The sequence below is a fragment of the Haliotis rubra genome, unplaced genomic scaffold, assembly GCF_003918875.1.
Source record: "Haliotis rubra isolate DU_JTF1 unplaced genomic scaffold, ASM391887v1 Scf803, whole genome shotgun sequence".
NCBI classification, from domain to species: domain Eukaryota; kingdom Metazoa; phylum Mollusca; class Gastropoda; order Lepetellida; family Haliotidae; genus Haliotis; species Haliotis rubra.
In genome coordinates, this window is record NW_025767528.1 from 37,591 (window position 1) to 98,538 (window position 60,948).

Below are 60,948 nucleotides of genomic sequence, written 5' to 3' on the forward strand. Positions count from 1 at the left end.
GTCAGGGCTATAGCTTGGCCAATCTAAAAAAGTCATATTTTGGGTCCGAAACCAGGCCTGTGAATGCTTTGAACGATGTTTTGGGTCGTAGTCCTGCTGGAAAATCCACAAAATTTCCATAGAACACGTGAGCAGATGGAAGTAAATGTCCATCGAGAATATCTGTGTACCGCTTACTGTTCATCTTCCCTTCAAATACACAGAGGGGCGTTGCCCCTAACACAGATATGCCACCCCACACTTTAAATTTCGGACTGTACTTTTGGCGCTGATACAAAGGTTTTTCAATTTGTTTGGTCCAGAATTTCACTGTATTAGGAAACAGCCACACAGAACTTTCATGTGAGAAAATCACACTGTCCCAGTTAAAATTTCTATGCTGTAAGCACCAGTTCAACCTTCGCTCCTTTTGTTCAGGTTTCGTGATCGGTGATGGAATTCCTCGACTTTTCTGCCAACCCATTGCATGCAGCTCAGTTCTAATTGTCTCCTTACATACAGCCACAGTTCCTCTATCAATCATATCCAGCCTTAAGTTTTCTTAACTCCTTCGTTTGTTTTTAGAAACAAGAATACCAAGCCGCCTTCTGTCACCGACAGTCAATTTTCTGGGCCTACCTGCGCCCCCCTAGTGCTCAATGCCATATCTATTTGCGATCTTTTCAAAACACGATAAACTGTGGACAAAGGGATGCCTGTTCTACTTGAAATCAATTTAGCTGGTCCGATGTCCTTGTTATAATACTCTAAAATCAACTTCCTCTTCTCTTAATCATCTATACTGAGGATCACTGAAAATGTCGTCTGCTAGCAAGTAAACAAAGGGGGATAACTCTTCACAAACTAATGAAAAATGATTAACGGAGTTGTGTCTCTTGAATGAAACCAAGCACTTGATAGCTGGTCAAGGTTGTTTATACTAGAAATCCAATTAAACATATTCCTAAAATTCTCAATAATTTCTGGTCTTAATATATTTGCGTTGATTAATTGAATCTGGCGACACATGTATGCATAAAACATTGGTGCAATAAAATGCCCAGTCTTGACGTGTCAGATTCTATTTGATGCAAAGGTCGCAGTCTTTACTTTTTTTAAGAAACAAGTTCCATTTAGTGCAAATGTCAAAATAAGAGTGAAAAAGTATGCGAATGGACGACTGAAAATCAGAGATGACACCAGGTGCTCGCAAAAAGAGTAAGCATATGCGGCCCTAGCGCCTGCCAGTCACGCAATTAGGCACCTACATAATTCTTAAATACTACCCTTTTCCTAGACCTTGCCGAAGAACAATGCAAGGCTGAAGTATGCGAGAACAAGATCACCAAGTCCTGCAAGTCCTGCACCAAAGGACACCAAGCCGATGCCCTCAAGTGTGCTCTGTAGGCTGAGATTGCTGAAATCACAAGACTCGCCAAGGCAGCCCAAGCCAAACAGCAGGGTTAACTCCCCCTTGGTCTGACACGTGTTTCCTGTCAACCTGGTTGTATTTCTATAATAAAAGGCTTTCCCTTCCTGTGTGGTTGTGAGGTCAAAATAGGTCATTGAATTAATGTTTTATGTTCGAAAAGGGCTATGCCAGTGCACTGAATCACTGTATTCTAACTATGCACATGGCATAAAATACCGCTACACTCCATATTTTTCATTGAATCAATATGTAACCATTAGCCATAATAAGGGAACCACAATTTAACTTTTATCTGGATAAACTGACCCTCATGGAATAATGAAATGGCAAATCTAAGCGCAAAAAACAATTTGGTTTAAGCATGGCAAAATATTGTGTTATGCGCATGCCCGTACGCATGTATCCGTTGCGATGCAAGTTAGTTTCCCGTTCACTGTCAGATTGCCACAATTCATTAACATATGCATCTTAAAACGTGCGCGCGAGCACGCACGCACACACACACACCCATGCGCGTGTGTGTGTAGATCAGACTTATTCATCGTTCGATGTGACATAATATACGCGCGAGTGTGTGTGTGCGTGCTTACGTGTCGGGATAATATCACGTTTTTAATGTCACTTGATGACAGATACGTCAAATGTCACGAGACACATGGAATAGTCTATTGATCATTTACCACAAGGTTTTCGATTAATGAAGCACCGCCTCCGTGGTGTAGTGGTTAGAGCGTCCGCCCGGAGAGTGGAAGGTCGCGGGTTCGATCCCCGGCAGCGTCATACCAAAAGACTTGTTGGCCCCAGCCTGGCGCTCGGCATTAATGGGTACAACAAGGACTGGTCGGCTCGGAGTCAGTATAATGTGTGTGAGTGGGGTATTCATGCTTAACTGCGGCATGGTATCTCAGTGAGCTAGCACTTAAGTCTGCGCTAGTACAAGCAGCCACACATACACACGCATGCACGTCGTCATTTGAGCGAAATATTCTTAAGTACGACGTTAAACCCCATTTCACCTCACCTCGCAATACTCATGCAAGAAACTTCCATTAACGAAATCAAATTTCTCCCAACTGTAAACTAAAGACACAGACAAGGCGTATTTCGATACTGGAAAATATGATACAAAACCGAGACCACGCACCTGTATCAGTTGCTATCTATTTTTGTATTGTCATTCTACGAATATCCATCATTATAAAAATATTAATCCATACTTTTGGCAAAACTCCAACCCCAATACCCTGCAACCACAAACAAACATGGCGCGCCGAGAGAAAGAGAAGAGAACGATTGAACATTTGTGAAAACTGTTTATAGTGTCAATGAACACACACATACAGGTAATGACCGTTGCTAATCGAGCGAAATAAAGTCACTTGCACATAAAATGCCAACTCGGTGTACTGAATGCCCCGGCGATTAGCTGATCGGTGCAAGTTTTCTTCGCTGGAGTGAGTGAGTGAGTTTTAGTTTTACGCAGGTTTTAGCAATATTCCAGCAATATCACGGTGGGGGACATCAGGAATGGGCTTCAAACATTGTACCCAAGTGGAGAAATGAACCCGGGTTGAACCCGGGTCTTCGGCGTGACAAGTGAACGTTTTAACCACTAGGCTACCCCAACGTCCCTTTTTCGCTGGATGGTCATCCGATGACCAAGGGCATTTCGTGAAATGCATATGGTTGCATTGCCTTTATTGTGTTGCGTAACAAGATGGACAAAAAAAACTGAATCCATGACGTACTTCCGACAAAGTGATATTTTCACATTTTGTACACTTCTTTGTTCAAAACACAGATAAGACATATTTCGGTACTGAAAAATATAATAATGATATAAAACATACACACACACATACGCACACAAAGTTCACTACTCCCACTACCATCAACCCAGACTGTCAAGGCCAAACACTACCTACTTTAGCTCAGGTGACATCAGGTGATACGCAAACAGATAATATGAGATAATGCTATCGCCTTACCGAGGCACCAGCTGGACACACCTCCCGTTACCGATACAAGATGGCTACCTTCCTATCCTTTTTCGGATCACCAATCAGCTCATCATACCTCAACAACTGGAAAAGACTCAACGAGCTGATTCAGAAGGGCGATGTTGAAAAGGTTCTCTAATAAAAATGAAAATCACACCTCAGCTGTTTGAAAAGGTTCAGCTGGAACAAGGTAAACTGACAGACGCTCAGCGATCGCATATCGGGTCTCTGACGTCACCAGTTTGTATGGCAGCCAAGTCGGGCCATGTCCAGATCATGACCGCCCTCCTTGACATGGGACACCAGGCCTTTGACCTGAACTTGGGCACTTCCAGCCCATGGCCTATACGTGAAGTCTGCGCCAGAGGACATCTGGACGTGGTCAGAACGCTGGTCGAAGTCCATCACATCGATGTAGGATCACGTGACAACAACAACGAGACTATACTGTACGCTGCAGTGCGCGGAGGTCGTGTTGACGTCGTGGACTATCTTGTCAAGGCGGGAGCGTCCGTGAACAAGCCTCATTCGTCGCTGGACTATTTTTCACTTCTCCATGTTGCGGTCAAGACGCCAGGACCTCGTCAAATGGACATGTGTGACGTTCTTCTGTCACGTGGTGCTGACGTCAATGCACGTGACAAATATGGAAGAAGCCCAGTTTTTCTCCTCGTCCTTGATTCCCCTGGGCGTGATGCTTTTTCTTCTGAAGAGGACATACGCTATCCCGATTATAGACATCCCGAAGATTTCCTCATTCTCATTCGTCTCGTCTGCTCACGTGGTGCTGATCTGAACATGCGCAATAAGTCTGGTGCAACCTCTCTTTTCACTGCATCCTTATATGGTAAAGTTGATATCGTGTATTATCTGGCGATTGAGAGAAATGCCTCTTTGGATTTGCTGTACACAAATCATATGGAGAAACCTTTTGTTGATAATTTGATTTCTCGCGGACAGTTTCTTGCTCTTCAAACCCTCCTAGAAGCCGGATATGACGTCATAGCAAAAGACTCGTTTGTTGAGAGGGATCTGTTTTGGTTAGATGAAGACCTGGAAGAGATGGTGGGATTAATTAGGGAGAGATTTTCGGAACCAAGGTCTTTGTTGGAGCTTTGCTGTTTCAAGATCAGAACTTTACTTGGACCAAGATTGCCTTTTGTGATAGAGACCCGTGGATGTTACACTGAAGGATTTGATTAAGCTGAGTCATGTTCAGAACTTCAGTCTTGACGTTGACAATGACGACCGTGATGGCGAAGAGGCACACAAATGAATGAAGGATTTATTTACAATGCGGTGGGGTGGCCTAGTGGTTAACGCTCGTCTCGACGAAGACCTTGGTTCGATTCCCCAAATGGGTACAAAGTGTGAAACACATTTCTGGTGTTCCCCGGAGTGCTATTGCTGGAATATTGCTAAAAGCGGTGTAAAACCATACTCACTCACTCACATTGGTGTTTACAAATTCCAGGTCATGTTGTTTGTTTCATTGTTGTTAAAACCAGCTCGCAGCGATGTATCATCTGTTGTTCATAATCCAGGACCCGTGAAAGTCCGGGTTAGAATGAACCTTCAGTAACCCATGCTTGTCGTAAGAGGCGACTAACGAGATCGGGTGGTCAGGCTTGCTGACTTGGTTGACACATGTCATCGGTTCCCAATTGTGCAGATTGATGCTCATGCTGTTGATCACTGGATTGTCTGGTCCAGAGTCGATTATTTACAGACCGCCGCCATATAGCTGAAATATTGCTGAGTGTGGCGTAAAACGAAACTCACTCACTCATAATCAAGACTGGGTTAGACAGTTCAAAGGCGGATATCGGCCACGGCAAGCAGCCTCACCCCAACTACCGCTAAACAAAACTGAGGGACAAAAGAAACTACGCCTTTCAGCTGTTTCATCATATTTTTATTTCTAGAAACATAATCTTCTTACATTTGCGAACATACATCCAAACAGTGAGCTGTAGTGGTGCTTAGTGTGAGTACCTGTGAAGACCCAGGTTAGAATTGGTCTTCAGTAACCCATGCTTGTCGTAAGAGGCGACTAGCGGGATCGGTGGTCGGGCTCGCTGACTTGGTTGACACACGTCATCGTATCCTAATTGCGTAGATCGATGCTCATGCTGCTCACTAGATTGTCTGGTCCAGACTCGATTATATATCGCCGCCATATAGCTGGAATATTGCTGAGTGCGGCGTAAAACTAAACTCACTCACTATTTCATAGACCCCTGATACCCTGGCCTGGGCCTCTTCTCTGTAATAATATATTTATATATTCGAATAAAAATATTTAAAAACAACAATTTCTTTGAGTATCATTTTAGAAGTTTGGAAGTACAATATAGAACAAACTTTATGGATAACAACTTCTTTTATTCGTGAGTGCGACGTTTCGATACAGATTCCTGCTTGACAACGGTACAAGAATCAGCTTGACGACGGTACAAGAATCTGTATCGAAACGTGGCACTCACACTCACGAATAAAATAAGTTGTTATCCATAAAGTTTGTTCTGTACTCCCCCTTTGAGGTTTGAACTCACTGAAAACACCCACTATATGTTATGTATAAATGCATGTTTACATCGAAGATGAATTTCTCCACTAACTTGGAGGAACCAACTGCAAACCTTACGCAGATATATTGCACGAGGATCATGCATCAAATTGCTGAAAGCATGTGCAAATATCATGTATGTGAACAGCTGCGTTTTTAGTGTAAAGTTTTGTTAAGAATTCGCCAATTTTCACCGAGTTTTATCATTTCTTGAACTCATGACATTAATCTTTTGAACTGTACGAATTTGTTTTACAATACATCAGTTCAAGTGTAAACAGTGCCTTTAAACAGTATGCGATATTTTGCAACATATAGTTTAGAACAGCTGCCTGAGGTAAGTGGCTATATTTACTCTAGTGAGTCTAAACCTTTGATGGGAAGTACATATTATAAAACAATGTTAACCAGTCAGTACATTCCTGAACCGCATTATTTTCATAGCCCTATCTGCCATGCTAAAGCCCTAAGTGAAGCGACCGCCTCCGTGGTGTAGTGGTTAGAGCGTCCGCCCGGAGAGCGGAAGGTCGCGGGTTCGATCCCCGACCGCGTCATACCAAAAGACGTTAAAATATGGTACTTGTTGGTCCCTGCCTGGCGCTCGGCATTAATGGGTACAACAAGGACTGGTCGGCTTAGAGTCAGTATAATGTGTGTGAGTGGGGTATTCATGCTTCACTGCGGCATGGTATCTGATCAGTGGGCTAGCACTATAAGACCAGCTTCAGTCTGGGCTAGTACAAGCAGCCGCACATACACATACACACGCATGCACGTCGTCATATGAGCGAAATATTCTCAAGCACGACGTTAAACCCAATTTCACCTCACCTCACCTAAATGAATCGAGTCTAGATTTTCCTCAGGTTCAGACTTGGCTGAATTCCTCTTTTCACTGGGGCTCATTTTCAATTTAAAAGGAATTATTTTTTTATATCCAACTATGTTCAGAGATCAGTCTTTGAACCAGCATGTGGATTCAAGTGTCCAAGGCCTTCACAGACTATGTAATTTGGCACGGGCACATCCAGGTGATTAAACTTAATACACGTTACTAGACTGTAAATCCATAACTCGAAACTAAAGGCACTTCTGCCATGACAGCATCAACAGCTGCGTGAACATCGTGACAGCATTATCGACAGCTGCATGTATGTCAGAGCTGGGTCTTTGTCATTTGCCGGAGCACGGGTACATAGCAGGCTCATAAGTTTCAGTGAGTCACTGTACCATGGCAAAGGATGGAAATGGACTGTAGATACTGTGAGTATCATTATACACGATCCTGTCGCTAAGGACCAACCACTTGCTATTATTGAGGGGGTGGGGTGAGGGTGCTTGTATTTTGTTTTTTAGTTTGTGTGTGAGTGAGAGAGAGAGACAAAGAGTGAGAGAGAGAGAGACAGCGAGAGAGGGAGGGGAGGGTTTGTGTTACTTTAGTGAGAGTGAGAGAGCGAGCGAGAGTTATATAGGTAGATTTATCTATCCATATTTAGATAGACAGAAAGATAGATAGATAGAGTGAGTGAGTGGAAGGGTAACTTTGACAATACACGTATGAATTAACTGCCGAAAAGCATCCAAAAGTTATTATACATTCAGAAGAGAATGTTTTTAGTGAGTCAAAAAATCTTAGTTACAAAAGAAAATACATAGTAGATATTTAGAGGATTATTTTAAAAATACAAAACGGCTTATGTAATTTTTTGCGACTTACATGCATGATTGTGCACGTGTTTCCGAAGCTGTACGTGTATCTCAAGGATCATGATGATAACAAAGACTGACACACTTACCTTTTTGATGCAAATTTTGTGGGCAGTCATTGTTTTCGATATAACAGAACATGCTCACCTTTTTGGTGGACACCCGCTGTCATTACCAATCCTTTCATGCAGAGGCACACCCGAGCGCCCTATTGGATGTGTATCGGATGATAACCTAGACTGGTTATTGTCTGGCATTGACGTTATATTTTTCACATGCGTCTTTTTTAATGTAGCCTAAGCACGAATACACAATGTCATTTAGAAATTGGTCAAATGTAACGCATGTTATATTTGAGATTACACTTTCTCAATAAAGTACAGATTCTGGTACTTATGTTTGGCATTATGTATTCATAATTTCCTCTTGTAAGAGGGGTACACAAAATCTGTGATCTAGACTTCCAGTTGTCCGACTTCCATTTTTTGTAGTAGTCGTGCTGGCTGAGTGGGCTAGACGGCTGACTTTGTATGTTATAGTATTAGTCCGCTTTTATGACGCTCATATTCAGGCACATTGCCTGCTCACGGCGCAACGTACACTACTATAGGACACTATCGTACTTTCCGATACTTTTTCAACTCCCTGGGGATCATACAGTCATGCTGCCTGTTAGGCAAAATGAACTAAACACTCACATTGCCAGCACATCCTCACGGGTACCCATTTTACAGCTGGGTGAACTGAGACAATGTGGATCTAAGTATCTTGTCCAAGGATACTTCGCAGATGTGCCCACCTCGGGACCCGAACCTATAGGTGCCTCAACCGGGGATCGAACCCGGGCCTTCAGCGTGATAGGCAGACGCCTTACCACTGCACTACTAAGCTCCGTTTATGCTGGCAATTATGTGCCTGAATCTAAAGGTGTGATTTGGAATCCGAGATGAAATTCAACCCAAATATGTGTCTTATGACCGGGGATAGTAATGTACGTAGCGCCGTGAGCAGACAATGTGCCTGGATATGAGCGCCATATTAATAATAATAATAATAATAAGTCATCTTTTGTAGCGCACAGTCTCCAAACACCAAGTGATTGCTCACGCGCTTAATCAGAATCTGATTCTTATTACCCCGGCTAACCAAAGCTGCCTGTTAGGCGCTAGAAGGTTATAGTCACATGACTTTATCCCACCGGGTACCCATTTTCTGCTGGATGAACAGAGGCAATATGAACAAACTCACTTGCCTAAGATGAGACCACATGCATCACATGTGCTTCGTTGTAGGGCAGGACTGTAAAAGTCCTAGAAACACTCAGGAGTCAGGCTGCCAAACACGGTCACCCATCCGAGGATTGTCCGAGCTCGACGTTTGTCATTTGTGACCTAAGCTCTGTGCACAGAACCACGGAGGCTATTACCATTACATACAACAATGCCCAACAAAAATACTAGAATCTGTACTTTATTGAGAAAATGCAAACCCAAATATAACATGTGTTACCATAAACTTAACGAAATTTCCGTTTGTCATTGTAACAACAGAAAAATAAATCGCCATGAAAAACTGCGTTTATGTCGAAATTATGGGGAAATTATTAACATGACTTTGAGATAAAGTTTTTTTCCTGGAACACAGCTTATGGCTGTAAAAAAATCGATTGTCGATCACATAATCCAGTGACTGAGATCACGTAGACGCAACTGGATTGCCTTCAGTCAAGAGACCGAAAGTGGGTGGTGAGGGGTGGGGGTGGGGTGGGGGTTGGGTGATTGGGTTTTGAGTGAGTAAGTGAGTATGGTTTTACGCCGCACATTGTATGTGGGGATTCGAACCCGGGCTTTCCACTAGGCTAACACCCTCACCCCCACCCCCCAGCCAGTGAGGAAGACGTAGCTAATGGAAGTGGTCTATTTTAGATGGAGAATTGAAACGAACGCAAACAAATCCTTCTTAGGACACAGAATCACTTCCAATGTGTTTATTTTTAATTTCGGGCCGGTGGGGTACGCTAGTGGTTAATACATTCACTCGCCCAGAAGACCCGGGGTTCGATTCTCCACATGGTACAATGTGTGAAGCCCATTTCTGATGTCCCCCGCGACGATATTACTGGAATATTGCTAAAGGCGGCGCAAAGCTAAACTCACTCAACACTTAATGATTATTTTATCTGTTTCAGTCTGCTCTTCTGCGGAATTCCGTTGAAGAAAATTCATCAGCACTGACCGCTTTATTGTAAAGCCAGAAGATGTGTATATTGTTACATGAAACAGCTTCATGAAAATACACATAGAAACAATAAAATCCAACGCTATGAACTATATGCGAATTGTAGCAACTCTTCTCTTAACTACCATATTTTTAATCTTTGCATACCATGCTATTTCGAAGGAGCCTAATGTTCAACCTATGGGTTTTCGGTCAAATATGAATACACAATTGGTAATACCTCCAAAGTTGGTTTCATCCGAGACTGGGATTAACGTACCAGAAAACAACAGATCTGTAAATGACAGTTTTGTGGAAAGTACTTTTTCAAGATGGCGGACGAGAGATCCGAATGGCGACATGCTGACGGTTGAATCCTTTGGGCGCTTGGGTAATCTGATGTTTGAGTATGCTTCTCTGCTCGGTATAGCTTTCCGTAACGGGAAGAGGCCGTTTATCAACCCGGATAATACCTTAAACACAGTGTTCAATCTTTCTTTCGTTGAAAATTGGGATACGAAATATTGGCTTCACATTTCTGAAAGAAAATATGCCGGTTATTCGCCTGAATTCGAAAATCTGCCAGCTGGAAATTATGTCATTGGGCACTTTCTCCAATCCTGGAAGTATTTTGAACCGTTTAGAGGACAAATTATTAAAGAGTTCCGTTTTTCAGATCTATATGAAATGCTACGCAGAAAGATATTTCATCTTTACACATCCCCGTTCAAAATCGCACAGTGATAGGACTGCATGTACGTCGGACTGATATGACGGTACAAAACGAACACGGTTATACCGAAGCCCCAGTTTCGTACATATACAAAGCTGTTCAACATATGAGGGAGAGGTTTCGTAATCCAGTGTTCTTGATAGCCACGGATGATAAGGACTGGTGCCGGCGGAATCTGGACTCTGAAGATATGATCTTGATGACCACCACGAACCCGTTCGTGGACTTCGGGGCTCTGGTTTTGTCTGATCATATGATAATGACGGTTGGGACGTTTGGATGGTGGGCGGCATGGCTGATCAATGGGCACACGGTGTACTATAAAGATTATCCCAAACCCGGAGGGAGGCTGGAAAGTCAGTTCGTGAAAGAAGACTATTTTATGCCGCATTGGATTCCTATGGGCGGATAAGTAAACAATAATGGTAACTTGAACTGGGTTGTTTGTTTTGTTTGTTGTTTAACGGTGCTCTCAGCAATACTCCAGCTATATGGTGCCGTCTGTAAATAACTAGGTCATGACCAGACAATCTAGTGATCAACGTCATAAGCATCGATTTACGCAGTTGGGATACGATGACATGTGTCAACCAAGTCAGCGAGCCTGACCACCCGATCCTTTTAGTCGCCTCTAACGACAAGCATAGATTGCAGATGTAGGAAAAAAAGGAAAAGGAAAAAAGAAAGCGGAAAAAAGTAAGGGAAAAAAAGAAAAAGGACAAAAAGAAAAAAAATGGGGGAAATTGGTGTAGGTAACATATTTTTATGAAGTTGTGAGTATAATTGGCAAAAAAAACTCACCAACATTTTGTCTAACGAGTATAAGAAGTGGTATTACCATGAGTATCCAGCTTGGATTGGGGTCTTTGATGTTAGGTATTGTACAAGGGAACCTGTTTCTTGTATCAACATGTACCAGTTAATCAAGACATTATAAGACTTTTAAGTAATTGGTGAGTACCTGAATAGCTAATGAGTTACCTTGGCTTCTCATTGGCTTCTCACAGGCTTCTCACTGGCTTCTCATTGGCTTCTCATTGTGGGTACCACTAACAAGGGATTAGTTAACATTTAAAACCATCATCTGTTACTAAAAGTTTGCTTATTATCATGTAGTATGAGATACACACGTAATAAAGTATGGAAAAAGTATTTCTTTTTTTCATTTTTCATTTTTTCCTAGCAAAAATCATTTCTTTTTTTCTTTTCTTTTTCCGAATACCGTTTACAGAAGGCCAATTCTAACCCGGATCGTCACGGGTGAACTACGAGAGTAATTTTGAAGCTGGAGTCCGTCTAAGATATATAGATGGATGTCTTTACTATATACTCATGAGCATTAGTATCTAAGCACCAACGTGAATCCAAATTCAACTTTGTCAAGTTTAGTTCAAACTGGCGATCATACTTGGCATCCTTTAATACGCATATAAAGTACCTGCTTCACACAATTTCTGAAAAGCTATGAGACGTATGTTCACATGGTGAGAAAGCGCCAAGCACGTTGGGGTATACATTTCATAATTGCTGTATATACACTGCAGTTTACCGATCTGGCTTAAAGATTGCCTGACAAAAGCCCCACAGGACCGAAGTCCCACAGACAAAAGCCCCATATGACATTATACTAGCCACATACAGAAACTGTGCATTGTCAAAATATTATCCCAGTTGATAAGTACGATAACAAAGTCAAAGGTACATATAAACTTTAATGGAGGATCATGAGACCATAACAAGTCGGGAGAATTTCAATTGAAAAGGCAATCACAATGACGTCACGAGTCCACAAGCGGGGCAGGGGGTCAAACGACCATGTCACAAGCTCAATAACGGGTATGGCCACCATCGGCATTGAGAACAGCAGTGCATCGACGACGCAGAGAGCCTATCAAACAAGGAAGGCTTGCGGAATGTCACGCCAGATTCTCTCAAGTTCTGTTGAAGGTCAAGGACGTTGTCTGGCGGATGAGGAAGATGGCGTAGACATCGATCCATCTCGTCCCAAACATGCTCTATCGAGGAGAGATCCAGTGAATTCGCAGGCCAAGGCAGTAAGTCAACATTGTGGTGTTGCAAGAAATCCATAGCAACCCTTGTTAGTGGCTGTACCCTCAAGAGGGGTTGAAGTATTGTAATATTATGGTCCTCCTGAGAGGGTACGTAAGTCCCCAAATTTTCAAAGTCACTTTAAGCTTATCAGGATTTTTAAACGTAGTATTCATATTTTAATTGTGGCTAACATTTCTGCCAATCGCCAGCAGCTGAAGGGATGGTGTAAATCCAACTAGGATCCATGCAGGTAGCAAAGGGACTGTAAGTCCCCATGGTCCCTGGTATGGTGATTTACCTTCAGATCTATAGCCTGTTTTTATATTGTATTGTCCAAATAGTGGTATTAATTTTAACTTTTCACGCTAGTTTTAATTTTAATTGTGATATTCTAGTTCTTTTACTGTCCTTCGTCGACAGGTTTTTATAATTTACATATATTCCATTTCAATGTCAAATATGTTCTAGTCACGATATGGCTGCAATATTGCCGATGTGACGTTAAATATTAACTCACTCATTCAATTGTACACATGTATGTATCGCTATACGTTTTGTCAATGATATTCAACACGGCAGCTGATCAGCATATTAACCGACTTCTCAGCTCGGAGATAAAACACAACGCAACAACTAATCGCCTCTTACGACAAGTATGGGTGGCTGAAGACCAATTCCAACCCGGGTCAAAAGGGATATGTACTTATTAGAGCTACTGACGTTTTTCTCCTTGTCCAACACTTTCTGAAAGCAATGTAGTGTTCTCTATAGTCCAAAGCGTCCCTCCTCCGTCATTTTCGCGCTCTCTGATGTCAACAAGCTGAACAAAAGTCTTTAGAGTGGGTGAGTTTAGTTTCACGACGCTTTTCGCAATATTCCAGCAATCTGACAGTGGGGGAAACCAGAAATAGGATTCACACACTATATCTATGTAGGGGGCTTCAGCGTGACGGGCGAACGCTTTAATCCCTGGACTAGCCCACCACCCGCTGGAGATCTGAGTGAGTGAGTTTAGTTTTACGCCGCACTCAGCAATATTCCAGCTATATGGCAACGGTCTGTAAATAATCGAGTCTGGCCAGACAATCCAGGGATCAACAGCATGAACATCGATCTACGCAATTGGGATACGATGATAAGAGTCAACCCAGTCAGCGAGCCTGACCACCCGATCCCGTTGGTCGCCTCTTACGACAAGCATAGGTTACTGAAGATCATTTCTTACCTGTACCTTCACAGGTCCTGGAGATCAGAGAATCATTAAATATGAACAAAAATAATGCAAGACAACAATGCTTTTTCCTTTTATTATTAGCAGCTAAGTGTAACTAAAGACAAGACAATAGATCAGGTTCACCATCCACAAAACCTTGGTAGCATTACGACATTCGGAAGACTATGATAAACTTTAGAGTTGGGCGACAGGTCGTAATGTTACGAAAAAAATCAATCAGGACCCAGATGCATGGGCAAACAGTTACTTTCGGTTGTGGCCACTCGATCGCTTTGGAAGCAACTAGCTCTGTGGAAGGGGTTACCTCGGCTTGGTTAGTTGGGATTAAAGTGGGCACTAAGGGTCCACCACAATTGGTGTTTAATTAAGTAAACACGCCTAAACACGCCAAAAGCAGAAACTCCAAGAAGTTAACATAAACATACCATTATCTCAAACCTTGAAATCAAAAGCATTTCAAAAAAGAAAACACCTCCCAAAGTGGCAAAGTAACTCTACAAAATCAATTTCACCATTGAAAAGTCTTCTGTAATAAACACTCAAAACCTAATAACGTACCATACATCTTAAAGAATATAGACAGGGCGATAACGGAACTACAAACAAGTTATAGAACATTAAAGTATCACCTTTATCACAAAGAAACAAAAAGACCCAACAAAACAGACAAACACTACAGAGTCCACTGGACACGAACACAATCCTATTATATTCAACACCCCAATCATCTCACATTTACATTTAAAACCGGAATGATATCATCATCATCAATCATCTCACATTTACATTTAAAACCGGAATGATATCATCATCATCATCATCATCTCATATTTACATTTAAAACCGGAATATCATCATCATCATCTCATATTTACATTTAAAACCGGAATGATATCATCATGATCATCCTCATCATCATCAATCATCTCACATTTACATTTACAACCAGAATGATATCATCACCATCATCATCTTCAATCATCTCATATTTACATTTAAAACCGGAATGATATCATCATCATCATCATCAATCATCTTACATTTACATTTAAAACTGGAATATCATCATCATCGCATATTTACATTTAAAACCGGCATGATATCATCATCATCATCATTATCAATCATCGCACATTTACATTTAAAACCGAAATGATATCATCATCATCACACATTTACATTTAAAACCGGAATGATATCATCATCATCTCATATTTACATTTAAAACCGGAATGATATCATCATCATCATCACTCATCTCACATTTACATTTAAAACTGAAATGATATCTTCATCATCATCTCATATTTACATTTAAAACCGGAATGATATCATCATCATCATCATCATCATCATCAATCATCTAACATTTACATTTAAAACCGGAATGATATCATCATCATCATCACTCATCTCACATTTACATTTAAAACCGGAATTATATCATCATCATCATCATCATCATCAATCATCATCATCATCATCATCATCATCAATCATCTCACATTTACATTTAAAACCGGAATTATATCATCATCATCATCATCATCAATCATCTCACATTTACATTTAAAACCGGAATTATATCATCATCATCATCATCATCAATCATCTCACATTTACATTTAAAACCGGAATGATATCATCATCATCATCAATCATCATCATCATCATCATCATCATCATCATCATCATCATCATCATCATCATCATCATCATCATCATCATCAATCATCTCACATTTACATTTAAAACCGGAATTATATCATCATCATCATCATCATCAATCATCTCACATTTATATTTAAAACCGGAATTATATCACCATCATCATCATCATCAATCATTTCACATTTACATTTAAAACCGGAATGATATCATCATCATCCTCAATCATCTCACATTTACATTTAAAACCGGAATGATATCATCATCATCAATCATCTCACATTTACATTTAAAACCGGAATGATATCATCATCATCTCATATTTACATTTAAAACCGGAATGATATCATCATCATCATCATCACTCATCTCACATTTACATTTAAAACCGGAATGATATCATCACCATCCCATATTTACATTTAAAACCGGAATGATCTCATCATCATCATCATCAATCATCTCACATTTACATTTAAAACCGGAATGATATCATCATCATCATCACTCATCTCACATTTACATTTAAAACCGGAATGATATCATCATCATCTCATATTTACATTTAAAAACCGGAATGATATCATCATCATCATCATCAATCATCTCACATTTACATTTAAAACCGGAATAATATCATCATCATCATCACTCATCATCACATTTACATAAAACCGAAATGATATCAATATCATGTCATGTCTATTTACAACCGGAATAATCAATCTTCATCATCATCACTCATATCATCTCATTTACGTTTAAGAAATCTGGAATGATATCATCATCATCTCACATTTACATTTAAAACCGGAATGATATCATCATCATCTTCATCACTCATTTCACATTTACATTTAAAACCGAAAAGATATCATCATGATCTCATATTTACATTTAAAACCGGCATGATATCATCATCATCATCATCATCATCATCATCATCATCAATCATCTCACATTTACATTGAAAACCGGAATGATATCATCATCATCTCATATTTACATTTAAAACCGGAATGATATCATCATCATCATCATCATCATCATCATCATCATCATCGTCATCATCAAATCGTCGTCAGTCGTTACATTTAAAACCGGATAATATCATCATCGTCACTATCGTCACACGTTGCATTTGAAGACTGGAATGATCATCATCATCATCTCACATTTATCATTTAAACTTCGGATGATCATCATCATCATCTTCATCACTCATTTCACATTTACATTTAAAACCGAATGATAATCATCATGATCTCATATTTACATTTAAACCGGAATGATATCATCATCATCATCATCATCATCATCATCATCATCATCACATCATTTACATCATTAAAATCGGGATATCGTCATCATCATCTCATATTTGCGTTTAAAACCGGATGATCATCGTCATCATCGTAAATCAATCATCATCAATCATCGTCACATTTACATTTATTCAAACCAGAATGATATCATCACCATCGTCAATCTTCAATCATCTCATATCGTTATTCATTGAAAACTCGGTAAATAATACAATAAATAAATCATCAATCATCTTACATTTACATTTAAAACTGGAATATCATCATCATCGCATATTTACATTTAAAACCGGAATGATATCATCATCATCATCATTATCAATCATCGCTCATTTATATTTAAAACCAAAATGATATCATCATCATCACACATTTACATTTAAAACTGGAATAATATCATCATCATCATCTCATATTTACATTTAAAACCGGAATGATATCATCATCATCATCAATCATCTCACATTTACTTTTAAAACCGGAATGACATCATCATCATCAATCATCTCACATTTACATTTAAAACCGGAATGTTATCATCATCATCATTATCAATCATCTCACATTTACATTTAAAACCGGAATGATATCATCATCATCTCATATTTACATTTACAACCGGAATGATATCATCATCATCACTCATCTCACATTTACATTTAAAACTGAAATGATATCATCATCATCTCATATTTACATTTAAAACCGAAATGATATCATCATGATCTCATATTTACATTTAAAACCGGAATGATATCATCATCACCATCATTATCATCATCAATCATCTCACATTTACATTTAAAACCGGAATGATATCATCTTCATCTCATATTTACATTTACAACCGGAATGATATCATCATCATCATCACTCATCTCACATTTACATTTAAAACTGAAATGATATCATCATCATCTCATGTTTACATTTAAAACCGGAATGATATCATCATCATCATTATCATCATCAATCATCTCACATTTACATTTAAAACCGGAATGATATCATCATCATCATCAATCATCTCATATTTACATTTAAAACCGGAATGATATCATCATCATCATCATCATCATCATCATCAATCATCTCACATTTACATTTAAAACCGGAATGATATCATCATCATCATCATCATCATCATCAATCATCTCATATTTACATTTAAAACCGGAATGATTTCATGATCATCATCATCATCATCAATCATCTCATATTTACATTTAAAACCGGAATGATATCATCATCATCATCATCATCATCATCATCAATCATCTCACATTTACATTTAAAACCGGAATGATATCATCATCATCATCATCATCATCATCAATCATCTCATATTTACATTTAAAACCGGAATGATTTCATGATCATTATCATCATCATCAATCATCTCACATTTACATTTAAAACCGGAATGATATCATCATCATCATCATCATCATCATCAATCATCTAACATTTACATTTAAAACCGGAATGATATCATCATCATCATCATCATCATCAATCATCTCACATTTACATTTAAAACCGGAATGATATCATCATCATCATCATCAATCATCTCACATTTACATTTAAAACCGGAATGATATCATCATCATCATCAATCATCTCACATTTACATTTAAAACCGGAATGATATCATCATCATCATCATCAATCATCTCACATTTACGTTTAAAACCGAAATGATATCATCATCATCACACATTTCATTTAAAACCGGAATGATATCATCTTCATCATCTCATATTTACATTTAAAACCGGAATGATATCATCATCATCATCATCATCATCATCATCATCATCATCATCAATCATCTCACATTTACATTTAAAGTGGAATGCTACCAGAGTAGTGTTATACAGCTTGCCTAGATGAATAAACTCTACAGTAGCAGAGCGATAATGTGGGGTATGTGGTTTTACCCCGCCTTTTGCCCTATACCAACAATATCACGGCAGAGGATATGATCGAACTCCAATGGGCCTGCCACATGACATCAAGCTACCCCACTGCTGGGAATCGAACAGCCTGAGTAATTTCCTTGACTCTGGCGTGCAGAGCGAATGCGATAACAACAAAGTCCTACCCAAATATACCAGCCCGCAAATAAGGATTCAAACAGCCAGCCAGCGAGGTTAACTACTGGTATACAGTTCTGAGTAATAATTTCTGACAACAAAAATACTTTAGAAATAATAGTGATCGTGAAGCTCATTTGAGACAACAAATAAGGATACACAAACCAATATAAATAATATGTCCCTATATAGCTCAAACCACAATTATACAGGCAGACAGCTCTGTATTCAGGGAAAAGGCCATAGGCCCATGCAACGTTTGGTTGCATGAAACCACAATTGTACTGATCTGTATCGCGATTATAAAAATATACAATACAGTGTACAAATATACAAAATGCAACCTATCACCAAATGTTCACAGGTGCCATGACCTTTCCATGAAGTTCTTACACTTGCATTTAAGATGAATACTTTAGTCTCAAGGTGCTGTCTGTGTACATGTTCCCCATTAAAATATTTCAGAACACATATTTTCTTGCTTATGAGCTAATAAATCAATACTTAATTAAAAATGATATAATCAGTGAGGCTAATTGTTTGTTGCTAATTTTGTTCCAAATGACACACATTTTGTAACGGTACGTTCAAACCACAGTGAATGGACTTTGAACGTTGATAGGACCATGCGTTGTTGGCATCCAAAGTTTGAACGAGAATGTTTATGGACGACAAAGTCGTATAGAAACCCACTAGGGTGTTTCCTGTCTTCACAAGACCCCAAGTCCCGTTAACAGTTCAGTTTCGTCCACACAAAAGTTTCTCAAAGACTTCTCCATGAACATTATGCTATAGACCATGCTGTTCTCATTTATGACATTTCCCCATCATGCATCTTCATCATTTGGTCTCTATTCTGCAGGCTGAATCTTCTGCATCCATTCTTGACATGTCATCCTACGAAGACCACCCTTTTCATCTAGTTTGTAGGCAGAGGGTCCACCTTTTTCTGTGAACACACATCCATTTACTGGCCTGACTGAGAATTCAATCACGCTTTTGTCTTCACTGACTTGATGAAAAGTAACATCCACAAGGTCTGCCAGGTCATTTGATTCGTGAGTGTGAATGTTTGGTATGATCATCAGGTTTTGTCGAACAAAGTGTCTCAGAGCTTCTGTAAAGGCTGTGTGATCCTCAGACGTAATGTGAACACCGTCCATGATTGGACCGATTTCACCGTCACGAACTCCAATGTAAAATGACCCACCAGATCGGTTTTTGGAAAATGCTGAAATAAAATGATGTAACCTATATTTGTACAAATATTCAGAAATATTGGCTTTGGTCGTGAGGGGGTCATGGAGTATTGATATTCTCAGCTTAATATCTACTCCTGTCTGAAGATTCCCCAATCCTCTGACAACCGGGGGTCTGTGACCTACATCGCGTTTAACGAACAGTAATGTTTTTATCTCGGGAAGAGAAGCAGCAGCGAGAGATCTGTGGGTGGAAGTGTAACTGTTTACACTCGCTGTAGATACCCTCGTAGAGATACACTGAGATACTGTAATGATAAGAAAGTCAGTATCCTCAAACCACTCTCGTTGTATTTCATGAGAATAGATTTCCCCTTCACCAAGGCAAAAGATCTGAGAATTTGAGAACATGTCATCGAATTGTCTGAGGCATTTGTTGATTTTGTTTTTCCCACTGAGGTGGCAGAATATAGCTCCTCCTCCAGAGTTTCGCAAAGCAGAGGCCTTTTTTGACATTTCAATTCTTTTTCAAGTCTGTACTCTCTTTCGAACCTTTTGATGACGAGGCATCGGTTTTTTCTTTTCAAACATCATTTCCAGATCCATGTGGATTACAACCTGATTTGTGGTGACATCTGGATCCTTGTATTCACTCATGTCCTGGCAAGCATCGCAACCTGTGGAGTAAAACAGGGCGTTTTTTCCTGTTGGACCATGTTAACAAAATAACGAAGGAGTAAAGTCTCAACTTTATCATATTTACGAAGGACTTACAGGTTATTTAAATATGCACGACGACCCAAAACTTTGATGGGTCATTTTTCTATTCTTTGAAGATATGGCTGAAATATTGCGGATTTGACGCTAGATATTAACTCACTCATACTTTGAGGATCTCCGATTTTGTTTGGTACGTGTTCTATGATGATGTACTAACACAATAATTGTAAAGTCATGATGACAGTCATTCTCCCTGACATCTTATCAAAATTATTTCATAATTTGTTAAGATGGTTAAAAAGAGTCAAACAACCACGTCGCATTGTTTGAATACATGTGTGTATGTTGAATGCCACTTCAATCAGCGATATTCCAAAGGATATATATCGTAATAGAAATAATTTGGATCCGGAAATTAACGACTGCATCCATCCCATCCCATTAGCCGGGTCTTACAACAAACATAGCGTCATTATCCTCGACTGGGTGCTTGTCTGAGATGATGTTGTCTCGTAAAGAATGTGTAATATCCTTCCCAAACTCACCACGAACCTTTTCATCTGATAACCTGAAATACACACAAATTAGATCAGTTACAATTTTTGTGCTTACAATCATGAAACTGTTCAATCACACGTGCATGATATGTTTGTTGAGACTTTTAGTGTTAGCCTGTTAAACGCCAAATTGCTGTTAAGAGGCAAAAGGGCATCCCAAAACCTCAAAACCAACTTGACCTTTAAATTAGAATGCCAAGGTTATCATTAACAGAGGGAAGACGAGTCATCGGAATGTCTCAGATGGGGGCTTCAAAGATCCATAATGGTGGTACGTTCGGTTGTACCATGCAGACCATCACCATACTTATGAAACACGTCAGCCAAACTGTCCCAGAAATGGCGACCCCGCAAAGATGACTATCAATGCGCAACCTGGGCCCTTATTCTCGAAACGTTCGTAGCCATAAGAATTCTTAATTTTGATCGTAGCCAATGTGTTAAGAATGGGCTTAAGAAGTTCGTAGGGCTACGAACGTTTCGAGAATAGCTAGCCTGAAGCCCGCAGTGACGTCATCAGCACCAACAGTGTTGAGTCAGTGCATCAGCAGAAAGACAGTCATGAGACGACTGAGTGCTGTTGGCATCTCGTTTACCCGGCAACGGAGACTGAATCGAACTCGTTTGGCAACCGATTCAAGGCACTGGCACCGTTTCTATTGGGTGGGATGTCTGTTTGGACAACACATGCACATACACAATATTTGTGACTTAAACGCGTTTCTTTCCATAAATAACCCCAAAGCAATTTCTGGAATGGTAGTGAACTTTTTGTGGATCAGTTTAGTTTATGTTGCAATCCCCATAACCATATATAATTGTAGCAATATCGACCTTTAAAATGATTATTACCTTTGCGACAGCTTATACGTGGTGGTTGGTTTAGGTGCAAAACAAGGGCAACAGAAACAGAACCAATAGAGAGATGACAAAGAAATCAAAATAGAGATGCTGGCATGGTCACATGGGTTGCCGTTTCCGATCATGACAAACATGTGTTCTGAGTCTGATTGAACTGTGCAAGAATCAAATTGATATATTAAGGCATGTGATAAAGATGAATCAGTATCCGACAATTTGAACGATGCTTTTAATACTAGCAGAGTGGTGAGGGCAAATCCTCCTCACACCGTTTTCCCACTCTGTGACATGCCTGTTCTGTCTTGTGTAGTAGACATCGAGTGATGTAAGTAAACGTATGTTAATACAAAACCTGTTGTTGCGTTAAGTGTTGGAGGAATGGGCAGGGTCGTCCCACTCAACAGTCTTGGGATTAACGGCCCTTAGGCGAATATTGTGTAATTGGATATATTGGCAATGACAACATGAAGCCGCAATACACATTAGTAACTGTTGTTGGGTCACCTTACAATCTTATGACAAGTTATGACTTTACTCAATATGTCTTGCCCTTTGTACTTCACTAGAAGCTTTTTAGTACAAAGACTTTCTGATAAGGTTGACGCTTCAAACCCTAATTCATAATTAATGATTATATACTTACAGTTTCCCCAACACTGAATCAATATGCACTTGATGATCTGCCTGAGCATGTGCTCTTCCAGATGACACTGAGTATATCCTCGAGGCACTTTGTGAAGTGGCATAATGATGTCCCCTGAGCCTGTAAGACAAAACCCTCAAACATCCAGACAACAAAGAAAAGTTCACTATAAATCATATTCTTCCAAATCACATAGTATTGCCTTTTATCATTATTACTCTAGAGACTGTGATCTGTATTTATATCAATGAACGGTGGAGATTCGCATTAGAATATGTCTAGGGTACTTTATTGTTTTCGGTAAGAGGACGCAACACTGGATCGGGTTACTCAGTCTCACTGCCTAATGTGTGTCATCTTGCCATGAGGGCTTTGTACAATGCTCATGCTTTCAGTCATTGGTTTGCCACACTTCCTCAGTTCCAGACTGTTGCCACATGCCGGAATAATGTGGAGGAAAACAGATAAACAAACAGACAAAACTAAGACCTTGCCTTTTCCATCCTTGGTCTGTGGAAGTACTTGGCAATTCAGTGACATCATCACATTCTTCCATGCCCTCAACATTATCCACAATGAATGCATCATGAATATTGTAATTTCCAAGCAAATGCTTAAGCAGATGGGTCACTTCAACCTTATTGGAGACCATTTCCTCAGCATCTTTTTTTGGTACCATGTCCGAACTCCAAAACTAAGCTTCCTTCTTCTGCATGCATCCAAAGCACGCGTTATTTGTTTGTGAAGGCGCGCGTTATGTCTCTCAGTCCTTTAGAACAAGATGCCATCAACTTAGACAAAGCACCTATCTCAATGTCAGAGAGCCTCCACTTTGATCGACAGGCGGCATTTTTAGTTTCTTGTTTCCCACAGATCGCTTCAAGACGCACAATCTTTCCATGTTCGCATGTAACTTTTTTATGAAAAACAAATGTAGAAACATATGATTAACTTTGGCGAGAACTATACACAAAAAAGAACGAAATTAACATGGTAAATAAACATCTTCACATTCAATATTAAAACCATTGCAGATGATAATCAAAATGACATATTAATAAATGTGAAAAAAATGATATTAAACAATTTACCTTTCGTCTTGACAGTCTGGTCATCGTAGTTTCCACGTATCGACACCTTGCCATTGTGTACTGATATATAAAGACATTTGTCATAGGTACTACACACATCAGTAACATTATAAGTCATTACCATATATCATAACCATTGTAACCATGATTTGATAAGACCATTGGGTTTACGGACATACAAGACCATTTATCTGTTCTGTCGACTCTTGACATCTGGAATGTTTAAGACGAATATGATACAATACATTACACAATACTTATGACCAAGAATCTCTATTATTATTATAGGTGGAAGTATGCTTATATAAATCAGCAAGTTCCTTCTATACAAATTGGAGTGTTGGAGAATTGTTGTTATTATTATGACATTGGCGAAACTTATTTGTTGGATAATAATGATAAGGTTTAAGGGAGATTATGTAATGTCCAAGAATCCGTATGTCGCCAGATGTAGATGAGTTTGTTGCATTCCCTGATCAAATACACAACATGTTTAGTTTAATTAGAAGATAAAGCTAAATTCAACATTTAGCGGTCAATCAACGATAAAGGTACCGCAGAATTGAAAACAGAGTAGCTTATCTTCATTCTAGCACGACTGATAAGCGTTTTAAAACCGAACTGTTTGGCGCCCAAGAACACAAGGCGTGAAGGTGCCTTTTTCCTGGCTATCGCTTGGAATCATCCCGTTGAGGGACAGGGACAAATAAGACATTTTCAACAACATAAATGCTTTATTACAGGAACAAGTATGATTGGTATTTGTAACAAGTACCATACATAAATAATACTGTGAGCAAGTACAATTATTTGATTTTTCTCAAGCGATTTATTCATCTCCCCTACTGTATGACTATCGACTCGCCCAAATGCAAGCCGTGAACTCGCTAAGTTTAGTCGCCGCTAACTTTATTCACAGAAATAATTGTTGATAACCACCCTACTATTCCCAATTTGGAAAAGGCATGCCACGTTTTATGTGGGATACATGGACAGTGGAAGTGGAAGGACTCACCATTACGGCCGGGACGGAAGCGGTCAGTTTAGGACGTGTGGGCCGACGTGTGTTGTCGACGTCAACACACGTAGATCTGGACCCGCTTTGAATATACTGCCGCTTTTGCGCTGCTGACGGATTTTCCAGCTTCGTAGTTTCTTCACTGGGATTAGGGTCAAGAAATTCTTCTTCAAACCATTTGGTTTTTACTTCGAAAACACCAAAGATGCTGCCGAGATAGATCTTGCCGATGTCCGACATGTTTGTTTACAAACAATAGGGTCAACGAGTTCGTTGCATTCATACGTGGTGAATCGGTCACTTTAATTAGCGGTCAATAAAATGTCATTTAAGTACGGTTTTTATGAGCTCTCAGCCAATCAGAATCGAGTACCACACAAGTTTGCGGCCAACAACAGATGTAACATCTGGTACTTGAACCCGTACAGCTATCCAGACAGCGAATGGGGCTTCTCCTAGAAAGCGCTGCCTAGTCGAACCCACCAAGAACTTTCCAGAGAATATGTTGGCTCCCCAAAACTGCAGCCTTCAGGATTACCCAGACTTTCAGATGGGCTGTGCTCCCGGTGGAGCACAGCATTGGCTTTATCAAAAAGGACAAGATCAGGTATATTAGCTGATTTTTTTTCTTCGTCTGTACATGGGCCTATTCCAAAGAAGTTTGAAACCACCATTTTCCATGACACCCTGGACATGTTCAGGGTCGTACCATGGAAGGACCTCGGTGTCAAAGCCACAGGCATGGCGAAGACCGTGGTAGAAGCAGAACATTTTGGCGATTGCGAGTAGGAAGTGACTGGTCTTGAGTACCAAAAGGAGAGCCCTCAGTTTCACATTGAGACCAGCCGACTTCTTCCAGATGAAAGAGAAGATTACTGTTCTGTTCCGCACACTGCATGTACACACAATGCAGTGATTCCTCGTAAATCTTCTCAACAATTGACCGGCTCCCATCACTGTACCGTCTAGTGATGGTAGACATCGCCATCAATAAAATCAACCTCAAATTTCAGATTCTATCCAACAACCATGACACGCTTAAAATAGTTGTGGAAGTTCTTGCTTTCATCATGAGTCTTGACATGCATCACCAGAGTAACCATCCGATAAATACATCTGTGAAGTACACAATAACATTCTGTCATGAAGAGGCTCCACGTGATTCAAACCCCAATCTCCAGAATTGGTTGGCATATCACGAATAAGAGAGGACCGAGGGTGGTGGGCTCAGACATTATCCTTCTGGTCAGATGGTGAAGACTTTGGATATCTTGTTAAGTCCAATCAACTACTCCAATGGAATAGGAAAGGACTGGCACAGCAAAAGTATTGGTGCTTTTGTTTCGAGCATTTAGGTCTGAGCTCCAGTTTTTATTTGAGCAACGTTTATACTCGGCCTGAAGTTTGAGCATTTCTGGATCTTGGCCTAGATTTTCAAAGCTCTCTTAGCACTAAGATAGTCGTAAAGTAATGTTGATGTATGGCATATACGACTATCTTAGCGCTACGAGAGCTTCGAAAATCTAGGCCCTTGTCTTAAACTTGCATTCCATGATGGGTGTTGGCCTGATCTTCCACAAGATGCTGAAAAACTCCACCTCTTATAACTTGACGGATGCATCATTAATTACCTTGCCACGTTTCAAATATTTATTATTAATTTATTATATTTATTTACATGATATGCATGAAATGGTAAAACTGGAGGCTGAAGGATAAGTCAAATTTTCATGACTGTTGACTAACAGTTTTAATGACTGCTGTTTAATTGCGTGAAGAACACCTGTGTAGGTTAAAAGTTGGTTTTAACTGTTTTGAAAATTTCGAATGACAGGAATGGTTGCGTTATGTGCAAAATAGTTTTATGAGTCATAAAACATGAACTTAGTAACTAGACTACCATATATTTTGTACAAAGGTACCCTTTTTATTTATATATTCCAGATGGATTTTTATGTGTGAATTTCCACCGCCCCTTTGTAAATCCTTATAATGGACAAAACTCTTCTCGGTAATCATTTGCAATCTTAACATCTTGCAAATAATTTTGAAAGCATTATAGGGTCCAGAAATGGAAGCGTTAAAAAGGGATTATTACCTATACAGGCTAGGATACACAGGTGATTATTTTTGTGATAATCGCAAATGTGGTTTTCAGTGATTCTCAACGTTGATTGGTCAGCTAAGCAGAGAAGAATTATGATTGGTTGACGGAACTACTTTTCTTGATAACTTTTACCGTTTCAGTGATAATTAGAACGTGTTGAACTCACACATTCCAAGATTTAAACAAGAAAACATAAATATTAAAGAATATGAATACTCTTTTTAGACATATTTCTTTTGCAATAAAAATAAATTAAAATAAATGTAAATAACTATTAAGAAACTTCTTTGAGTGGCATTTTAGAAGTTGGGAAGTAGAATATAGAACAAACTTTATGGATAACAACTTCTTTATGACTGACGTTAAGACCGGCATCATCTCCACACTAACCAGAAGGGCCAAGAACATCTGCTCAACTAAACTACAAGATGAAATCGAACACCTCAAGAAAGTCTTCGTAGAACGTAACCACTTTCCATCCCAAATAGTCAACAGAATCATCGCTGCAACCCTGTCACGTCCTACCAAAAGACCCAAACCAGATTCAGCCCCCATCAAGATATCCATCCCCTATATTGGCAAACCGTCACATCAAATCAGCCGCCTCCTAAAACAACAAGCTGGCATAGATACCACCTTCTCCGCGTCCTCCAACCTTAACAACATTCCCCACGCCAATGGAAGAAAACCCGCCACCGTAAAGAACAACAACCCAAAATGTGTCATCTACAAAATAAACTGTGATTGTGGGCAGAGCTACATAGGCGAAACTTCCCGACCCATCCACCCGAGTCAAAGAACATCAGACCTCTGTTACCAATTCCGACAGCAAATCAGCCATTTCCAACCACATCAAAGCAAGCCCCAATCATCAAATAGAGTGGTCTGACATCACCATTCTCTCTAACAAACAAACAGACTTCACTAAACGCAAGCTCACCGAAGCCATCCACATCAAACGCCCAAAGCCCACCATCAACTGAGACCAAGGATACTTCATTCCATCCGCTTATGATGCAGTCATCCACCAAGCCCAATCTACTGTATAAACTCTGCTGTATAAACATCTCATGATCATTTGTACATCATTGGCTTCGACGCCTGTCCTTTGTCTACTCTCTGGCTTCATCAGCTTTCTGCCTAGCCAGTTATGTTAATTATGTCGTTTTCTTTGTTACATTGTTACATCCAGTATATATACACTTCCCCCTTTTTCATATTCCATTATGCTTGACAACGGTACAAGAATCTGTATCGAAATGTCGCACTCACGAATATAAAGAAGTTATCCATAAAGTTTGTTCTATATTGAACTATTAAGAAACGACAAAAACTATCGTTTGCATTGTTTGTAAGCAAACATGGCCGCCATTAGGCTAACCCCGATCAAGGTCAATGACCTAGTTAAAGCTGACGGTGATCCTTCAACCTGTTTGTTGTTAAAACTGAATTCGGGGAAATAGAAGCAGCAAGATACCGACTAAAGGTGCTACCTGAAAGTGTGTCAAGTGAGTCTGCTACGGCGTCTAATGCCATCGAACCAGAAAACAGCTTTCTTACCGGAATCAGTGCTAGATGATCTTCTTCAAGATTACCTTTTTGATCCATGCATTCCTAATCAATCCGAAATCTTAACCTGCTCCAAAGAGGCTTATCCTTCCCATTTACTCGGATAACTAGAGTTATCCTTCTTGCAAGTGCTGTACTCTACTGGGACCGATGACGTAACTGTAACACGCCTTCCACATAACAAAATGTTGTTTAATCTTCAAACCTGTTGAGTTTCTTGACAGAAGATTTTTCTGCGATGGTTGTCTTTCAAATTTCCCAACTTTTAACCGTTGACTTTCCCATGACAGGTTTTTGCCAAAGTGTGTTTCAATACTACACCGTCACCCGTCACTAGACACACGTCAGTCGTGAATGAACGATGTTCCGGCGTATTAACTTGATGAAATAACGTTTTAGCTGTTATTAAGTTGAATAAGACTGCAATTAAAAGATCATTTTAATCATATTAACATATGTTAATAACTTATTCCATGAAAATATTTTTGTGGTACTTAAAGCGATTGTACGAGGTACTATACTCTCCCAAAAAAGAAACGCATCATGAATATAGCAATTGCAATGAATTAAAATGTGATTCATTTTACAAAAGGTTTTGCTTTGTTTATGAGTCCTTTGGTGTTTATGTTTTTAAACATCACAACAAAACGCACCATCCGTAAAATACCCGTATTTAACAGCATGATTTTCAATTTCGGTGTGTAGTGTCACAGAATACACAATTCACATGCAATGCACGTGAAAGTTGGGGATCAGATAGTCTTAATGATGGGTATCAAAGGTTGATCGCTGTCTGTCGATTATTCACTGTATTCAACGCAAAATGCCACGTCTAAGTGAAGGCAACCGTCATATCGCCATTGGTTTGTTTGAAGCTGGCCAGTCTCAACGTGCAGTCGCCCGACGCATGAATGTTCACCAAAGCACCATTTCACGGCTCTGGGAGAGATATCGCCGGCAGAATGCGGAAGCAGATGCCCCTCGTAGTGGGCGACCTGGAGCGACCACTGCGGCGCAGCATCGCTACATCCGGGTACATCACCTGCGTCATCGAACAGCTACGGCGACCAGTACCACTCGACAAATACCCGGATTGAGGAGGCTTTCTGCACAGACCGTCAGGAACAGGTTGAGAGAGCCTGGTTTACGTGCCAGAAGAACTTATTTTGGCCCTGTGTCTCGACAACAACATCGTCGACATCGAGTTCAATGGTGCACCAACGTTCAGGCCTGGAACCTACCGAATTGGCGTAGAATCTGGTTCAGTGATGAATCACGATTTCTATTGGAACGACGCGATGGAAGAATGCGGGTGTACAGACGTCGACGTGAACGCTTCGCCGGTGTTTGCGTTCCCCAGGTGGACAGATTCGGCAGGGGAAGTGTTATGATGTTGGGAGAGATCACCTGCCGTAGAAGAAGTGATTTGGTGATGATCCAGGGAAACCTGACAGCTCAACGGTAATGTGACGAAATCCTACGCCCACACCTCCTTCCAATCATTGATCGCCAGAGGGAGGTGTTTCAACAGAACAATGCCAGGCCCCACACAGCACGTCACACAAGAGACTTCCTCCAGAACCACAACATCAATGTGCTCCCCTGGCCCTCAAGATCACCAGACTTAAACGCGATCGAACATCTGTGGGATGCCCTGGACAGACGGGTTCGACGCAGTAACCCTCAGCCCCAGACACTTCAGCAACTCGCACAGGCACTACAGGCAGAGTGGGCTGCGATTGGGCAACACGAGATTCTGAGACTTATTCGTTCGATGCCGAGGCGATGCCGTGCAGTTCTAGATGCCCACGGTGGTCACACGAGGTATTGACTTCAGCGCCACCACACGTCTCCATGTGACACTCAAACTGACTTTCCTCGAGTTGGTGCCAAAGACGGATAAGTCTGCATTCCCGGTGTGCAATTTCGCTATATTTCATTGACTTATAAAGCCTACAAGATGTTTCAAAATAAACATAAAAATACAGTTGAAATTCCTATAAGCGTTTCTTTTTTGGGAGAGAATATTTTCTACAGCGTAGTTATGTTATTACCGCTGGAGAAGTTAGGTTTAATACGCGTATGAATACGAATCAGCTGTTTGAGGTCACAAGTCCTGGTGGTCCTTATTTAGTGGGTTTTTTTTTTTAATTTCATCATGGGTAACAAATAGAATAACCAACTCGGTACGAGTGATTCCGGGAATATGCCATCGTTAAAATGATGTTCAGAGCCTCGCCAAGGCTCTGCACTGTGATCATTATTTCAACGCGGGCATAGTTCCCGTAATCACTCGTACCGAGTTGGTTATTCTCTAAATCACATACCACACTCTGACATTGTATTTTGAAGTTTTGTGTATCATCAATGTGTCTTGTGCAGGTTACTATTATAATAGGACATTTATACATCCAGTTGACGTATCAAATATATTTTGACCTCTCTTCACAATTTGGGCTTTATCTCGACCCCTTTTAAACGTTTAAGCTAAATATCAGGTCTTTCAGTATATCATGGTGTGATTCAGTTGTTTTGCCATCTACCTGTTCATGGGCTTACGGTTTCTTGATTCCAGACTTATGAAATATCGTTCTGCGTTACCCTTTACACTATCTATTGGGCTTTCTCGTGTAAAATTAGCGTTTGTATTTGAGATGTATTTCTTCTTCTATTTATTTAGTGACTATTTGTATCTCCGTTAAGATCCCTGAAGTCCTTGAATGCTCTGGAGATTAATCTTATTTCCCAAAACGTTGAATGTTATCTTCATTTTCATACTGCTGTTTTGTTTCACCTATTTCCGTTTTCATAATAGAGGGCAACCTATTGACGGAAATTAAAAAGTAGTCCAGACGGGCATGTTTCCACGACCTGGGTTGTCGCCATGTATAGCTTTTGCTAAATGGGTTATATTCACCCCTTACATACATGGGTTTCATTGAAGTAGGCACATGATAGTTTCGAAATTGAACAATGGACTCTGCTTTTAGAAGAGATTTTAGAAAAGGATTTTGTCAGTTGTATTTACCTGGGATCGTCTCCGGAATTGTGATTGTGCTCAGGCAGTCCCCTTTTATAATGACTTGGACTGCCTTCGTATATTCATCTGTATCAAAAAATGTTCGATAATTGTAATAAACCAGAGTTGCGTCCCTTAGACTTGATGTTTCTGCATCACGGCCTTGCCTGCTGGTTTCACCTCTCCGGTAGCACACAGACACGACGTCATGTAATACGAACAATGAGGCAAAATCAGCTCATTCATTTTCTACAGTCATAAGTCAATTTTCAAGCAATGTTTATGAAATGATATCAGTATCCTTACGGTATAAACGCATGACAAATAACAGATACATGTCAGAAGCCAAATACTTATGTCCTGTCCATATTTGTAAGACTCTGATCTGATCTAATAGAGAGCAGAGATGTGTGTTATAAATTACATACTACCCATCAAAAGTTTAGACTCACTTGAAGAACTCACTATATGTAAAGATGTATACATACACATCGAAGATGAATTTCTCCACAACTACAATCCTTATGCAGATGAATTGCACGAGGATCATGCATGAAATTGCTGAAAACGATGTGCAAATATCGTGCATGTGAACAGCTGCGTTTTGGTGTAAATTTGTTAAGAATTCTCCAATTTTCACTGAGTTTCATCATCTATTGAACTCATGACAATAATATGTTCAACATTACGAATTTGTTTTATAATACATCAGTTCATGTGTAAACAGTACCTTTAAATAGTATGGCATAGTTTGCAAATGCTAGTTTAGAACAGTTGACTGACTACATTTACACTAGTGAGTCTAAACTTTCGATGGGTAGTATATTTCAATATTTGATTTCTCCAAGTGTGAAGTTTCTTATTTTGTTCAGTAGATTTAGACTCAAATGGCTTTCTTTAGACTTTTGATCAACCGAAATAATCCAGCGTAAACCAGCATGTTCTAGTATGTTCCATCAGAGATATATACGGAGCCATAGCTTTCAAATATGAGGTGAGGTGTTGTGGTGGTATATGTGTATGGCATGCTGAGGTGAGATGTGGTGTGGAGGTTAGGTGAGGTAAGGTGAGGCGAGGTGTTGCATGTTGCGGTGATATATTTGTATGGTATGCTGAGGTGTGGTATGCTGAGGCGTGGTATGCTGAGGTGCGGTATGCTGAGGTGTGGTGTGGTGTGGTGTGATGAGATTAGATGATATGCGAGTTATATGTGAGTGGTATGCTGAGGTGAGGTGTGATGTAATGTTCTGTGGAGGTGAGATGATGTGAGCTGATGTGATGAGATGTGAGGTGTTGAGAGAGGTGATGTGTGGTGTGGAGAGAGATATGGCAAGATGTGGTTTGATATGGAGAGAGGTGTGTTGAGGGGTGCTGTGCTATGGTGTGGAGAGAGATGTGGTGAATTGTGATATGGCGTAGATAGTGGTGATGCGGTATAAGATTTACCTCTTTCTGGATTCTCTGGCACTTGTCTGGAGTGTCCAGATACGACTGATCCTTGTAGAGCAGTTTGAACTAAAAACAAAATGCAACTATTTTAATTTGCATTCCACGTTAATATTGATATAACATATGAAGTCTTCACTTCTATTATTGGTTCTAATATGATTTGTGGGCGGTGGGGTAGTCTAGTGGTTAAAGTATTCGCTCGTTACGCCGAAGGCACGGGTTCGATTCCCCACTTGAGCACAATGTGTGAAGCCCATTTCTGGTGTCCCCTACCGTGATATTGCTGGAATATTGCTAAAAGCAGCGTAAAACTAAATTCACTCACTCTAATATTATTTGCTTGAAGGTACGAGTACGTCAAGCTTTGAGAACGGGTAAAAGTACGTCTCCTTTGACGCATCAGTTCCACGTCTGATACAATTCCCGACATTGGCTCTATCTTCCCTTGCACTTTTCAGGCTTGCGTGTACATGCGTTTATGACAGGTGCCACCGGTAGACAGGATACGCTCACCTTTTCACGAGCACCTATTTTCAAGATAACTATTTGTAAAAAGAACCATATGAAGTGTACTTCCTGCAAAGACTCTGCTTTTAAGAGAAATATCTGATTCAAGTGGAAGGGTTTGGTTGCTTCATTTCTCCGTTAATAAATAACTGTTACTGTTTGTGGCACGGATTGCCCTGTGGTTTAAGGTGGTACGTTTCGCTATACAGAGTTGTGCCCCTTAGGCATGTCAGGAAGCTATGACTGTAGGGCCCAAATAGAGACCTGCCGTGATTATGTTTCATAGCATGTCATCATCACTGTGCTTGTGGATATAACCAAGAAGGTAGACACACTATACTTGTATCACTACAAGTGACAAACCCATGAAGATCGGCTTCTCGCAGGAGGCCGGTAACTGTACCGGGTGTCAGACTCGCTAGGCAGATTGATACATGACATCATATCCCTTATAGTAGATCAGTGCTCATGTTAGCAATCACAGGGTTGTCTGTTTAAGATTCGATTATTTGCAGACCACTGTCGTATAGCTTAAATACTGCAGTGTGCGGCGTTGAACAGGCATCCAAACCAACACACTAAATTGATCTCGTTGACCCGTCACGCCGAAGACCCGGGTTCGATTCCCCACATGGGCACAATGTGTTAAGCCCATTTATGGTGTCCCCCGCCGTGATATTAGTGGAATATTGCTAAAAGCGGCGTAAAACTAAACTCAGTCAGTCAGTCAGTGAATATAACAAGAAGTCAAAGTCATCAACATCCCCCACAATGGCAAAATACGCTTCATGATTATGTCTACAAGTTATGATTATGTCAAATATTTAGGTGTGTATATAGAAAAGTGGAAGGAGAGTATAGAAAGGTTTTTAAAGTTCTGCTCCAGAAAGCAGCACTATCACCAATTTCAGGCAAAGTCAAACTTGTTACCATGGAAATGCCAAAAATATTTTATTCCGAATTCCAAAACTACCAAAAGGCACCAGTACACCACCAGACCAATCTATGTGCCAAGTTTGGTGAAGAAATAGTGAACAGTTTTAGAGATCTGCCCCGGAAAAGAGCACTACCACAATTTCAGGCAAAGTCAAACTTGTTGCCATGAAAACGCCAAAAATATTTAATTCAGAATTCCAAAACTACCAAAAGGCACCGGTACACCACCAGATCCATGTATGTGCCAAGTTTGGTGAAGAAATATTGAACGGTTTTAGAATTCTGCTCCGGAAAAGACAAATGTGCACGGACGGACGCAGGCACGGACGGAGTCCATTTTCATACCCCCCGCAAAACTCGTTGCGGGGGATAATTAGTCATTTAATGAATACTGAAGGTTGATTTAACACATGAAAGCAATAACATCAATACTTGAAAGGTTTTCAATTTTAGCATTGCCAAATGCTATCGCTGTCCCGGCCTGTCCGTCCTTTACCGCGGTAGTATTGACGTTCGACCCTGAAACATGAAAGATTTTTATCAGGAGTGTAACGTAATGACAAACAATGTTTATGGCATTATGGGGACAATTACACACTGCTGTGTGTGTGGTATGGTTTGTGTTTGCTGTTTTGTCTGGTGCGGTCTGTGGCCTTATTTGCGGTGCGGTGTGTGATGTCCGTTTGCTGTTTTATGTGTCGTGGCGTGTCGTGGCTGGTGTGCGTTTGATGTTTTTTGCAGTCTGGTGTGGCGTGGTGTGAACTCGTGTGGTGTGGTCGGCAGTGTGGTATCGGATGGTGAGGTGTGGAGTGGTTATTGTGATGTGCTGTGGTCGGCAGAGTGGTGTCGGATGGTGAGGTGTGGTGTGGTTATTGTGATGTGGTGTGGTCGGCAATGTGGTGTCGGATTGTGAGGTGTGGGGTGGTTATTGTGATGTGATGTGGTCGGCAGTGTGGTGTCGGATGGTGAGGTGTGGAGTGGTGATTGTGGTGTGGTGTGGTGTGGTGTGTTCGGCAGTGTGGTGCCGGATGGTGAGGTGTGGAGTGGTTATTGTGGTGTGCGGTGGTCGACAGTGTAGTGTCGGATGGTGAGGTGTGGAGTGGTGATTGTGGTGTGGTGTGGTGTGGTGTGGTGTGGTCGGCAGTGTGGTGTCGGATGGTGAAGTGTGGATTGGTTATTGTGATGTGGTGTGGTCGGCAGTGTGGTGTCGGATTGTGAGGTGTGGAGTGGTTATTGTGGTGTGCAGTGGTCGACAGTGTAGTGTCGGATGGTGAGGTGTGGAGTTGTTATTGTGATGTGGTGTGGTCGACAGTGTAGTGTCGGATGGTGAGGTGTGGAGTTGTTATTGTGGTGTGCAGTGGTCGACAGTGTAGTGTCGGATGGTGAGGTGTGGAGTTGTTATTGTGATGTGGTGTGGTCGACAGTGTAGTGTCGGATGGTGAGGTGTGGAGTGGTTATTGTGGTGTGGTCTGGTGTGGTCGGCAGTGTGGTGTCGGATGGTGAGGTGTTGAGTGGTTATTGTGATGTGGTGTGGTCGGCAGTGTGGTGTCGGATGGTGAGGTGTGGAGTGGTTATTGTGGGGTGGTGTGGTCGGCATAGTGGTGTCGGATCGTGTGCTTAATTGTGCACAAGTGGCATTATGTGGTGTCTCATGTTGTGTAGGTCATGTGTCGTGTCTCATGTTGTGTGTGTAATGTATGGTGTCTCATGATGTGTATGTCATGTATGGTGTCTCATGTTGTGTATGTCATTTTTTGGTGTCTCATGTTGTGTATGTCATGTGTGCTGTCTCATGTTGTGTGTGTCACGTGTGGTATCTCATGATGCGGTATGTCATGTGTGGTATCTCATGTTGTGTATGTCATGTGTGGTGTCTCATGTTGTGTATGTCATGTGTGGTGTCTCATGTTGTGTATGTCATGTATGGTGTCTTATGCTGTGTATGTCATGTGCGGTTTCTCATGTTGTGTGTAATGTGTGGTGTCTCATGCTGTGTATGTCATGTGCGGTGTCTCATGCTGCATGTCAAGTGATGTGTCCCATGTTGTGTATGTCATATGTGGTGTTTCATGTTGTGTATGTCATGTGTTGTGTCTCACGTTGTGTATGTCATGTGTGGTGTCTCATGTTGTGTATATCACGTGTGGTGTCTCATGTTGTGTATGTCATGTGTGGTGTCTTATGTTGTGTATGTCATGTGTGGTGTCTTATGCTGTGTATGTCATGTGTGGTGCCTCATGTGTATGTCATGTGTGGTGTCTTATGTTGTATATGTCATGTGTGATGTTTTATGTTGTGTATGTCATGTGTGGTGTCTCATGTTGTGTATGTCAAGTGTGGTGTCTCATGCTGTGTATGTCAAGTGTGGTGTCTCTTGTTGTGGTATGTCATGTATGGTGTCTCATGTTGTGTATGTCATGTGATGTGTCTCATGCTGTGTATGTCATGTGTGGTGTCTCATGTTGTGTATGTCATGTGTGGTGTCTCACGTTGTGTATGTCATGTGTGATGTCTCATGTTGTGTATGTCATGTGTGGGGTCTCATGCTGTGTATGTCATGTGTGGTGCCTCATGTGTATGTCATATGTGGTGTCTTATGTTGTATATGTCATGTGTGGTGTTTTATGTTGTGTATGTCATGTGTGGTGTCTCATGTTGTGTATGTCATGTGTGGTGTCTCATGCTGTGTATGTCAAGTGTGGTGTCTCTTGTTGTGGTATGTCATGTATGGTGTCTCATGTTGTGGATGTCATGTGCGGTGTCTCATTTTGTGTATGTCACGTGTTATGTCTCATTTTGCGTATGTCATCTGTGGTGTCTCATGCTGTGTATGTCATGTGTGGTGTTTCATGTTGTGTATGGCATCTGTGGTGTCTCATGTGTATGTCATGTGATGTGTCTCATGCTGTGTGTGTCATGTGGTGTCTCATGTTGTGTATGTCACTTATTAACTGTCTCATGTTATTGTATGTCATGTGTGGTGTCTCATGTTGTATATGTCATGTGTGGTGTCTCATGATGTATATGTCATGTGTGGTGCTTCCTGTTGTATATGTCATGTGTGGTGTCTCATGTTGTATATGTCATGTGCGGCATCTTATGTTGTGTATGTCATGTGTGGTGTTTCCTGTTGTGTATGTCATGTGTGGTGTGTCATGTTGTGTATATCATGTGTGGTGTCTCATGTTGTGTATGTCATGTGTAGTATCTTATGTTGTGTTTGTTATGTGTGGTGTCTTATGTTGTGTATATCATGTGATGTGTTTTATGTTGCGTGTGTCATGTGATGTGTCTTATGCTGTGTATGTCATGGGTGGTGTCTCGTGTTGTATACATCATATGTGGTGTCTCATGTCAATGTCATGTGATGTGTCTCATGTTGCGAGAGTCATGTGTGGTGTCTGACTTTGTGTATGTCATGTGATGTGTCTGATGCTGTGTATGTCATGTGTGGTGTCTCATGTTGTGTATGTCATGTGATGTGTCTTTTGCTGTGTATGTCATGGGTGGTGTCTCATGTTGTATACATCATGTTTGGTGTCTCATGCGTATGTCATGTGATGTGTCTCATGTTGTGTAGGTCATGTGATGTGTCTCATGTTGTGTATGTCACGTGTGGTGTCTCATGGTGTGTATGTCATGTGTGGTGTTTCCTGTTGTGTATGTCATGTGTGGTGTCTCATGTTGTGTATGTCATGTGATGTGTCTTATGCTGTGTATGTCATCTGTGGAGTCTGATGTGTATGTCATGTGTGGTGTCTTATGTTGTGTATGTCATGTGTTGGTGTCTTATCTTGTGTATATCATGTGATGTGTCTTATGCTGGGTATGTCATGCGTGGTGTCTCATGTTGTATATGTCTTGTGTGTTGACTCATGTTCTGTATGTCATGTGATGTGTCATGTTTTGTTCATGTAATGTGATGTGTCTCCTGCTGTGTATGTCATGTGTGGTGTCTCATGTTGTGTATGTCATGTTTGGTGTCTCATGTTGTGTATGGCAGTGTGGTGTCTCATGTTGTGCATATCATGTGTGGTGTCTCATGTTGTATACATCATGTGTAGTGTCTGAAGTTGTGGTATGTCATGTGTAGAGTCTAATGTTGTGTATGTCATGTGTGGTGTGTTATGTTGTGTGCCATGTGATGTGTCTCATGTTGTGTATGTTATGTGTGGTGTCTCATGTTGTGTGTGTCATGTGTGGTGTCTCATGTTGTGGTATGTCATGTGTGTTGTCTCATGTTGGGTGTGTCGTTTATGGTGTCTCCTGCTGTGTATGTTATGTGCGGTGTCTCATGTTGTGTATGTCATGTGTGCTGTCTTATGTTGTGTATGTCATGTGATGTGTCTCCTGCTGTGTATGTCATGTATGGAGTCTCATGTTGTGTATGTCAGTGTGGTGTCTCATGTTGTGCATATCATGTGTAGTGTCTCCTGCTGTGTATGTCATGTATGGAGTCTCATGTTGTGTATGTCATGTATGGTGTGTCATGTTGTGTATGTCATGTGTGGTGTCTCATGTTGTGTATGTCATGTGTGGTGTCTCAGGTTGTGTATGTCATGTGATGTGTCTCATGTTGTGGATGTCATGTGTGGTGTATGTTATATGTTGTGTCTCATGTTGTGTATGTCATGTGTGGTGTCTCATGTTGTGTATGTCATGTGTGGGGTCTCATGTTATGTATGTCATGTGTGGTGTCTCATGTTGTGTATGTCATGTGATGTGTCTCATGTTGTGTATGTCATGGGAGGTGTGTCATATTGTGATTGTCTACTCTACCCAGAGGCATGATCTGGGCGTTCTACCTGTGTGACCAGCCATGCGGCTCCTGTATCATGTGTTGAACCGACAGGCGAGAGACAACTTAGTTTCTGTGGGTTGCACTAAACAAACAACTTTGTAAGTTGAGTGAAAACATAATGATATTCATCTCTCAGTAACAGTAAACTGTATGCCTAGGCAGGGTATATGGACACCTCACACAATGCTCATCTCCTTCTAACTTCAGATGTAATGATAGAGGATGAACAATAGACAGCCTCCCTAAACATTCTATACTATTCTGTGGGTCAGCCTCTGGATCGGGATATAGTGCAAGTCTAAATATAGCACGCCACCGGAACTCACTGAACCCACAAGCACAATGTATAGCAGTTGAACCACTGCACAGTGTATAAACACTGCCTCATAACAATGTATAACAGTTGAAACACTGCACAGTGTATAAACACTGCCTCATAACAGTGTATATTATAGGCATGAGATTATGGTCTTTATTACAATAAGAGATATACAATTAACATTATTAATGACAGGGGATTAAGGGGGCAGAAGATACAAATTGTGAGAGTTTTAATAAAATATTTAAGATATGAAGTGATTGGTAACGTTGTAAGGTGGGAGGTAAGGTAGAAAGTCAGTAACGTAGGTAATGAACATGAAAGTAGGTCGCTGGAGCTGGTGAGTGCAGGGGGGAGTGACTCATGGCTTAGATAGAGGAAAAAGCTACTATACTATCAAGATGGAGCGACGTGGCCGGGGACCTGGCCGGGGACCTGGCCACCAGTTCCTGGTACTCTACGAGCCATATATGGTTAGGAGAGAGAGACCCTGAGATTCCTGGAATCCACCTCACGGTCGTACAAATATGGTAGTGGGGGTACGAAATAGAGGTGGGGGAGAGTAATAGATAGTCAAATTATGGGTTATTGACCAATAGAAAAAATGAAAAGGGTGTTGGCTGTGACGTAGGAACCCAGGTTTAAGCGGGAGCAAAGCTCAGAAACGGGAGTCTGGTGCGGGCCTGCTCTTGCTGTTGGTCACTAGGAACCGTTTGAGAAATTATCTTGAAGCACCAGCATTTTGGCTTAAGACTGAAGCTTTGCGGCTGAAGTCTTATAGAGTGACCATAGAGTAGGTTGACCAGCAACACAGTGTCAATAAAAACTATTGAACGAAGATCATCGTCTTGTGTTTGCTGGATGGACTACGGTAAAGTTCCCAAGGGCCCCCGGGTACTGACACTGTACCTCTCGCACATCCCTTATCGTCAGGACCGAAGTACGGGGGTATACCGTAGTCCCAGGTAATCGACACACCATCCCAGGTACGGGATACCGACAGGTAAAATACCATCTACCTGCCAGGTAAAGGTGCTAGTCGGAACGCCTTGGAAAGGTGGCTGGAGACGCGGGGTAAGTTCCCTGTAGCGATTGGTTGAGAGGCTGAAAGTGCTGTGCAGCGGTTGCACGCACGGAAAATTGCGATTGAATTAAGCAGAGCGACGTTTGGCTGCTTAAAATATCGAGAGGTTGAAAGTGCAGTACAGCGGATGCATGCACGGCAAATTTGCAATAAGCAGAGCGATGCTTAATAATGGTTGAGAGGTTGGAAGTGCTGTGCAGTTTGCGGGTTGAAAGTCTGCAGCCGATGGCGCGGCAATGTAATAAGCAGAGCGACGTTTGGCTGCTTAAAATATTGAGAGGTTGAAAGTGCAGTACAGCGGATGCATGCACGGCAAAATTGTAATAAGCAGTGAGACGTTTGGCTGCTTAAAATATCGAGAGGCTGAAAGTGCAGTGTAGCGGGGGCACGCACGGCAATTTGTAATAAGTAGAATAAAGCTGGGCTACTTAAAATATTGAGAGGCTGAAAGTACAGTGCAGCGAAGGTACGCACGGCAAATTGAAATAAGCAGAGCGACGTTTGGCTGCTTAATAATTTGAGAGGTTGAAAGTGCAGCCGATGCACGCAAGGCCATTGGCAATAAGCAGAGCGACGTTTGGCTGCTTGATAATTTGAGAGGTTGAAAGTGCAGTGCAGCGGGTGCATGCACACGGCAATTTACAATAAGTAGAGTAAAGCTGGGCTGCTTATTTACGAAGCGAGGCTGAAAACGTGCAGCGGTTGCACGAGCAAAACATTGCACTAGTGAGGTTGAGTGCAAACGACGACTTTGAGACCGGCCGAGGAAGGGCTACGCCACCAACGCCAGCTGATCGAGAGAGAGAGGGTTGCAGGTACAGAGAAGGCAGGCAGGAGGACAACACCAGATCGACGGAACCATAGGTGGGACGGTCCGTACAGAACAGTGAGCCACCAGGGAAACAACAGGCTGAACTCTTATGTGACAGTGATCCGATAGGAAAGTGACAGACAGTGGTGTGTGACATTTAGACTAACTTATAGTGCACATTCCACAGGGTCGGATCTGCTTTAGGTAAGCCAATTCTATTATTATTTATGGTAAACACTTTGTAAAAGAGCGAGATCCTTGAGATAATCATGCCTCTGACACCCAGCAGTAGCGGGAATCCAATCTCTTTACGCCCTGTCAATCAGCAATGTTTATCCCCTGTAGCTACATCCTCCAGCTGGTCTGCATTATTTGCTTCCCCACTCCCAAGTAGTAAGACCGTCCCGTCTGACCAAGAGAGCCCTTCTACTATGGTTGATACCACGCCAATCATGTCCGCCAGCGTTACAACCACAACATCCAGTAACCAGAGTACTAGTTGCCCCCCACTTCCAGTTGAATGGTCACCGTTCTCTTCTCCAATGACAGGCCCCCAATTATTACACACTGATATCTTCAGTACACCGGTCACTCATACAGCAGCAGTAGTTCAAGGCTGCCCCGCCCCACCCACGTATCAATCCAGTGTGGCCACGCCCAATGGCACCAATGCACAGTCCGTCCCGTCAGTGAACCCGGCTCATTCATTCACCAGAGCCGTCTCATTATCTGCAGTGCCAATGAGCCATTTTGATGGTAAGGACCCCCTCGCCGCAGAGGGTTGGTTAAAAAGATTTGAACGTTATTCTAAGGTACATGGCTATACAGATGAGGAAAAGAAAGAACTCTTCCCATTATATCTGTCCTCACAGGCGTCACACTGGTTTTACGGGACCTTGGCTAAGGATCAGTGTTCCTGGCCAACCTTAAAGAAAACCTTCTTGCAGCGTTATGCCCCAAATTCCATTGTTATGTTAAAAAGGGCTAATGACCTCATAGATAGGAAACAAAAACCGTCTGAACCATTCGCTGACTTTTTACAGGCGGTCAGACGTCAAGCGGCCTTAATCGGCCGAAACAAGGATGATATCGTCAGGACCGAAGTACAGGGATATACCGTAGTCCAGGTAATCGACACACCATCCCAGGCACGGGATACCGATCTGATCTACCTGCCAGGAAAAGGTGCTAGTCGGAACGCCTTGGAAACCGCGAGGTACCGCGGACATTATTACACAAACTGCAGTAACAAGAATGAGGAAAGAGTTTATAAACTTCCCTAACACGTAGACAAATACGACGACAATCCGGCGAAGTATTGACACTTAGGCCACGGCTACACTTGAAAAGCACACCGCAAAATTGTAAAGAACAGCCCAACAAGAGTATTCAGAATAAGAGAGTTTAGGAATAGCCCGACAAGAGAGTTCAGAATAGCCCCACAAGAGCGTTCGGAATAGCCCGACAAGAGTTTTCGGAATAGCCCGACAAAAGTGTTCGCAATGCCCGACATTGGTGTTCGGCCAAGGAGAAAAGAATTAAAAATATAAAGTTGACGATGTCAAATATGCATCAGCAACGTGTGGGCTGCATTTACTCGTCTTTACGCGTGAATATGAGTCATATTGGCGTGTTTGTTGTATGTACTAATTATTGTTTCATTTAATGAAATATAAGGGGAATTAGTCGGGATATGGTGATAGTTGTATTTATCGTGACGAAAAACACATACTTTGACTTGAGTTCCCATCCTCTGCCCCGTCTTCGTCCATGCTGCAACCATACATATCACAAGTTTTAAAATAAGTAAACCGGCTCCAATTTTCACCATAACTGTCCTCGTAATCATGTCACAAAAGCAGAAAATATAATAACATTCCGAAAGAGAAAGCCTCTCATTTCAAACAAATATCCATGGTAATGATATTGTTATAAGGTAAAACTGCATCCCTAAACCATGAGAGTGAGTGAGTGAGTTTAACTTTACGCCACACTCAGCAATATTCCACCTATATGGCAGCGGTCTGTAAATAATCGAGTCTGGACCAGACAATCCAGTGATCAACAGCATGATCATCGATCTGCGCAATTGGGAACCGATGACATATGCCAACCAAGTCAGCGAGCCTGACCACCCGATCCCGTTAGTCGCCTCTTTCGACAAGCATGGGTTACTGAAGGCACATTCTAACCATGAGAGAATTACATCAGATTCCGTTTTTCAGATTTGCAGTTTTGCTCATGAGTCATAACGGATAGGCACGGTAGGCAGACAGATATTCGAATGCTTTTTAGCCGAAGGCAGTGTTGTTTTCTTCAACGGAGTGCACTTCAATGCAGGATGTACTTATTGTTAAAGGACGAGGGTCGATCAAAAAGTACGTAGCCTAACGATATTCTCGATGTCTAATGTTTGAAAAGCTTCCATTTCATTTTGAAGGAATCGTTAGCAAAGCCATATCCAAACTTTCACATGTGTGGGTAAAGTGGTTAACCAGATATTTTTCATCACAACACATTGGGGTATACTATTTCTAACAATTGCAGAAAATGAAAAACGATTTGTCTTTTGGTACCTATTGGAGAATGGTATGCCCTCAGATAATGTCATATAAAATATGTTCAGTACAGTATAGTAGTCAGGGGCTATTTTTTTAAGGACACTCCCATTTTAATCTTTCAATAACATTGTGTCCAGATATTCAAGCTGGCACAGTTTACAATATATTGTGAGCTGACACTTGTGTGACCATTCAGTTTGAACCCTTGGCATCATGTATGCATAAGTGAAAACAGTAGAATAAGCTATGCTCCAAAACAAGCTCTTTCAGTCAACATGAAAGTGGGAGTCACTTTAACAAGCGGTTGTAATTTCAAATTGCTTTTTTATGAACTTTGATATTTAAGTGTGATTCTAGGGGACTTCTATCAATCTCAAACACACAAAATATTTCTTGCATATTTCCTGAAGTTTTTGATTCATTAATTGTAGACTTTGTGTTTTTTAGGGTACCAAGAGAAAAGGTCAAACAAAATGGGGATCGTGAGACTGGAACATAGCAAAACCAAACTGCCTGAGTTTGACAGATAATATGTAGAAAAATAAAACATAAAACATAACTGCATTTGTATCTTTTTCTTGGTGATTCTACTACTTTTTGATCGCCCCTCAATATATGCATGTGTTAACATGAACTACTGCAAAATGAAACAAAAACATGATTTAGGTGAACTACTTGAGCTTAAAAACTCATGTAACCTCCAATGCTGAGATCCTTGACTAGAATGTCATTATACAGTCCTACAAAATTTATAAGACTTAAGCCTTTATGATAAATTGATAACATTCGTCCCATTATGAAACAAACAAAAATAATAAAATATAAAGTTGTATTTAGAGAGTTTTTGAATTGTGAAATGGTCCCTCAGAGCCAGAGGCTCTACTAATAAGGCCAAATAAAACATTGGCCCATCTGAGACCACTTCATTCCTCCAAACTGTCACATATGAAACCATTCAAACCCAAAAAACTTGGTAGAATATTTGGCTCTTTTGGAGCTACTTATAAAGAATATAACTGATTCTTCCACTTGTAAAATGTTACAAGAAACGAAAAGAAATAAAAGTATATTTGGCACTTGTATATATATTGTTGCCATGGAAGTCAAGGGCATATAATTCAAAGGGGGCTAACTCTGGATGACCCAATTTATTGCAGAGTCTGAACGATATCGCGATAATCGTATCGCGAGATACTGTATCGGTATGTACCGGTTTACCGGTAATATTGCACAGCCCTACTTTTAAGTGACGGAAGCCAGTCCCCACCACTCAGGTGTCCCGTGTGGTACGAGCCTACCCTGTCTATTGATGAAGTTGTAGTTAGAGAGATGGACTGAGACAGAGTAAACTATATGAGTATAACGTGGTGTTGCGTTTATCTTTGAATGTATGTGTGCCAGTACATGAATGCCATGTGGTTAGTTAGGAGTCACGGTCGTCCAACCCCTCACTCCGAGACTTAGCATCCTGCAACGGACCAAGCGAGTGGAGCGCCAGAGCTACTATCTCCCCCTAACAATGGGAACGGCCACAAATAGTAGGTAAATGTGGTAGGGTTTACTAACGCCCCAACGCCAGTTACGACACTTATATTAGTTATATGAAGATCAGTCCTGTGTACGTACGCTGATATACGTTTCACAAGAAAAGACGACACCGAAATAGTCTGAATGTTACAGGGACCAACATGTCTCCACACTTGGTTGACAGATATGAAACGAGGGGAAACACCTGTTTTCTTATTGTAGCTTGAATAAACAGCGGTAGCACAAATCGAAAGCCATAAACATGGTGTGCTGTCAGTTCATTATTCTTGTTATTGAAAGAGTATATCACTCGCATATAAGTGTACACCTAAGCCACATCGTGTTAATTGTTAGATGTTTTCACGATCTTATCAGTACATAGTGATATAACAATGTACAACTGCAACTGCGCAGCCATGTTTTAACCCGGAAATATTACAAGGAGTCGTGAAGTTGCAGGTAACATGTGATAAGAAGATGTATCTATTCATCATACCTTTAAACGAAGTTCCCGACTGTCACAAAAAGCGGATAGAGTGTTCAGTCTAGTGTTAATGATCTCTGTTCCAGGAACTATATATAGAGAGCTGGATCGAATCGAAACAGCCTCTTTCGGTGACGTCACTGTTTTGCGCAGACGCCGTAGTGTGTCTCACTATTATTAGGCAATGAACAGGTGTGTTCGGTGTTTCACGGTGAGGCTGTGCTATGGGTGGACGGTCTAAGGGAGGCAACTCCATTAGGAATAATTTTGACAGAAATCACAGACCCTTGTGTCTTTGCGAGAATTAAAGATTAACTTGTTTATACCACCAGGCGCGTAGATTTTTTCGTGTAAGCCCGATAGGTTGCAAAGCTATATATTTTGATAGAACGGAGTGCTTGCCCAACTTTTTTAGCATTTTAGCAACAAGCATGTGTAAACCCGGGCATTTTTAATAATGGTAGCTACACCCAGGATCACCACCGCATCGAAATGCTTCACAGTACAGTACATCATGATGTAGTGTACTGTGAATATGCATGCCCTCAGGGTGCATTGTACTGTGAATATGCATGCCCTGAGGATGCATTGTACTGTGAATATGCATGCCCTCAGGATCCATTGTACTGTGAATATGCATGTCCTCAGGGTGAATGGTACTGTGAATATGCATGACCTCAGGGTGCATTGTACTGTGAATATGCATGCCCTCAGGATCCATTGTACTGTGAATATGCATGTCCTCAGGGTGAATGGTACTGTGAATATGCATGCCCTCAGGGTGCATTGTACTGTGAATATGCATGCCCTCAGGATCCATTGTACTGTGAATATGCATGTCCTCAGGGTGAATGGTACTGTGAATATGCATGACCTCAGGGTGCATTGTACTGTGAATATGCATGCCCTCAGGATGCATTGTACTGTGAATGTGCATGCCCTCAGGGTGCATTGTACTGTGAATATGCATGACGTCAGGGTGCATTGTACTGCGAAAATGCATGCCCTCAGGGTGCATTGTACTGGGAATATGCATGCCCTCAGGGTGCATTGTACTGTGAGTATACATGCCGTCAGGGTCAGTGTACTGTTAAAATGCATGCCCTCAGGGTGCATTGTACTGTGAATATGCATGCCCTCAGGATGCATTGTACTGTGAATATGCATGCCCTCAGGATGCATTGTACTGTGAATATGCATGCCCTCAGGGTGCATTGTACAGTGAATATGCATGCCCTCAGGATCCATTGTACTGGGAAGCATTTCGAGTCAGGGGTGACATAAAAAAGTGAGAAAGTCAAAATGCATCCTTTCAATGTAATTTTGCCAAGGTGAAGTCGGAAGATGATTAAACGTCCTGTACCTCTCTGTAACTAGTGATGTATTGGTGCATTGTAATTGTTCTAATTTCATTATGTCGCTTGACTACAGCCGTTGCGGTCAACAGATACATACCCCTCACTCAGTCTTTCAAGTCTTGCCAAATGTCCTTTCAAGATATAAAAATGGCAACAAGCTTCAATAATTGGCCATTTCATATGGTATAAAGGAAGACAATCTGCAAATTGTTTGCTTATCTGTTGCTTAACGCTGCACTCAGCAATATTCCAGCTTTTTGCCGGCGGTCTGTAAATAGTCGAGTCTGGACCAGGTATTCCAGTGATCAACATCAAGAACTATTGTCCATGACTCTACAGGTTGACAACGCCAGTGATATCATTTTCAACAAAATACATTGGCTGATAAGACCGAGTAGCGACCCAACTACTTTCCAGGCTGACATGACGAAACCTAGACTAAGGCTCAATTTTTTGGAATATATATAATTTCGATAGTAACAAACAAGCCCATTTATATTGAAAAGGAGCTCTAGGGAGACCAGAGATTCAGAACCTGAGGAAATCTAGATTTGCTTTATTGAGGGCTTTAGCACAGCAGAGAGGGCTTGGCAGTAGGGAAATTAATGTGGTTCAGGGACTGTGAGACAGACTAGCCAAACCCATCGTGATTCGCTGTGTGTTGGGACAAAATAAATAACGAGTGTACCATGCAGCCATAAAATCATCAAAAGTTCTTCGGCAGAAGAAAATCACCGTGCGAACGGACTTACCAGTTGCTTTAAAAAGACAAACAAGAATTTTGGAAAGAGGGATAATACTCACTCTACAGACAAAATAACTTCAAAGGAACAGTGGATAAACGTGAATAACTGAACCGGAATAACCATGTAGTGATGTACTACCAACCTACGGGACTGTGAACTGTGTGAGAGCACGGACTCTCTTCATGTACGCAGGGATACTCTCTTCTGTCCTCCCTGGTGTACGTGTGAACGGATGTTAAAATTAATAATAATAATAATAATAATGGCCTAATGATGTACGCCTCTTCGTGGTGGGCCTAGATAGGGGAATTATATTCCCTGAACTGAACGTACATCACCCAGTTAGGGCTGACCCCCCGAAGCTGGGAAATTACTGGGTTACAGAAAACCAAGAAGAATTCAATCTTTCACTTCCGCATCCCAGTCAGCCTTCCTCCGGTAAAGAAACAAACCATACTGGAGATGGGACTTGCCCCAGGGGAAGGCACAGAACCCGGCCAAGAATATCTTGGTCAAACCATCTCAAATCCACACTACTTTAGTGTGCGAAAGCGACAGGGTGGCCTTATAATCAACGCATTAATGGCAAGTTGCTTAAGCTGCATTGGGACAATGCCATGCCCATGTATGCTTACCTGACGGAGCAAAATCTCCGCGACCAATTCCGGCGGCTTAAAAAATCTCATACGCCGTGAGCCAGTTCAACCCACAACTGGTGCCCGTCAGGAACCTTTGCATGAGCAGAATGCTCAAGTGGCAGCAGACCCAAAACTTGTAATGGATGTCCGTGTCAACCTCTTTCCTCTTTCTGATGGAAACTCTTCTGGCATAGAGCCAATTGGCCCCGAAATGTCGGACCCTCACTCTTCCTCTTCTTCAGTTGCAGATCTTTCCGAAAGTCCTGTGTATATTTTGTTTCATTCTATTTATGATGAAATATCTGATATATCTTTAGAAAAACGGAGGCCAATTCAACAAACAAATTTATCTTTTCCCAAACATGAAATTGATTTATTAAATGACATTATTTCTATGAAACTTTCTACGGACTGTTCATTACATGAAGTTAATTGTTGTGTCTACGCTGCTGCTCGAACCTTGGAGGAATTTCACATAGTTTCCAAAGAAAAAACATCTAATACTAAGAAGACTACACCAAAGAAAACCGGTTTCAAGTGAAACTAACAGAAACTAGAAAATACGTTTCCTGGATAGAGCTGTGCCTGAAACTAAGATCATCAGGAGTCCAATGTCAAAACGGCAAAAGACAATTTGGAGAAAATTGAAATTGCAGTACAAGACAAGAAAAGAAAAGGTACTTCTCCAAATTGTCGATTCCCTTAAGGCAAAAATAAAAGTTGGGACTGAAAGAAAGAAAAAATGGGAAAAGAAAAATAAATTTATCAAACAAAATAAACTTTTTAGAAATAATGAAAAGCACTTCTACAGGCAACTGAAAACAAACGGTGATGGTGAGCATGATGAACAGCCTTCCATGGATGCCAATGAAAGGTTCTGGAAACAGTTGTGGTCTATACCCGGCGACTGTAACCTGGAGGCACCATGGGTCAGTGATTATGGCCATGCAATGCATGAGAAAGTGAACAGGTCGTTTGTCTGTTACATCTAACCAGATTGCATCAAAAAGTCCAAATCTAATACAGCTCCAGGGCCTGATGGCATTCGAAACCGGTATTGGAAACTGTTCCCCTGTGTCCAAACACCATTACTTCACTGTTTCAATTCTCTTGTGGACACAGGTGATGTTCCTCCATGGTTCAGCAAAGGTCGCACAATACTTCTCCCCAAGAAAGGAGACTTGACTGATCCCAAAAAATTCCGCCCTATCACATGTTTGAATACTCAGTATAAAATATTCACAGGGTGTTTGACAAACCTCGTGTCATCTTACTGCTCTTCTAATGATTTAATTTACAGAGAGCAGAAGGGGGCGAGAAAGGGATGTTGGGGGTGCAAGGATCAACTTCTTGTACAGAAAATGATTTTGGAAGAGGCAAAAGCATATCACCGCAACCTCTCCATGTGCTGGATTGACTACAAAAAAGCATACGACTCTGTTCCTCACGAATGGATTCTCAAGTCTCTTCATTGTATTGACCTCCCGGAGCGACTACTTGATTTACTCAAGTCTTTAATGAGTTGTTGGTCGACTCAACTTGAGATGTACTCGCAAGGCCAGGTGCAGACTTCGGAATCTATTCCGATCAGAAGGGGAATTTTCCAGGGGGACTCCTTTAGTCCTTTGCTTTTTTGTTTGTCTCTAAATCCTTTGAGCTTTCTGCTCAACAGAGAGGAGGGTTACCATCCCGGACCTCCTCAGCACAGATCACCAACACCGCTTACTCATCTCCTTTACATGGATGACATCGAGCTCCTTGCCAAAGGAGATTCCAATTTGAAAGAACAGGTTCTCCTTGTCGAGTCCTTTTCTAATGATATTGGCATGACATTTGGACTCGACAAATGAAATACTCTTCATTTGAAACGTGGCAAGGTAGTTAATGATGGATCGGTCAAGTTACAAGGGGGAGGAGTTATTGAGCATCTTGTGGAAGATCAGGCCTACACCTATCTTGGAATGCAAGTTCGAGACAAGCTCCAGAATGCCCAGATTCAAGAACTTCGGGACGAGTACAAATCTCGTTTAAAGAAAATCTGGAGCTCAGAGCTAAATGCTCGAAACAAGGTCAAAGCAACCAATACTTTTTGCTGTGCCAGTCCTTTCCTTTTCCTTTGGAGTAGTTGATTGGACAAAACAAGACATCAAGAGTCTTCACCGTCTGACCAGAAGGATCATGTCTGACAACAGAGCCCACCACCCTCGTTCCTCTCTTAACCGTTTATACATGCCAATCAATTCTGGTGGTCGGGGTTTGATTAATGTGGAGGCTCTTCATGATAGAATTTTATTGTGTACTTTTGCACATATTTATTTATCGGATGATCCTCTGGTGATGCATGTGAAGACTCATGATGAAAGCAAGGAATTCCACAGCTATTTTAAGCGTGCCAAGGTTGTTGGACAGAATCTGAGATTTCAGGTAGATTTTGTTGATGGCGATGTACTGCTGGACGGTACAGCGATGGGAGTAAACCAGGTGAAGTCCTTCACCAAGTCTGCCCAGAGTCGGTCTTTTGTGGAGAAGCTTTCTGAGAAGCCATTGCATCGTGTGTACATGCAGTGTGTTGAACGGAATAGCAATCCCACCGACTCCTTCGCCTGGATGAAGTCGGCTGGTCTTAAATTTGAAACTGAGAGCTTCCTTTTTGCTGCTCAGGACCAGTCACTTCCCACTCGCAATTCGCCTAAATTTGATTCTTAAACAAAATATCAATATGAAATGTCCAGGGCGTCATGGAAAATGATGCTTTCAAACTTCTGGGGAATAGGCCCATATACAGCCTCAGAAGAATACCTGCCAACAAACCTGATCTTGTCCTTTTTGATAAAGCCAATGAATCTATTTATATCATTGAATTTTCTGTCCCTTTTGACACCAATGTGATTGGCAAGATTCAGGAAAAGCATGATAAATATGCGGACCTCACCTTTGAAATGTCTCGCTTGCATCCCAAGTACACTGTCGCCAGGCTCCCCATTGTTCTCGGTGCTCTTGGTTTGATACCTCCTGATCTCTTGGCGCAGATCAGGAGAGTGCCCGGGTTCTCCACCGGGAGTACAACCCTTCTGACACTCCGGGTAATGCAGAAGGCTGCAGTGTTGGGGAGTCTTCATATTCTCCGGAAAGTTCTTGGTGGGTTCGACTAGGCAGCGTTTCCTGGGAGAAGTCCCATTCGCTGTCTGGGCTGCGTGTAGAGGGGGCAAGGGCCCTGAGCTGATGATGAGCCTTAGCAGCCTGACTGTGCCAGGATCACCCGAACCCTCTCTGCTGCATACTATCTTTAATCTGTAAAACATAATAATAATAATAATAATAGGGCATTTCTTACGCACATATATCCATACTGAAGTATGCTTAAAGCGCCACACTATACAAAGAGTTCAGCACAGATGGAAAGACTTCAGAAGAGGTGAATTTTCAGTTTTGATCGGCAGCTAGAGAAGTCACTTGTGTTCCGGAGAGAGAGGGGAAGATCAATTTCTGGATTATTTATGGTGCCTGGTCTTCTTGGAAAGTAGATTAATACTATGTGCGAGCATTCTAAGGAAAGTTGTGTATTTTATGTTATTCCCTTTCACAAGGACTGTGAGGACGTTCCAAGTCTGGACAATCAAGGTAAGGCAATCATTGTACAATTGCACTTGTGAATTGCTGGAAAACTTACGACCGCGGTCAATAATTATTAATTTAATTATGTGCTTTTCACTGTGTTTGCTTTGAGGATTAGCCAGCATCGGATGAACGGATATTATAACTTTTGGGGGATTATTTATGTTGCCTGATCTACTTGGAAAGTAGATAAGATTGTGTACGAGCAATCTAAGGGAGTAAATATGTAGATACTATTCGCGCAGAAGATTGTGTATTTTATGTTATTCCATTTTCACAAGGACTGTACTGTAGAACTGTCCAAATCTAAACAGTCAAGGTGGGACAATCGTTTTTCAAATGCCTTCGTGAATTGCGTGAAAACTTAAAGTCGATAATTATTTTATAATATGATATTTCACTGCGTTTACTTAGAGGATTATTTATGATCAGATAATGCTTTTTACTGCGTTTACTTAGAGGATTATTTATGATCAGATAATGCTTTTTACTGCGTTTATTTAGAGGATTATTCATGATCAGATAATGCTTTTCACTGCGTTTCCTTAGAGGATTATTTATGATCAGATAATGCTTTTTACTGCGTTTACTTAGAGGATTATTCATGATCAGATAATGCTTTTCACTGCGTTTACTTAGAGGATTATTTATGATCAGATAATGCTTTTCACTGCATTTCTTTAGAGGATTATTTATGATCAGATAATGCTTTTCACTGCGTTTATTAAGAGGATTATTTATGATCAGATAATGCTTTTCACTGCATTTCTTTAGAGGCTTATTCATGATCAGATAATGCTTTTCATTGCGTTTACTTAGAGGATTATTTATGATCAGATAATGCTTTTCATTGCGTTTACTTAGAAGATTATTCATGATCAGATAATGCTTTTCACTGCGTTTATTAAGAGGATTATTTATGATCAGATAATGCTTTTCACTGCGTTTATTAAGAGGATTATTCATGATCAGATAATGCTTTTCACTGCGTTTATTAAGAGAATTATTTATGATTAGATAATGCTTTTCACTGCGTTTACTTAGATGATTATTCATAAAAAGGTAATGCTTTTTACTGCGTTTACTTAGAGGATTATTTATGATCAGATAATGCTTTTCACTGGGTTTACTTAGATGATTATTAATGAAAAGGTATTGATTTTTACTGCGTTTACTTAGAGGATTATTTATGATCAGATAATGATTTTTACTGCGTTTACTTAGAGGACTATTTATGATCAGATAATGCTTTTTGCTGCGTTTACTTAGAGGATTATTTATGATCAGATAATGCTTTTCACTGCGTTTCCTTAGAGGATTATTCATATTATAATGTTTGGATTATTTATGCTGCTTGATCTACTTGGAAAGTAGATAAGATTGTGTACGAGCATTCTAAGGGAGTAAATATTGACAATGCCTGCATTATGTAGATATTATTTGAGCAGAAGATTGTGTATTTTATGTGATTCCATTTTCACAGTACCACTGTAGTATCACTGATATACTTAAATCTATTTGTCGATATAGTAGTATCACTAATATACCCGTACCAATAGACTTAAATATAGCTCTTGCCCATGCTATACCTCATACATGTTGGACTAGATGTTTCAGGCCTTTTCCTTTAGGATGTTTGGGAGGAATGTTCGTAAAATAATATAATATCGATAAGCCAGAAAATGAAATAATATAATTATTAAATAATGACCATTAATTACAATATTACGGATATATCTAACAAAATCTGCATGATAAAACAAGGATATTTTCATTTTACCATCAAGCTCGTGCATACAAATACTGATATTGTTTTGTTATGAAAAATGAACCAATGATACTTACATCTATTCAGGGTCTTAGTGGTATCACTGATATACCCGTAATAATATAATTACATGTACAGTACAACCAAAATTATTGAGAATTTAAAGATTGTAATTATTTTTTTCACTCATTACTCACGTATTAAATGTGAATATTAGCAGAACATAACTCCAGATTCAAAGACGGGTGAACAGTTAGTATTTTGTCAAGTCACCATGGGCAGCAATGCAGGCTTCAATGCGGCGGGGCATACTACTGATCAAAGAAGTTAGAAAGTCGTGGTCCATGCTGTCCCAATATCGGACCACCACTTCTTTCATTTCAGCAATATTAGTCAGATTTTTCTTATTGACACTTTCCTTCATAAGTCCCCAAACATTTTCTATTGGATTTAGGTCAGGGCTATGGCCAATCTAAAAATGTCATATTTTGGGTAGGACACCAGGCCTGTGAATTCTTTGAACGATGTTTTGGGTCGTTGTCCTGCTGGAAAATCCAAAAATTTCCATAGAACACGTGAGCATATGGAAATAAATGTCCCTCGAGAATATCTGTGTACCTCTCACTGTTCATATTCCCTTCAAATACACAGAGGGGCGTTGCCCCTAACACAGATATGCCACCCCACACGTTACATTTCGGACTGTACTTTGGGCGCTGATACAAAGCTTTTTCAGTTTGTTTGGTCCAGAATTTCAGTGTATTAGGAAACAGCCACACAGAACTTTCATCTGAGAAAATCACATTGTCCCAGTTAAAATTTCCATGCTGTAAGCACCAGTTCAACCTTCGCTCCTTTTGTTCAGGTTTCATGATCGGTGATGGAATTCCTCGACTTTTCTGCCAACCCATTGCATGCAGCTCAGCTCTAATTGTCTCCTTACAGACAGCCACAGTTCTCTCTATCAATCATATCCAGCCTTAAGTTTTCTAAACTCCTTCGTTTGTTTTTAGAAACAAGAATACCAAGCCGCCTCCTGTCACCAACAGTCAATTTTCTCGGCCTACCTGCGCCTCCCTGGTGCTCAATGCCATATCCATTTGCAATATTTTTCAAAACACGATAAACAGTGGACAAAGGGATGCCTGTTCTACTTGAAATCAATTAAGCTGATCTGATGTCCTTGTTATAATACTCTAAAATCAACTTCCTCTTCTCTAAATCATCCATACTGAGGATCACTGAAATGTCGTCTGCTAGCAAGTAAACAAAGGGGGATAAACTTCACAAACTAATGAAAAAGGATTAACGGAGTTGTCTCTCTTGAATGAAACCAAGCACTTGATAGCTGGTCAAGGCTGTTTATACTAGACATCCAATTAAACATATTCCTAAAATTCTCAATAATTTCTGGTCATACTATATAATTAGTAATCCGTGATAATCCGTGTATATTCGATTTTATTACAATGCGGTCAGTGATAGTCTGAGAACTATGCGGCAACAGTTAAGGACTTTGAAAAAAAATAACTGCAAGTTTCATTATTTCCTCGATGCTTTATTCCCCGAAACTTCAACCGCATGTGATGATTTGCAAAAGCCGTAACATTATACTGATTCTTCATGGCGTTTTTCCCGTCATCTCCCAGTGTGTCAATTCGTATTTAACTGGAAGATTAAACAACGGATACTGTTCTAAACTAACAACCAAAACGAACGTGTGTCATTTACGGTGCAACGGGGCCAGGCGAATGGGCTCTGTATTTTTACGTGTGGCAAATTATCGCATTCGTCCCCACTCGCCCCTTTCCGTAACTTCTTAGCAGACTCGTTCCCCATTCGTGAACAACTCGTGTTATTCCGGGACGAGCCAAATAACGACTTGTCCCTCTGGAGGGATTTCATATTGGCGTGTGAATATCAGAACTACGTCAAACAAGAACTCTATTCCTCTTTGATTCCCATGGACTTTATTTTACAGAAGAACTCTTATATTGTATTGCAATTTTGTGTGTGGTTTATTTCTTTTAAAGATTTAGGGTTCTTTCATACAACTAAAAGATGGACATAATATTTGCTAAACAAACATTCTCACGTAATAATTTCCAGCTGTTCTCCTTAAAATAATATGAACCACCCTAGAAACGTCAGACTAAAATATCCCTAGTGATGAGACATGTAAAATCCAATGTTACAGATTAAAGTTGATTAGTTATATATGAATCTTTTGTTTTTTTATTCCTACAAAGATCAGAAAGCGCACATACAATCACCAAAACAAGCCCACATATCAGAAATAGACTCAACTGGGCCCATGATAGCCGTTATGTCAACAAACGCACGTGCGTGTATTTGAATCTCTCACCGTTCATGACACATGAAGCAACCCAAATTTGATAGCTATGCTCTTTGTACTTCCAATATGATGGTATATACGAAAATACGACAAACCAGTCAGAACGTGCGTAATGATTACGGAACTCTGATAAAAATAATCCCGAGTACTTTAGTAAATATATACAATTTGTGATTCTTAAACTATATTCAGAAATATACACTTGGAAATATAAGGTGAACAATTGGTAATAATTAAGTTAGAATATGTGTTGAACAGATATAATATTTTCCTTCTTTAAGTTGTATCATACGGTTTAATTCTTTAAAAGGAATGTATGAATATTTCATTTAATATGAAAAGAGCAATAGTAAGGACCATTGGAATCAAAGAGGAGTAGAGTTATCGTTCTTGATGGAAGTAGTTCTGATGTTCGTGCGCCAATATGAAATCCTTCGTCTGTATTCGGCTTGTCCCAAAATAACACGAGTTGGTAACGAATAAAATTATCGCTGCGCACATTGAGTAGGTAACCAGATCGGAAGCGAGATGGGCCGTCGCTTATGTCATTTTAAAAGGTGAGTTATCATCCTTCAGAACGAACAGATCACCCATCTTTGGGATCACAATCTGCATCCTTCTTAAATACAGGGGCAATCACAACTGACAGTTGTAACAATGACAGCAAATGTCCATAAATTCAATAAAAGTTTCAATAAATACATGAGGCACAATACTTTCCATTCTTCAAAAAAGATCTCTGCTAGACAGAACTCTCTGATTCCCTCAGTTTCATATACACGTTGCTTACAATCATGGGTAAACAAATTATATTTATCATGATTGAGATTATCAACGACAGTTAACGTTAATTCTCTGATCTCGAGTTACATACTCTTCTTTCTATTGCTATTTTCCTTTGACGTGTCATTCCTTTAAAGCATCTAAGCCCAAATACTTCATATATACTAGGCACATAAAGAAACTATGCATACAAAAATTTAAAATCTAAATTTATCAAACCTGTGTTGACACATAGGGATTTAAACTCAGAGATTAGTGACATGTATCCAACATGCATGCACGTGCCACTTTCCGTGACGTCAGTGGGTTCGTCCTTGAGACGTGCAATACGTTGTTGCACGTGCATTCCGGGAAAGAGAAACAGAGCAAATGAATGCCACACAATACTGTCACTTTGAACAGATCAACCCCTGCCCTTGCGATCGTTAAATAAATTAAACGGCTATTGAAACGCATAGCATGCCAAGGCTCACGTCTGCACAACGTCATGAGGCCATTGGGATGGTCCGTGGGGGAATGTCTCAACGTCAAGTGGCTGCACATTTCCGCTAGCACCGGAACACCATTTCTGCACTGGTGAGACGCTACCAGAACACAAATGACGGCCACGTTCTGACGACGTCCACAGATGTTTTTGTAACAACGCCAAGACAGGACAGATGATACTGCTTACACATACACTAAATCTGAACAAATCCATTATTAATTTGGCAATTAGAGGGAAAAGGGGTGACCCATGTTTGATTCGCCAGCCTGTTCTTCTTTATGTTTCAGACATTGCAGTGATGACTGCCAGAACATCGTCGAACAATATGATCCATCAGGACTTCGCCGTATCCACCCCAACACGAGTTCTATTGATATCTTTAAACAACGTTTACGATATTTTTCTATCGTGAGTTTAAATCATCACGGCATCAGTGTTTTCACCACGATTTATATATCAATCAAGGAAGTCACAAAGGCCGCCATACTGTAGAGGCCTATCCCTGGCACAACGTCATCGACAAGCTCGCCGATGTAACGTGTGTGTGCATGCCGAAATCACGTCCGCAGGGTGACCCACCCATAGGTTTGACTTTTGGTCCCAGGAGACAATGTTACGCCATTTTACTAGATGAGTCGCCGAAAGTGGTTTAACATGTTGTTTTACAGATTCCAGGTTTAACATTTCCCATAGTGATGGACGTCAACGTGCCTATAGACGCGTGGGAGAACGTTATGCACAGGCCTGTGTCTTGGAGAGGAATCGCTTTGGTGGTGGTTCCGTGATGATTTGGGGTGGAATAACAGCACGCCAAAGAACTCCTTTGGTGCTTGTTCAGGGCAACTTAACTGGTGTGGGCTACAGGGATCAGATTCTTCGACCTGTGGCAATTCCTTTTCTGCAACGTCATGGCCCTGGGTTAACATTCCAACAGGACAATGCCCGCCCTCATACGGCAAGGGTTGCTATGGATTTCTTGCAACACCACAACGTTGACTTACTGCCTTGGCCTGCAAATTCACCGGATCTCTCCCCGATAGAGCATGTTTGGGACGAGATGGATCGACGTCTACGCCGTCTTCCCCATCCGCCAGATAACGTCTTTGACCTTGCAACAGAACCTGAGAGAATCTGGCGTGACATCCCACAAGCCTTCCTTGCACGTTTGATAGGCTCTATACGTCGTCGATGCACTGCTGTTCTCAATGCCGATGGTGGACATACCCGTTATTGAGCTCGTGACAAGTTCGTTTGACCCCTGTCCCGCTTGTTTCTCACTCTCCTACCGAAAGTTGCATGCGGCAAGCCAGCATAGTACCTCTGCCACAGGCCAGAAAAATGTGACGATTCGTCACATCTTGCAATGTCCATTCAATATAATGTACAGATTTCTTTTACTCTTTTATTTTTGACGAGTCTACACATCTAACTAAACATCTTTAATAGAATGGTTAAGTTTCACTGAGAAAATATCCAAAAACATGTAACATTATTTCGATTTGCGTAGCGATCCTTTGTTTACATAGGTTGTACGGCTCCACGTGCTGTCATCGAAGCTGATGGAGAGCAAACGATACAGTCAGTTTGATATCTAAATATGTACTGTCATAGACCTTACTGTCGCATTTGTGGAAGAATATATATGTAACAATGTAAAACATTATGACGAGAGCGCCGAAAAGCTTTCGTGAGTCCAGTCTCTTCTTATTATGAATATGCGCGTTTGATTACAAACAAGAGGAAAGTCCGGTCACGTGATATGCAAATTAGCCTGTGTCAGTGATGTTATGTTAAGTCATCGCTGTGCCGGAGTGTGATTGTTTCTGTATTTCGTCGTCTGTGACGTCATTAAACAACTGAACTTGACGTAAATGAAGAGAGCCGTCACACTTGCTTACCGTGTTTTTACTGCACAAATGTACATGAATAAAATGGATAATACATAAATAACTACACACACGCTCTCGCTCGGGCAACACACAATTTCACTCTCGTTTCGTATAAGTCGTATGACACATTTGCTCGTGTAAAAATCTCTATTTATTATCTATTGGGAACATGATCGGGGTATATTCCGATTTTATCAAGCTGGCTTGTCTCCTGGCAGTTGCAGTGAATTTCTGTTAACGTTTAGGAAAGTCATGAGAATGCTGCATAATAATGCTTACATACACGACTACACTAAACGCCAAAAGAAACGTTACCCTCCTCCCTTAGTGACGGAGGTACCTATCTTCAGCTGGCGTTGTGACGCGTGGACGTCCACTTCTTGGCCTGTCTGCGGTGACCCCAGTCTGTCTGAAGCCCTGAAAAAGTCTTATAACCGTGATACGGTGGCATCCGAGAGCGTTGGCAACGGCATTGTATGTCGACCCCATCTGCACCATCCCAATGGCTCTTTCTCTCTCTTCAGCTGTTAATCGTGGCATATTTCTCGTTCTTGTGTATCATATCATGCATTCTAGGCTTTCTTCATACCTTATAGAATCATTCTACAAGTGAAATGGATGCAAATACTGCATGAATATTGGTGCGTTTGGGCGATTGATATTGCTATGTGTAAACAGAAAATGGAAAAATGTTACTTTGCAAGCAAGATAATTTTAGATGTTCCTAAACATCTTTTCACAATATCAAAGACACGTTTTACTAGTTTTACTTGTTTTCACTAATGCAAATCAGCAGAAAATGTTTTAAAGACAGAAATCATAGGAATGACGATTTTACAATTTTACACACTCTTGTTTCTTGTTTTAATAGTTGAAAATGCTGACTTTAAATGGTTTGTCTTTGTCTCAAACCAGAATTTTATTTCAACCTTTCTTTTGGACATCTAAATCACTGTTATTGGTTTATTTCGGCATGGACGAAATTAGGACAATTTAACTCTTCTGAAAAGAAGCATTTCACCTAAATATG

At 40.8% G+C, this 60,948-nt stretch overlaps 3 protein-coding genes and 1 long non-coding RNA gene across 5 annotated transcripts; 3 read left to right on the top strand and 1 right to left on the bottom strand.

Annotated features, from left to right (window-relative positions):
• Positions 1-3,555: 3,555 nt before the first annotated feature.
• LOC124261669 (fibronectin type 3 and ankyrin repeat domains 1 protein-like) lies at positions 3,556-4,614 on the top strand. The gene has a single exon (XM_046696016.1). The coding sequence runs from the start codon at positions 3,556-3,558 to the stop codon at positions 4,612-4,614; it is 1,059 nt and encodes a 352-aa protein (XP_046551972.1).
• Positions 4,615-9,874: 5,260 nt separating this feature from the next.
• LOC124261672 (galactoside alpha-(1,2)-fucosyltransferase 1-like) lies at positions 9,875-11,049 on the top strand. The gene is given in 2 exon segments (XM_046696021.1): positions 9,875-10,633; positions 10,636-11,049. Coding segments are annotated over 2 exon segments (783 nt in total). The 5' UTR covers positions 9,875-10,264.
• A 9,770-nt stretch (positions 11,050-20,819) lies between these two features.
• Positions 20,820-43,034, top strand: LOC124261673. The gene is made up of 4 exons (XR_006894390.1): positions 20,820-20,893; positions 34,673-34,680; positions 40,651-40,656; positions 43,023-43,034. It is a non-coding gene; the product is annotated as an uncharacterized LOC124261673 (long non-coding RNA).
• Positions 23,151-46,433, bottom strand: LOC124261671. Of its 2 annotated transcripts, XM_046696020.1 has the most exons (7): positions 46,291-46,433; positions 43,439-43,479; positions 35,124-35,210; positions 33,246-33,314; positions 31,809-31,886; positions 24,087-24,146; positions 23,297-23,908 (listed from the first exon to the last, which is right to left on the bottom strand). In XM_046696020.1, the coding sequence occupies exons 2-7, from the start codon at positions 43,476-43,478 to the stop codon at positions 23,727-23,729; spliced, it is 516 nt and encodes a 171-aa protein (XP_046551976.1). In that variant the 5' UTR covers position 43,479; positions 46,291-46,433; the 3' UTR covers positions 23,297-23,726. The 2 variants fall into 2 exon arrangements, 1 of the variants encoding a protein (XP_046551976.1); XR_006894389.1 differs by lacking the exons at positions 23,297-23,908; positions 24,087-24,146; positions 31,809-31,886; positions 33,246-33,314 and adding an exon at positions 23,151-23,161.
• Positions 46,434-60,948: the final 14,515 nt, after the last annotated feature.

Excerpts from the sequence above, each read along its gene's own strand:
- LOC124261669 (XM_046696016.1), top strand. The coding sequence starts at position 3,556 with ATGAAAATCACACCTCAGCTGTTTGAAAAGGTTCAGCTGGAACAAGGT.
- LOC124261671 (XM_046696020.1), bottom strand. The coding sequence starts at position 43,478 with ATGGACGAAGACGGGGCAGAGGATGGGAACTCAAGTCAAA. Across the intron at positions 33,315-35,123 it reads TAAAATTGAAAACCTTTCAA|TTCAAACTGCTCTACAAGGA; the intron begins GTATTGATGTTA and ends TTTTGTTTTTAG. Across the intron at positions 31,887-33,245 it reads GCCAGAGAATCCAGAAAGAG|ATGAATATACGAAGGCAGTC; the intron begins GTAAATCTTATA and ends TTTTTGATACAG.